The 57,231-nt window shown below is 43.2% G+C and overlaps 2 protein-coding genes across 2 annotated transcripts; one reads left to right on the top strand and one right to left on the bottom strand.

The window, feature by feature from the left end:
* Positions 1-17,550: 17,550 nt before the first annotated feature.
* Positions 17,551-46,600, top strand: BMP2K (BMP2 inducible kinase). Its single transcript, XM_009878541.1, has 15 exons — positions 17,551-17,661; positions 18,944-19,049; positions 21,478-21,620; positions 21,907-22,028; positions 23,043-23,124; positions 23,750-23,882; positions 26,190-26,293; positions 27,364-27,443; positions 27,757-27,917; positions 29,747-29,919; positions 30,621-30,716; positions 31,462-31,649; positions 32,245-32,402; positions 37,091-37,204; positions 45,165-46,600. The coding sequence occupies exons 1-15, from the start codon at positions 17,605-17,607 to the stop codon at positions 46,598-46,600; spliced, it is 3,153 nt and encodes a 1,050-aa protein (XP_009876843.1). The 5' UTR covers positions 17,551-17,604.
* Positions 46,601-53,610: 7,010 nt separating this feature from the next.
* Positions 53,611-56,473, bottom strand: PAQR3 (progestin and adipoQ receptor family member III; the record flags this gene model as incomplete). The annotated part of the gene is made up of 4 exons (XM_009878542.1): positions 53,611-53,753; positions 54,073-54,163; positions 55,422-55,619; positions 56,318-56,473. Coding segments are annotated over 4 exons (588 nt in total), but the record flags the coding sequence as incomplete, so codon positions are not given.
* Between the last annotated feature and the right edge of the window lie 758 nt (positions 56,474-57,231).

Here is a 57,231-nt window from a genome sequence, read left to right as displayed (position 1 = left end):
CTTGCTTTATTTATTTTTTTTTTTTTCTTGCTTCTTGTTTCGGTGCCTGGGGCTCGTTAGGGGGGGCTTAAGAGAGTTTCCTGGCACGGCGTCCTGAGCAAAGCGGTGTGGGATGTCCGAGAGAGCGCCAGGCTGCTGGGGATGCACTGGGTCAGGTCGGTTGGGGTTAGAGAGGTTATGGTCAGTAACCCAGCAGGGCGGTTTAATCCTGTAGTCGGTATTTGCTCGCTACGCTAAAAAAACCAAACCAAACCAACAACCAAAGAAAAAACCAAGCAAAAATCCCAAACCGTGATCTTCCCTGCTGGAACACAGTGGACTTCTGGCAGGGTCACAAGCAAAGTTGCAGTGCGATCAGCTTCTGCTGTGGAGAGTCACTGTCCTGCACTTCTTGCAGGGCGCTGGATCTCTAATTTTTGTTGTTAACTTGCACTTCTGTGTTTCTGGACCTCCTTTGGGTCTTAAAGAAGAGTTGCATGATTTCTGGTAGTCACAGATTTGGCTGGACTTTGTGAGTTATATAACTTCTAATAGGCAGTGGCTGGGGCCATCATTGTAACAGCTGTGTTGGAGTTTTGCTCTGTGTGTGTGTGTGTAGGCAAGCAGTGCAGTGTTGATCTCTCATAGTTGGTGGCAGCTAATGTTTTAATGTGTTAAGTATAATTGACTTTCTGGGTTCTAGTGCACAGGGCTAGTCCTGTACACATTGTAGTTACTGACTTTCTCTACAATGCACTGCTTTGGATGTTGTGGGTAAAATAATTTATCTTTGTCCTTTTTATGTGTGTTTATTGCTTGGATAAATTTATACATATATATACCACTGAACTTCTATAGCTTACATGCATGTCTTGGTGGAGATTTAAAATGCGTTTTTAACGAGCACATGCAGATTCTATTACTATTTGGAATAGAAATTTTTAGGTGGTACTTAGTGTTTTGTTCCTCTCTGGAAAAAATATTAGTAGAATAGTGGAATTGGTCCTTAATATTTAGAATGCAGTATTTTGGCTTATGAAAATGAGGTCAGGGCTTAGCCAACTGCATACCTGATTGCCTGAAATATCAGTGATCCTTTTTTGAGAGTTCCCTCAAAAGTTGTTGTGGTCTGACAGAAGGTCATTTCTTTGAAGGGCTGGTTGCAGGATAGAGAATTATTTTAAAAACATACTGAAAATAGGCTTCTGAACGAATTGACCAGTTAACACGAAAACATATATATAGCAGAAAGGAAGACAACTGAATGATGCTTTTTTTGAGTTTAACATATTAACAGTTTTCTTATAATGTGCTGTTTTAAGAGTTGCTACAGACAACTTTTTTTCTTCGTTCTCTAACTTGCAGGATCAAACTCATATCCTTTAACGACTCATGGGCAGGGGAGCACGAGTTTTAACAGTTGAGTGTTGTGCAAATTGCTTTAGTTGCTTTTGAGACTGAAAGAAAAATTTTCTACAGCTTTTATGTGGTCTCTTAAATACAGATGCCTACGACTAGAACCGGTAAGAGTCAGGGCAGTGTACACCTGCAGCATCCCGTGAAAAACTCTTCAAAGCTGGCCCCAGAGCTGTGCAGCAGGGAGGACCTAAACCAGCGCAGAGGAGAAGAGAATGACAGGTGGCATAATGGCGTGGTCGAGGTGGTGCGGAAATAAGGGAGCCAGAAGAAGGGTCCTCATAGAACTGTCATGAAGCGGCTGGATTATCAGTGTGTGTATGGGAGCAGATGTGTGCCCCATGCTGACTGGTGACAAGGTCGCTGTGACTCAGTGTTCCAGTGGCACTCTGCTGCTCCTGACTGACCACAGTAGTTTATGAATGGAAAAGTTGCTTTTTATCTAGCAGTTACTTCTAACAGCTGTTTTTTTCCTTGGCTTAGTAACAGTTAATAGGAATAACACATTATTGGTGTTATATTAGTGATATTGCCATCTATTAATACTTAACATATTTATAAAGTCTGAGCTTAATAATGTTCCTCCTTGGGGAGCAGACAGGAGCAAGCATTATTTTTTTTCCTTGTGTAGGGCTTTGTTCTTTCATTTTCTGAAAGCCAGTTCTTTTGAGGCTTTTAGGCTCTTAAGGTAGTTGCTGTTAATAGTGCTGATGAAATACCATTTACAAGTTACCTTAAGAGGCTCATGTCAAAGTTTTAGATTGTGTCATGAAGTACTGTTAATAAATTAATGAGTCTAGTGAACATAAGCCTATTTTGGATTGGATGTATAATGTTCTGTTAGCAGTGATGTGGCATGGGTAGGCTTTTTACTAACTGTTAGAACTCACAGCGTTACCTGTCTGTCAGAGTCAAACTGCTTAACCCCCCCCAACCACATATGGCTTCGAAGTTTTGCATCTGACTTCTCTTAGGAGGCGAGCCCTTGGCTTTGCAGAGGTCCTTGGCTTCCCGTAGTGAGATCGAGTTTTATCTGCCTTGCAATGGTGAATCTTCGGTGGGTTTTCTGGGTTGCTACAGATGTTGTCCTCGAAATGCTTTTCTGTGTTCTGCGATAATACTGTTTTATTGCAACGTTTTTAAGGCAGAAGTATGAAGTGTTATAACCCGATTCTTCAGCATAAAACGCTCTGTAAATCAGCTGCGTCCTTCTGTAGTAAAGTTAGGTGTAAGGGCTGAAGTACAGTCTTTAGTAGACAGGTGGCTTCTTTTGTTTTAAACACACCCTCTCTTTTGGTGGCCTCTTAGCCTTTATAACCCTGCCATCAGCGTGGTGTTACATGAGAGTATTAGTTTTTCAGGAGATAGTAGAAATATGCAGAATAAATGACTGATACAGACAGAGTGAAGGCCTTCCCTTTCTATCTTTTTGAGGAACAAGAGCGTGTGCAATGCCTCCTAAGTTTGGAAAACTACTTGTGACAAAAATATGGAGAATTCTCTGTTCAAAATTACAGATGATATGTGAAGAACTGTAGTTATGGTGAGTCCGATACTGAAAAAGCCTTTCTGCTTCAGAAATTGCAGCAAACTGGGCTTGACAAAGTACGAAACATCCTTTTGAATAAATTTCAGATGTCAGTGCAAAACAGTTTATGTTATGAAGAGCGAAAAGGAAAGTAAAAACTTTTTTGGTTTATGTAAGGAGGAGGTAGAAGGCTGTGGCTTGACATGAGAATAATACTACTTTATTGTTTGCTCTCAGAAGTATTCAAACTGGTTGCCAAGTAGTGGTAGGTAGTATTGCTGTGTTTAGAAAAGGCAGTAGCCTGCTCTTGAGCTTTTCTGTGTCTTGGAACTTTGTACAGAAGGAATTGAATGTGACACATGACTTCTCTTGTCGCGTCACTTTCTCTATTTCCTTTGCGCTAGTGCATGTGGAAAGAAGTTGTGCAATAGTGTTTATACTGGTTGTTGCGTTTTTTTGGTTGTTCTTGGCTTTTTTTCTAGTTGTTTTAGCTGATAAAATGGTGAGTTTGGAGCTGTGGGGTGTTGAGCCTTTTGGTGCTGAATTTTAGGAAGCTGCTGTTTTTTTTAAGTAACCTCATATCTGAGGGTAGAGAGGCAGGGAAAAAGCAAGTCACGTGTTGATTGCATTTAAGTTAATGTTTGTTTAACACAGAACGTTTGTTTCATTTAACAGGCTGTTACACTTCAGTTTTCTATGAAGAGGGACTTCACAAGAGGGAGGACGGGTGAAAACCTGTCCTCTTCCCTTTACAAAATCAGAGATTCCTTCTCCTTTCTTTTATGAGTTTGCTCACACTGCAACCTCTTGGAGTCATGGCTGGCAAACCAGTGAAGGAATGAGCTGCTTGCAAACTCTACCGTCCTACTTAAACTGAGCGTGCTGCCTTTGCAAGTACTTGATGACATGTGTTACTCAGTTGGGCCTTTATAGTAGTACTGTTCTGGTTGAGGCCTAAGAAAACCAGCACCTTAGTGGAGAGGAGTCCAAGTCCTGTTTTGTGAGATTTTGTGCCGTGCATTTGTAGGTTTAATTACAGAGCGTTTTTCTTTCCTTGGAGGTTTTTCTTGGACAAGTGTCCAAGAGAAGAACAGGAGTTTTACAATTTGACCAACAACACAGCTGTACTAAAGGTTGAATTTCTTGTTGTGCATACAGGAGGTGTAGTAAGGTTTCTCAAAATCAATCTTAAAATTAGGACAGTCTCGAAAGTTTTGTTTTTTCTGTCTTACGTATCTTAGCGATAGCAGTTCAATTAGTAATCTAATTAGACAAGCTTTCTGATGTAGATAAGATTCTTCCTGCCCTTCTAGGATTCTTTGTTAAGCCTCACTTCAATTAAGTTTTCATACCCTGATTTTTAGATCTTTAATTAATCTTGTGGATTTGTAATTCTAGCAGCTACTGTAAATACTTAAGCATGCTGCTGTACAGCGTACACCATTGTCATGAGAAGATGGGGCTCGTTTGTTGTGCTTTGTTCTGAAGAGGTAAACAGAAGTGCCATTGTAATGGATCTTATAACTTTAGTACACGTGGTGTGGATCCACTTCTGAGGTTCTGGTGGGAAGAGTGTACAGTGGGAGAGCTTACTGATGTGGCAGGTGCTATGAATATAGCCGGTGCACAGTCACTTGTGTCGTGACTGAGGCATGGCAGTCTGCTCATATGTGGCAGCTGGTACGTTCAGTACTGGGTTTCTTCGCTAATTTAGTGGTTATGTAGCATGCGAGTTGCTGCTCTTTGCAGTACCTGCTGTTTCATTTCCATTTTGAATGTAGTTAGGTTGTTCTGGTGAATTATGAGCTGGAAGGTTGTCTGGAAATATAACTTCTGGAATTCGAGTTGGGATTGGCCATGTAAATTTTTTTCCCAAGGCTAACATGACTAAATCCGTGTCCACAAGTGCCACTAAATGTCAGGCACGTTTCTTGGTCTTGAACTGTTTTGTTTTGCTAATATTTGACTAGCAGAAATGGCTTGTTCAAGTTAAAAAGACAAAGGGAGAAAAATAAGCAACATGAGTACTTGAAACATTCTGATTTTCACTTTCACTAAGAGGACAGTATAATACACTTGAAGGTCTTGCACATATTCCTGCCTTCAAGTGTAGATTCAGAACGGCAGGTGGTGAGGTGCTGAACCAAGTTTGATCCCTGGGTAATGGAAGATAGGAAGCCTATGTTGTAGCGCTCGGGATTTACCCTTGGGTATTTTGAGCCTAGTGAAGGCAGCTAACAAGTTGGAAAAAGAGCATTGTTTTGCCTGTTATAGGAAGTAGCCATATTTTGTGTAAACAAAAAAACGACAGCCAGGAAGCAGTTTGGGCATTTGCATTTGATCCCGCTTTTACATTAATGTGCAGGTAAAAATGTGTTTTTGTGTCACATAACGCACAAAGGCAATGCTCTAACTTCAGCTTTGTTAGTCCGATAACTAGTGTACTCTCTGAATTTTGGTGTTGCTGTGGGAGAACAGTCATTCTCTCTGTACTCTTGTGCTTCTTCTATGCAGGAGAAGAATTTAACGGGTTAGGAAACAGTGGTAGGCTGACAAAGGCATCTATTGTAAGCTAAGCCCAAGTTCAGCTCTTAGGGACACGTGGTCTAATGCTCTTCGATTGTCAAGACCTTGCATCCCTTGAAGACACTCCTTTCTGCATGGCAGTGTACATGGACAGGTAATATTACATCTCTGTTAACTGCACGTAGTTGTTCTGTCCTTCTTCAAGAATGTTATCAATTTCACATTTGTGCGCCCAGAAGTAGTTAAATACTGAGCAAGTATTTTGGAGTCTCGTAATTCTGAGCTGTGTTATTGGGATAGCGGCCAAGAGTCAGATGGTTATACAGGAGAAGCAACTTCGTTTGTCATGGTATCGCATTAAATATGATACGCAAACTCAAGCCACCTTTCCTTTGCCAAATCTTGACGAAAGACAGGCAGATGTGTGTGCCATGTACTTGTTTCTTTTCTTCCTTAAGGATGTGTTTTGATAAGTATGCTAATGTTGCAGTAGCCGTAAAAGGGGGTGCACGTGTTTTCACTGTGAGACTCATAGACACCCTGCAAGGGTGAGGCAGTGCCTAATAATGCAGGATATGTTAGCTTTGTCTGTGACAGACTTGGCATGGCTTGAAAAGAAGCTGTGCAGGATCTTCTTTGTTACATTGCCATGTGAAAGTATTTGTACAGTTCTTCCGTGTGCTGAGAACTGAAGTTAATGCTAGAGTTGGGACTCAGTGTCTATGGAATAGCGTAGTTACAGGCTTCCTCTCCTTTTGCATGTGCGAAGAATGAACAAGCTTTGATAGATATGCATGTTAACTGTGTGAACTTAGACATCTTTTTAGCTGCTGATGTTGTTTCTAGCTCTAAGTGTGTGCACATGTGCTGTCTGACAAATGTCTAGCTTTGTGCTACATAGATTTCACCTCTAACTCAGGGGAAAATTAGTTGAGGTAATGAGGTTATTCTTCTTGTCTCTGGCATTGTTTTGGTTTACAGTGTTCTTTTTAAGTATTCATGATTGAAACTGTTTAATTTTTTATCCTTGGGCTATTTTTGACTTGTGGCTATTTTTTCCTCCATGATAGTCTAGAGAAGTAGGTTACCACAGTCAGAGGACTTGCTGTTTGTAAGCAGAGCTGTGTTAACTGACACGATGAATGCTCTGTGCCTGGCAGTGTATGGAGTGTTAGATGTCAGATGGCAGGTGGTTCTAGCAAACACGTTTTATTCTGTGTTTGGGACTAACCAGCACCACAGACATGGTCAATCGTTGAAGTGTACTTTGTGTTGCTTGAGATGCTGTCCTTTTCCAAAGAAATTTAAAATTGCAGGCTTCTGTTTTGGTGTGGAAGTTTTACCTTGTAGTTGTGGGGTTTTTTAATAGGTTTAGCTCAAAAGCTGTTAATACGCTATGCAGACAGCTGCTTCATGAAACATTGGGAATGTTTGCCTGTTTGTGATACCTTGAGCTGAAAGTTCTAGGCTAGTTTGCAGTTTCTGGTGATGCTAAGCAGCAGTATGCGGACGCAGGTCCTGTCATGTCTAGTCTGTTGTTCTGCTGTGGTAGAAACACCTTATTCTGTATTTTCCTCTCCAGTTTAAGAAGTTAGACAGTGAATATGAAACCCATGTTCTCTCAAGGGGCTGGGTTCTGTTTTTTTCTCTTCATCGTTGTCTAGCTACTGATGAGGAAGGAAGATTAATTCCTCTTCTGCTTTTCCAGTTGTCTTGGGAATGGATTTCAGTCTCTTGAGTGTTAGCCTACTGGTGAAGAAGGTAGGAACCTTTCCCTTTCTCTCCTCCGATTCATGCATTCCTTGGTCATGCTTGTCTAGGTCAGTTAGTTTTCACCGGTACCAGTGGGATGTCTTGGCTGTGGGTGGGGTTAGTTGTGAAACGGGCTCTCTGAAGAATAGCAGAGCCGAGAAGAATGCACAGAAAAGCGTAGGTTAAAAACTGGAAATAATAGAATTACTTGGGTCTAGGGGTCTGTTTTTAATTGGGTGACAAATACATATTTTGATTTGAGTAGCAGAAAACATGCTGCGTTGTTATTGAGTGATTTGAACACAGCTGTCAAAATTATTTTATGTTGTGGATCTTAAAACTGCATGACTCAGTGTTCTCTCTGTAAAGGTATGATAGCCTTAATCTTGATTCTTGTTATGTCTGCCTTGCTACTTCTGCTGCAAATGGTAAAATACTGAAGAAATGATTCTCTGTGCTCATGTGAGAGTGAACATCTCTTAACTTTTTTTGGTCTTGCTCTTCAAGAGATGTCCAAGCTGGTATTGATTTGAAGAGCATTGCATCTCCTTGGGGAGAGTCATTGTTCCACAGATGAAGAAACAAAGAAAGATGAAGGGCTTTCTCCGAGTCATACAACGAGTCTCTACAAGAGATACAGGCAGAGTTGACAATGTCCTGGCTCTGTGACTTCTTCCTCATTGCTTCTGTAATCTACTGTGCCTGGATTGCTGTGTACAAAAGCATGAAAGGAATTCTGATATTTCAGGACTTCAGGAGGCTTTATTCTGAATAATGTATATGTCGGGCTTCCTTCCAAACTTGCACATTATTTTAATGGATGATTTTGTTCCTGTGGTGTTTTGCAACTTTAATGCACAAGCCTCTCTAAGATTTACATAATGTTATGCAGGAATGGTCCAATTCTTGATGTAATTCCTGTTCTGCTGTACTGACTCATTTTACTTCAGTTTTTCAGTTTTGTTGTTTGGGCTGTGATTTCTAGCTGTGCATCTTGTCTTCCAGTGGCAATTCTAATGGGTTATTATTGCAGCATTTTACCACTGTTCCTATAAAACAAAAATAGTTTGGAAAGTCTGTGGTTAATATGGCATGCTTTTTGCAGTTCCTCTAGGTTGAAAAACTGAATGTGGTTTTCTTTCAGAGAAATTGATGCTAAACGCTCTTTTCTTTGTTTTGGCTAGTTACTGAATTACTTTGATGAAAAACAAGCTACAGAGGAACAAAGCTGGGAGCTAGTCTTTGTCTAACTGGTAGGTGTGTCTGGCCGTGGTCTGTTACATTTAAGAAGTCTGACAGAGCCAAGTGTTTGCAGCACTGTGAGCACAGGTGAAGGGGATTCCTCTCAGTCATTTGGGTTTGGATTTGGTGTCTCAGATACAGAGCAAATAGATGATTGAAGAATATGAGGCACGCAACTGCTCTGCTGACACACCTGTATATGGACCTGACGTGACTCTAGCCTGTGTCCTATGAGGTGGGAATAGGAAGCATGAATGACGTTTGTTGTGTCGATGTTGGACATGGGATCGGTTCTGCTCAATGCATGATGTGAGGGAAAACAAACTTTCTTGAAATGTTTGGTTGTCTCAGTCAAGCCAACTATTGAACTTTTGCCTTTTGACATGCTATTTTGTTAAGTTGACGTGGGATTATATACCTGTGTTTATAAGAGGAAGCTTTTGTTGAAGGACGTCTTTGGCTTTAGGTGGTAGATGAGTCCTAATGTTGTTGTTTTTTGAAACTAACACTAAAACACATGGCCTTCCAGAGTGGTTTGGTTAATGAGCGCATTTTTTGTTCAGAGTTATCACTGTTGACCGACTCTGCCATGAAACTCAGTGGATATAGGAGAGGTATTAAATGATTTTGATAATCTTGACTCTGATACTCAGAATCCTGTTGCTATTGCAGCATAGCTTGTTTATTTAAATTTCTCAAGATGCTTATCCTGTTCAGAAGTTTCAGTGGGTCTTTTTAAATCGACAGGTGTTGCAGTGTGCAGTTTGAAAGTAGTATTACTAAATGAATCCCAGGCACAGAAGAGATGTAAAATAATTCATATAGCAGTCAATAAAGAGCTGTTTTGTATGTGTATTATAAACTGAAGTGCATTCAACATGTACCAGAGAGAGCTTAAAGAACTGCCTGCCCCCATGCAAGTGCCAAGGAAATAATACCTAAGGTATTTTTTTGTTTCTGTTGTTTGGGATAAGCAGGTTGAATCTCAGATATTTTGCTCTTAAAGTTTATTGGTTCCCTGTTACTCACGTGCCAGGTAGGTCTATATCTGCTCTTTCAGTATGGTCAGAGTTGAAACCTACAGAAGTATTTGCAGAGAGCTGGAGGACATGAGGTGAGATAATGAAAATTATTATACTGATCACCTCAAGTATTCATACTGGATATTCTTAACAACTAATTCCAGTCACTTAATCTGGGTTTGATCATGCTTATGTATGAAAAATGGTCAGTGAAGTCATTAGTGGTTATGCTTGGATGTGAAGGTGTGAGGCTGTGTAACCTCTTGCTAGCAGTGAAGAGGCAAGTGCTTCATCTTTCTAATTAAGTAGTGGGTGGATGATGACTTAGACAAGTGGTTAACTGGAGAATCTTCCTTGACATGTGCTGTAGTCTGAAATGCTCCTAGCATTCTGAATTGTTTCCCTGTGCGTGGCCTGGTGACTCTCATCTCTGCTGCAGCCGAAGGTGGCACTTTTCCAAGATGCTGTAGCACTAGCAGTTTTGCTCGAGCAGGGTGGCTCATGCTTGGCCACATTTCAGTGCCGTAGTAGCTTTGTGCGATTTGGTGGGTGAGTTCCTCATGTGTGAGATTACAGAACCATTTTCTGACTTTCTCTACTTTAAGTTCTGAAGGTTGTGTGTTTAAATTATTTTTTAAAATAATGGTTTCTAGGGAAATGGACATTAGCTGTAGGGCATATGACAGTTAAAGGAATGGTGTGTCTGGGCTGTTTTGTTTGTGTTTTTTTTTTAATGGGGTAGTATGCCAACCGAGTTTAGTTTGGGAAGAGTTGTACTGGTTGCATATTAGGTATATAATGTCTCTATACCCATTGATTTAACCATTCTCTAACTGTATTTTATTTTGACAATTATTACATAAAATCAATTTTTTTTTTAAATAGGCTCATGTGTATTAAAAATTGGTAGGAAAATATTTGAAATAAACCTGTTTTAATTGAATTCATGGGTTATATTGATCATAGCTTCAGTGTTGAACATAGTACTGCTCTTCATAGTTGAGGTTTTTGAGGTTGTTGTTTGGTTGTTGTTTTTGGTTGTTGTTGTGTTTGTTTGATTTTTTTTAAATCAGATGAGTAGATGCTCATTATAGGTGTTTTATCAGTGCCTTGGGCAAGTCGACAAGCTTCCACATCAAAGGTTGGGCAGGAAGCACATCCTGCCTAAAGGCATCACCTTGATTACATCTTGAGTAACGTATATGGAGCATACTAAAATTTGAGAGACTGGAGGTTTAATGGCACAGTGAAATGGAATTGAATTAACTGTACTGGCCTAGATTACACAGAGTAATCCCTTATGTAAATGTTTAGCCAACAGTCTTGATGCTGACAAAAAAAATACCTTGTTCAACAGGTTGGTTGGTAGGGTTTTGTGAGTTTCTAACTGTTCTTGAATGTTATTGTTTGGGAAGGGAAGCATCAGGGACCTCAAGTTCTGTCTCGGAGAAAAACCCTCCTTGGTTCTGCAAACAACCGTTGCTCTTGACAAATGTTTCTTGGCTTCAGAAATGCAGATTGTGTTTGTTGAACTTCTGTCTTTTAATTTTTGTAATGCTAGAACTGGTTTCCACCAGCTTGGGAGGTTCTAAAATTGCCATTATGAGTATTGTACGAGGGATGCAATGATGAGTATTGTAATGCACTGCGGATGGGAAAATTCAACAACAATACTTGGCAACACTTTGTAGGCTTGTACAAAAGAAACTTGCTAGAAAAATACTGACCTGCTGTATTAAGAGAAAGCATGTTTGGGTATTCTGGGATGTGCAAGAAGTGCATTTACAAAGGAAGAAGGAAGGAAGGAATTTGAAGCAAATAAATGGGTTGATTGCATTACTGCACATCTCAGAAGCAAAAACCACTTGAAGATCCTTGTGTTTTTAGAAGATGGTGTTATTCCTCGGCTGGAAGGTGGTTCTGTGTGCATTGAAACAGAATGCTGATTTGCTTCTCTAATTGACCGATGTGCATTTAAATGAGTAGTTGTACTGTCTTTGTAGAGTAACCTGCACTGGGCAACTCAGACAAGTCTGCGTTGTACTGACGTGTTTCCTGGTCCTCCCCAGTGCTGGGAGCAGAGGGAATTGGTCTCTCGGAATACAAATGCTTGCGGTGTTTCTGTGAGAAGAAAGCTCTTGTTTTGGTTCCTTAGAAAAACCTTCGTTCTGTGTTAAGTTAAACTTATGTTTTTACTAATTCAAGTAGCAATTGTTTGCATGGCGGCATAGCCCTAGAACTGAGACTTGGTGATTAAAGCCTAGTGGATTGTGGCTTTTTGCCAGACCTTACCATAATTTGCGATTTTCAGATTCTGTTAGTGTAGATAATGGACTTATGTAATAATCTGAAGTAATTTCTGTCACAATGTGTTTTCAGAATCTGGAGGCGAGATGTTCATGTTTTCATATTCACAATCAATTGAACTGTCGATGATCTGTAATAATGTTATGTGCTGTCTTACTGATTTAAGGTAAGTATTAGTTGACTTCAAGACAAGAATCTGTTAAATGCAGTTGTACAGTTAAACATGTTAGTGCTTTTTTTCACTGAACAGGAAGAGGTGGTGATTATATAGTACAGGGGTTGTGACTAATTCTCAGACAGCTTGATTCCAGATTGAAATGTAGAGAGGTTTTTCATATTTCCTCTTACAAGTGTGTGGAGGAAAGAAGGCATCAGTTGTCAGAGGTGGTGGCTAGTTCCTGTTAAGGCTTTGTACGCTGGCTTCACCAGTGTGGGAAAAATTGTTGATTTCAATGCCATGGGAGTACTTGTTGGGATTTAAAATAAGAACAAGATGCCAATTTGAAACCAGAGTTGTAATATTCCTTCTGTATTCCACTCCCTTGTCTGTCTTATTTATTGCCCCTATCTTGCTGTGAGGGCATTTCCTGCAGTCTCTGGGCGGTTTCCTGGAGCATGTTGTATAACACTTATATTTGCTGAGAGTTGTTTTTTGTTTGCTTTTTTGTTGTTGCTGTTGTTGTACAGCAAGCTTTTGGGATCTTCTGTATTAAGAGACATCATAGTTTAGGGGACCGGCTAGCTCAGTCAGTTGAGCGTGGTGCTGACAATGCAGAGGTTGCGGGTTCGATTCCCATTCCGTCCCCATGCGTTGCCTGATCTTGTCGAGAGGTGGTGACCCTGGCGACAGGGAGGCTGGATTAAATGATCTCTAAGGTCCCTTCCAGCCTGGGCCGTTCTGTGATTATATGATAGTTGACAAGTGGAAGTACGTGATCTTAGCTGGGGTTAAAGCTTTACTTGTGGCTTCATGATGAAAGTACGGGTACCTGTTTGTATCACTGGTGTCCGTGGGTTTTGGTTATGATTGCACACTGTGTTAGTTGATCTAATTATTTTTGAATGGCTAGTAAAGTGACTTGCACATCTGACATTTGTATGCTCTCCTTCGCAACACACCTGCTTCTCTCTTTCCCGACAACAAGGCCAGATGAATACTTTTTTTTCCTCATTTGGGCCCCTGGGCACGTCTGGTGCATAGGTGTTATTAAATAAGCAAACTTTTCACAAGAATCTGTAGCAGACCTTAATTGTCTTTCCATAGCATGTTAGTAACTTGAAGCATCTTGAATGTGCCAGCTAGTCTCTGGTGCTTTTGTCAAAGCTTGATGGAAAGCTGGACTGCGTTGGTGCTACAGGAAATCAAGTGTGAGAGTGCCTGCTCGCCAGCAGGGCTCCCAGTTGGCAGAGAGGAATGCGCTGCAGCCCTGCTTTTCATGGGCTGTACTGTGAAGTCCCGTTGGTATGCGGTTCACAGCTGCTGTTTTCCCAGCGCTGCCTGAAGAGCAGATGCTGGTTTGCAGAAAGCAGTGCCTCTTGTCTAAACTAGCCCTGATACTCGCATTGTTACACGGTGGGAATTTGTGTGGGCAGTGGGAGAAGGAACAGCGTGGTATGTCCCTTGGAATGTGTCGGCTGCACGCTTTACAATAAAGCGGAAAAATATGGAACTCCAAAACGAATGTGTGTAGAAATGGATTATTTGACAAATCGGGAGCTATTTCTGCTCTTGGTTGTGGGAATGCTGAGCCCCTGAGCTCACAGGCAGCATCTGTCAACTGCTTTTCTGGCTGGAGCTGTGTCTCAGGGCCTTGTGTTCATGACTGAGACATGGGGAGTATGCTTTACTGAAAATATACCCACACAAGGGCTTATATGTAAGCATATAAAAATGTAAACGTGCACATACATGGTTGGTGTCATTTAATGCTGCCTTTATTCATCAGGACGGGCATTTCACGGTGCTTTCCAGCTGGTGCGAGCTCGGGGCTGGCAGTGACTGGTGCGACGAGGCAGCAGTGGAGGAGTGAATAAAATGGTGGCAGAGTACTGGGATGGTGAAAAGTGGATGACCTTGACCCCACGCTCTGGAAGCCTAGCATACGACGTGAGGTATACAGCAGCTGCTGCAGGAATTCTTGTCGCATTGCTGGCAGACAGATGCCTTTGTTAATGGCATGCCCTGCCACCTTGTCGTACGGAGGTGCTTGAGGAATGGAGAGGCGGGGTTGTGGTCAGTGGCTTCTGTACACTGTGGAGTTTTTGACGTAAATTGTTGATCGGTCCCATAAACATGCCTGTATTACAGCACTTGTACTGCTGGACAGAACGTAGTGCCTCTGGGGTAGAAGGGCTACCACTGTTGTGGGAAGAAGGGAGTTTCTGATAATTTGAAAAAGCGCCCTGTAACTATCCTGATAGGTTGCCCTTGAGAATAGGGGGTTAGGGGGTTTGTAGCAGGCCGCCATGAGAGGAGGGGTTGAGCAGCGGGATAGAAGAGGGGGCACAATAGCAGTGTGTCAGGATCACGGAAGTCTTAGGTGAGCTCTGAGAAAGCTCTGTGTTATGTACTGTGCGAAGGTGTGATCAAAACTGAGCTCCAGGAAATAGCTCTTCACGTGGGTTCGTTCAGCTCCAACTGTGGCAGGCTGGAGTTTATGCAGAATTCCTGGAAAAATAGCACATAGATGGGTGCTTAGCACTCACTGAAAAAGGACCTCTCCCAGCGGTCTGGATGGACCTGTATGGGGATAGTAAGAGCTGCTTCTTATGTGCTGTTATTATGCTTTTCTTGTGGAGGAGGACTGCTTCTTTCCTGATTTTTCTTTTGGACACTGGCTTCTTTGGTGTCTCAGTAGCTCTTAAAGCTCTAAAGGTTGGAGTTGTTTCTTACTTCCTGCAGAGAGCATATTGAAACATTTAAGGAGAGGGAGTTTCTGGCTGCAGGTCAGCTTGATTTTTGGAAGGTAGTGGAGACACACGGGTGGCTTTTGGCTCTAGGATGAACAGAGGGCAGACATGTGCTAAGTGGTCCAGGCGTCATGTGTTGTGGAGCAAGATAGCAGTCAGAGTGTTGCTACAGACAGAAGTTCATTTAGAACATGCATGAGTACACCTAAATTAGTGTTGTGTGGTAGATGATCTGAGGTGAAGAAAAGCCAGATCTGGTATTTTAAACGATATCATCATGTGGAGGGGTAGCCAGGTTATTGCCCAGGGAAAAGATCAAGTTACCAAGATACGTGTGGGTAAATGGGTTACAGCTTTGTGGAGAGAGGGTCACAAGGCTGACTTACTGGCCAGGGTCCTATTTGAGAGCTAAACTTGCAAACTGGCTGCAAATTAGAAATAAACTATCCTTCAGGTTATTGAGTTTTATTAAGAACAACTTTACATGATGGCTGTAAAGCAGTTATGGAATTGTGCTGTAACGGAGGCAGTCATGTGGGCCTTATGGCCCCTCTTAAAGCTCACAGCTCTAAGGGTTAAAGGTTTTTGAAACCTGTCTTTTTATTATTATTTTTACTCAAGATTGTATCTAATTGTTGAGCAAGTTAATAGGTATTTAGCTGTCCAGGTTGTGTAGGTACATCAGAACAACTAAGCTCTGCTGATTTTGACATTTGTTTCTTCTTTCATTACTTATTTCTGAAATTACATCCAGTTTTCCTGTACAGTACAGCATCTGAACACCTTGCTAGTTGTGTGAGCGTGAGTCTAGCAGCTGTGGTGCCTGGTTCAGTTTTATAGGTATGGTTACTATATGGATAAAATCCTTCTGCTTACGAAGATCTCTTGGTCTGAGCTTTGAGTATGTAGTCATAGCTCCCCAGTGGCAGGAGCATTTGGTGTTTATGTTTTAATTGTATATTAAAATCTTATTGCCTGTGTGCTTAAAATGCACATAACATTGCTCAGGAGAGCTTGGTTGATAGTCTTGTAGTCTTAACAAAACGGTTGTCAGCAGTCTGAAAGATGGCAAAGGTACTGGAAGATTCTGCAGCCTTCCTGTGTTCTACCCGAATCAGCCAATAAGCTAGTTGACATTCAGACAGTTACACTGTTTCCTGGTTGAAGTTTCAGGAATGTAATGTGGTAAAACCTAAATAAAACCTTGAGGCCTGTGAAATTTTTCCAGGTTAGTACAGTCATATTGCCAAACCTGTTGACGACCGGAGCATGTAGGCGTTTTGCTAGGTTATGGCAGCAAGGGCTCAGTGACCAAATGTAAATTTTTGAAGTGCTGTGAATTTTGTCATCTTTTTATGTGGTGCTGTAGCTTACGATAGTTTTGGGTTAAGCTTTCTCTGATGCTTTGTACTATGGAAAACTGAGTCTATTTTCTCTCTTCACTGATACGAGATAATAGAAAATTTTTTCAGCTTCTGAAAATGTTGGTGATGTTGCAGCTCCTGTGCTGATGGATATGGGAAGTGTGGTTTTGTTCAACTTGCAGTTGGAGTCTCTGGGCAAGGTATTTTATGTATAAGCCATGTATGTACTTACCTCTCTTCCCCAATAGCAGTGTTTCATACGAGTTTTTGTGAATGTTTATAGCACTAATGATTGCTTACTTGGGTGCTTTCAGTGAGAAGCTGAACATCAGAAAAGAGCTAAGAGGTTTAAAGTTCGGTGCTTCAGGGTTTTGCTGGGTGAAGTTTCCCAGAATATTGGTGACTATGAATTTTCATGTAGTGATTTGTATACTTATTCAAGTCCAGTTCAGAGTTATGCCACTTTATTCTTTGTTGGAAGGATTTCTATAGTGGTGATACTTATTAATGGAAAACCATTCAAGGATGATAAATGAAGAAAGGGTTTGCCGTTCTGGCTTGGTCAGGGTTCAAGTATTGGTTAATATTGCCACCTAATGGCAAGAAGAGGTCCGAGTATTTAGGTCTTTTTATTCTTCCCCGCCTCCCTGCACATACTGTTTTCTATTGATAGTTTTTACCCGCTCCTGTCCGCTCTGGTAGCGTAAGAACAATTGTCAGGGAAGCTTGAAATTTGACATTTTGTTCTGGTCATGCTGCCGTCATATAGGGTTTTAAGACTATGAAAGTGGTTAAAAAGGACAAAAGTGATTTTTGTCTTCCAATTGTTAGATTTTTGTGCTTTATGTGAGTACAGCTCTGTGGTTTTGGTTAAGTGTTGGTGCTTAAAGAGAAAAAATTTTATGTTAGTGAGAGAGATAGTCCAAAAACCTTTCTACTAACCAAGCTCTTCACATCCCTCTTAACATAATTCCCTGGGCTGATGTCAGGGGAGCGCTATTGGGCCCGTTCAGGCTCAGCTGGAGTTCGACATTAGAAGCTGAGTAACTTGAGAGCAGCGAGTGTCCTGTTCATGTTTTGGGAAGGCCTTATGTCAACTAGGTTAAGCAAAATAATTTTGGAGCATTTAGGCTGTTTATTAAGATTAGCAGTAGTTGTGATTTGAGAGCATAGCATCTCCCTTTCCTAAACGAACAATTAAGTTAAAAGTGACCGCTATTTCATCTTCAAGAAAATTTCCAAATAAAGCGTAGCTTCTTCAGCTGTACGCTATTCTGTGCGTGTCTGATCAAGTGCATGAGACTTGTATCAAATGAAATGGGTTATATCTAAAAAATCCTCCTTGCAGGTGATACCAGGAAGCATATAACTTGTGTGTTTCGCTTGGCTGCCTGATTATCGGAGTAGTTTTATTTGTTTCTTAGTGAGTACTGATGTTGACTAGAGGAACAGCAAAAACTCAGGTAGCTTAATTTGTTTGTAATCGTTTTTTACAGGTGGCTTCTCAACTGTTTTTCTGGTTCGTACCCATGGTGGCATACGTTGTGCACTGAAACGAATGTGTGTTAATAGTGTGCTGGACCTGAATATATGCAAGAGAGAAATTACAATTATGGTAAGAAGCCCATTACTTGTAAATGGAGAATGCATTTATTCTTAATATGCATATGCCAAATGCCTCTTCAGTGACAATCACTTGTAGACCGTCCTTTCTTTGGATGTTATGGTCCTGATTTTGCACTATGAGTTTCAGAAGTTAGCGCTGAGTTTACAGTTGGTGCGTGGTTAACTTGTAAAGCAGTTATGAAAAACATATTTGACGCCTTGGTCAATTTGATCAGTACGTCTAGTTCCAAAGCAAGGATAATAGCTTCAGGTTCTGGAAGTACTAACTTTAATTATCAAGGTCTCTGCGTGCCGCAGCTCTGTCAGCTGAATTCTGCTGGTGCTTTCTACAAATACTGTCATCGTGAGTAGCACATTCTTGAAGTTGCAGTGTCTAGCTAATTGCTGCACGTGTAGCTCAACTCCCCTACATCATCAGTTTTGGTTGTTTTTCTGCAGATAAGTAGCAAATAAGGAGAGACTAGAAGGTTTAGTCAGGCCTACTTTGGTTTATGAATACTTCACAGGTAGAACAAAAATGAAGAAAAAAAAAAAAAGAGTCTCTGACTGGGCAAGAGAATATCTCTTGCATTGTCTTCCATCAGATACGATGAAGATTAATTATCTCGGTCTCCATACGCTTACAGCTTACATGTGTACTAATCATAGCCGCACCTATTTAATTATCCAAGAGGTACTTCTATGTTAACCTTACTATATAGGCAGAAACTCTGTAGTACAGATGACAGCGTCGCTGTGTAGTCAAGGGTGAACTAAGCATTACTTAATTCTGCAGGTGAAGTGGCTCTTGAAAGTGGTTGTGGTTTTTTTTTTCTTGAGGACACCTTCCATAGTTTTGTGCGTAATCATTGTGTAAGACTTTGTAGTAGTTCAAACTACAACAGTTGTGGCTTTTTTCCACCAACCTTTTTAATAACTGTGAGCTTAGGATGGGCATGCATAGCTTAATTTTCCTCCTGCATCTTAAGGCTGTAGCTGTGGCTACTTAACAGTGTTGTTTTAGGTAGTAACACTTGGGACATGTTTGTACTGTCCAGCAAGAAGCGTGTAATTGTTTTGTGAACAGAAGCTGCTTTGTGTGTGCTGAGTAGCAGTTCTGCTGCTGCTGGCAGCCATGGACTGCTGCTCTGTGTTTGTGGTGCTGTCTCGAGTACTGCGTGTGGGGCGGATGCTAACTTGAAATCCTAAACGGTTGTCTGGTAACTTGCACTATGTTTTTATTTGTCAACTTTTTGTCTGTGCTGAAGTTCCGTTTGTGTTTTCTTTCTCAGAAAGAGTTATCTGGGCACAAGAATATTGTGAGCTATCTGGATTGTGCTGTGAACTCTCTAAGTGATAACGTTTGGGAGGTGCTCATTCTCATGGAGTACTGTCGAGGTAAGAGCCAACTCTTAGTTTTCAGAGTAAATGCAGGGGAAATGTTTGTATTGAGCACCTGGGATTATTACTTAGAATGGTTCCTTTAATGTAACGGGTGAATATATATATCTCCCTACTAGAATCTTATAGATTCTTTTGGCTTTTCTGTTTGCATTGTTAGCTAGGCACTGAGCTTTTGAATCCTATCGTACCATAGAATAATTTGGGTTGTAAGGGATCTTGAGGATCATCTTGTCCCAACCCCCCTGCCATGGCAGGGGCATCTCTCACTCGATCAGGTTGCTCAAGGCTCCATCCAACCTGGCCTTGAACACTTTGAGGGATGGAGCATCCACAGCCTTCCTGGGAAACCTGTGCCAGTGGTTCACTACCCTCAGGGTCAAGAACTTGTTCCTTAAACCTAGTCTAAGCCTACTCTCTTCCAGCTTCCACCCATTACCTGTCGTCCTGCCGCTACAGGCCCTTGTAACAAGTCCCTCCCCAGCCTTCTTGTAGGCCCCTTCAGGCACTGGCAGGCCACTAGAAGATCTCTCCAGAGCCTTCTCTTTTCCAGGCTCAACAAGCCCAACTCTCAACCTGTCCTCGGAGGAAGGGTGTTCCAGCCCTCTTATGATCTTTCTGGCCCTCCTCTGGACTCGTTCCAACAGCTCCATGTCTTTCTTGTGTTGGGGGCTCCAGAATGGGATGTGGTGTTCCTGGAGGAGGAGTCTCACAAGGGCAGAGCAGAGAGGCAGAATCTCCTCCCTCACCCTGCTGGTCACACAGCTCTTGATGCAGCCCAGGACCCGGTTGGCTTTCTGGGCTGCAAGCACACGCTCGTGGCTCATGTTGATTTTATCATCCACCAACATGCCCAAATCCTTGTCCTCAGGACTGCTCTCCATCTACTCGTTGCCCAGCCTGTACCTCTGCTTGGGATTGCCTCGACCCAAGTGCAGGACCTGGCCAAGAAAATGTACAAGTTGGCTTCACATGACTTTGTCATTAAGTATTATTAGAAACAGGGAAATTACTTGCTAAGTATGATGTCAAATTCTTCTGTTTGTGCTAATCAACATCTAGCTAGATATGCAAGATTGACAAGCTTTTTACTGCTGTTTTCTCTCTTCTGTTTTTATTTTGTATAAAAGCGTTGAAGATGTTCTACTCTCATCTGACAGGTGGCATGTAATAAGTGGGCATAGCATAATTACTGTTGGTAATGTTGACCAGAAAAAAAAGGGTCCTGTGGTCCCGCTTATAATCTCAATATGTAAAATGAGGTGGTTGCTAGGTATTTTTTGCCCAACTCCCATGTGCATTGGAATAAAGTTACCGTTGAGTTTAACGTGTGAAGTTTATCTAAGATTTAAGATAGCTGCTCACTGACCTCAAAATAAGAGAGGGTGGTTAACCCAAGTAGGTGATGATATTAGAACAAGTACCACAAGTACAAAGCAAATATTTTGAGACAAGGAAGAAAACCCACCCTGTTACTCCATAACATTTGCAGAATACTTTTAGTTGAGCTTTACATTGGCTTTATTTGCAGTAGAAGCAGTGGACGTTTCAGCTTGTGCCGACTGTATTGTAAGGATCCCAAGACGGTCTTGATGTATGTTTTGGAAAGGGAATAAGGAGATAACTTGACAAGTAATGGCCACGTTTTTGGCCCTCTGCCCTGCTTGGATGGCTGAACTTGGGTACCCTTGTAGCAGCTCACTTCTAACTCTCTGAGGGTACTACTCTTTCCTGAATTGCAGTGGTGAGTAGCCACGTGGATGTCAACTGTCAGGTGCCTTGACAGCGTTAGACTTTTCTTTTTCCAAGCATCCTTGTTTCCATGGAATCCTCACCAAGGCCCTGCGCGTGCTGAGGCTTGCTTCATCTTTTTAAGTGAGTCTTGTCGTAGTGAGAGCCTGGTGTTATTAAGGTAAATGAATTCAAGAAACAGGGAAATAATGATTCCCAATCCTGGAAATCTATCAAGAGATGAAGTCTTTATCGAAGGGTAGATTCATGGCTCTTTTTTTTTTTTTTCCTCCCTCTTTTTTTCTTTTTTATTCCACTTTGTCTGTCAGAAAGACAAAGAGAGTGAGTGTCTAGAATATGAATTCAGTTACACTTGGTTGGTTGACAGGTTTTGCCTATGGATTCACATGCAAGAGACAGCTTGGAGGTAACGTCTTTTTGTGGTGGATGCTGCTTTGTGTTTGTGACAGTTAATCCCAAATGATTTCCAGTCACAGGGACCTTTTTTTTTTTCATTTGAGACAGTAATTTTTTCTATCTAGGACAATAGAGTGTGCATTTGGAAAACCAGATTTTTTTTCATTTTAAATACAGTGACTATGGAAATATCTCCTGTCTTATCTGTGGACTTTTTGCATATAAATAAGTCTTTTTTTCTGTATGTGATACCAAAATTACCTTGTTCTTCCTTTAGCTGGGCAAGTTGTGAATCAGATGAATCAGCGTCTGCAGACAGGCTTTACTGAGTCAGAAGTTATGAGAATATTTTGTGATACGTGTGAAGCCGTTGCCCGGTTGCATCAGTGCAAAACACCTATAGTTCACCGGGATCTGAAGGTATGAACTTAAGAAAAGGGAAGATCTAGTTTAAAATCAATGATCTGCCTTAAAAGGATTGAGACATATTTCACTAAGACTGACGTTGAGTTAAGGATGCACTTGCTGTTTATGCCGCTGTCAAGAGAGAAACTGAACTGGAAGATTTCACTTACTGCTAATGCCAAGTCTGTCAGTCGATGTTTCTGCAAACTATCCGGTTTGTGAGAAAGGGTAGTAACAGTTAACTTGGAAATTAATGCTATGATTTTCATCTAATGCTTCTCTGTGTTGATTTCCTTTCAAGGTGGAGAATATATTGTTAAACGATAGCGGCGACTATGTTCTCTGTGATTTTGGCAGTGCCACTAACAAGTTTCTTAATCCTCAGCAAGATGGAGTCAATGTGGTTGAAGAAGAAATTAAGAAGTAAGTTCACTTGGAGTTGCCTGTGATAAGCAATGGTTGTGCTGCGAGGAAATTCGGTGTATTGTTGTGTGGTGTGCGTCTGTCTTATGAATTGAACTTCGTGGTTGAATTTGAACTAATATTGATATAAATTTAGTAAAACAGCAGAACTATTTGGTAACAGGGATCTCTTGTATTTATTCAGGGATAGTTTTTGCAAAACTATACTCTTACGAATAAAATTGTTGGGAAAAAGCATGCTGTTTTGCAATTGTACAAAAATATTATCTCTGACTACTGGCCATTTGAAGAGTTTGATCTTTTAAATTTGATATTTTTAATACAGCAGATGGAGTGACAGAAAAAGATGTAAATAGGCATTGGGATGGATTTATGTAGAGTCTTATGTAGAGTGTAAGGTTAATGTTTATTCACCTAAGAATGATCAGAAGAATATTATAATTTTTATTACAGATGCACTCTTGAAAACCTGAGCATTAGTTGAGTTTTGCTGTTTCGGGCTAACTGCTGCAGAGCAATAAATGCAGGCTACTTGTTCTCAGCTTATGAAGCGACACAGCCTTTTTGGGTTGGTTTTTTTCCAGCTCTGAAAAATACTTTGACTACCTATTTAATAATTATTTTGAGCTGTCAGTCTTCTCAAGTCTGCGTTCTGTATGTCTTAGTGTGCGATGAGGAATACGCTTGTAGGGCTCTTAGATTACATCTTTCAAGTGACTGATTATTACATTATTTAAGTGAAATGACTGTTCCAAAAGTACATTTGCAGGGTAAATAACATGAAAACCAAGTTTTAGCTGACTTAGCCTTGCACATTATAATTTTATGTTGCTGCTCCAAATATTGCCTGTGATGCTGTAGGTGCAATCAATGAGTTAAGTTCTGTAAGACAATTCCAGATGTGTATTTGAAATTTGGTTGTGAATGATGTGTGTGTGGCAGAGACACACGAACATGCTTTCAGCTGGGAGGCACACTTCTCATCTATGTCCTCTTCTAAAAATATGCTGCTAGGTATACAACGCTGTCGTACAGAGCTCCCGAAATGATCAATCTTTATGGAGGAAAGCCCATTACTACCAAGGCGGATGTCTGGGTAAGCAATAAATCAGGTGCTGTGAAGTAGGAAACTAAGCAAGATGTGGGGCAAGTTAAAAACAGCATTGGCTCACGGGAAAACTAACTCTTTGGAATACATCCTGCAGTTATACAATGCAGAGTGGTAGAGCTCTCTTTGGTAGTTACATCTTCTGTAAATGAATGCCGTGTGCAACGATCATTTTGAGTTCAGGAGGATGCGATTTAGATTTTTTTTTCATTTGTGTCAGCTCAGGTTGCTGCTTGGTAGTGACCAGTGATTTCTCATGGAAACCTGTTGGCAGCGTGATAAGGAAAGGTGTTTTTATTAGGTAATCTGCAGTGAAGTGAGCGAGGAGGCTGCTGGGATCTCCGAGTGTTAGGGCAGTATGAGTGCAGCTTTTGGGATATGCTGTGATTTTGGTAGTCTGTTGTCTAATGTAGAAGTTGGTGGGAAAGGAATCCCTTTGAGAGCTGCTTTACATAACAGCTTGTCCCATCAACGCAGCGCTTCATCGTGCAGCTTCAGCATAGCAGTGTAAGCATCAACTGTAGCTAGGAGAGAGTTGGTTTCTTGTTGGTGCTTTGTTGTGTACAAGGCTTTCTCCCATCCCTTTACAATGCCTTTATTTGTTTTTTTACAGGCTCTTGGCTGCTTGCTGTATAAACTTTGTTTCTTTTCGCTTCCCTTTGGAGAAAGTCAAGTTGCCATTTGCGATGGAAGCTTTACCATTCCGGACAACTCCCGATACTCTCCTAGTATACACTGCTTGATAAGTAAGTATGTGGGCAGCGTGGCAATTCTTTTGCCCTGTAAATCAACTAAATCACAGGAGATGCTGCTAAGATAGACGAGTGACTTGACTGGGTGGTGTGGGCTGGCTGGGTTCTTGAGGGAGCACTGCGAGTTGCTCCTGGCTACCGTCTGTCTTGCAACTTCCCCCGTCGCCCTTGAAAGGAGACTTGCTTATCCGTTTGCTCAAGGGAAGGCTGTGCCACAGGGTACAGAAGAGTTCAGAAACCTAGAGGAAACTTCGGTGAAAGGCCACTAAAAGTGAGCCACATGAATGAAGTACCTACAAGTCTTTCTCCTGGATGGCTAAAATATTAAAATCAACTGCTGTATTCTGGGCATTTAGTGGAGGAGTTGATAGTAATGTTGATAACTGTGGAACTGGAACACATAAAACCATGCAAAGACCTGCCAGATATAGTTGTTTCTTACAAGTCCTAAGAGCTTCGGTGAAGTTAGAAAAAGTTCTTGGTTTCTTCGGGAGGCAAGAATGATAGTTGGTTTTCTCTTTTTTACTTTTGTTTTGTGGTTTGTTTTTTTTCCTTTTTGGTAGCCATAAACCACAAAGGGATAAGGGGAATCCAGACAGTAGCTCTTAATTTATTCGTAGTTCCTTTTCTATGCAATCTCAGATGCTTAGTAGTATTTTCTATCCAAGTTGGCCAGTTGTGCTTAGATGAATATGAAGTGTAAGTTTAGTGTAGAAGCGTAAATGTACCGAGATGAATTGCACTGGGCAGAATTTTAGAGGAAAAACTCAGTAAGTTTAGGTAGGAGCCCTTGTAATGTGTTTTTAAGCTGTGAGTGTGTTGACTGTATAATTTATGCTTGTATATAACAGGAGATACCAAATCCAAACTGCTTTAAGCACATGTGCAGAACTGAGAAATAGCAATTACCATAGTAAGTGCTTGGCGTCGGCAAATACTTAATAACTGACAAAATGAGACTAATTTTCAAGTGATTAAGTACTTTCTCTGTGTCACAGTGCTACTTTTCAAAGAGTACTGGTTTTAATCCTGTCTCCCTGTAAGAACGAAGGCTGATTTATTAGGATTCAATGAAGTGCTGTGCCAAGATGAGCATTACTGGCATGGAATATGTGTGGATGGGCAAGAAGCTTGTAGTGTCAACTTCTCTAGTTTCCATCTGGAAGCCGAAAAAAGCTGCAGTTGGTCATAAAAGGTGTTTTGGGGACTTCTGGCTTCATCTTAGGGCTTTTTTATAAGGTGAGAGTGGGCAGAAACCAACTGAACATTCTCCACCTCGTAAATGTAGTATTTCAGAAACAAGTGGCAGGAGTCGCTTCATGCGAAGTGTTCTGTTTCCACTTCATTGGTGCTGTCACTGCAAGTTTCATTCTGCTTTATTTTGAAAAATAAACCTAAAAATAAAACTTGCTGTCAACTGTGTTGGCCATGAAATACTGCCTTTGAGTAGAATTTTAATACCTGTCAAAAATGATAGTATTTTTGTATTTAAAAAATCATGATAAGATTTTTTTTACGAAATTTTGGTTTAGGGTTGCTGTGCTGCTGAACAGTTTTGGAAATGTACCTCCTATTTTTCTTATCAAAACAGAGAACTTTTCATAGGCTGTACGTGTTCTTTGTGGCTGAATGTTTTTAGAGGGTTAGCTTGTTTGAAAATATCTTTAACTGTTTGTTTAGATTCTTGAGTCATTTAGATGAGATTTCCTGATTGTGTTCTCTGTATAATATTGCAAACAATACTAAGTAACGTACCCAGACCTTCTAATTTGAGAAGCTAATGTTTGAGAGGGACATTAAAAATTTTGCCTTGTCAAGAACAAGTACTTCTATCCATGGAACTATTTAATTTTTTCTTTTAAATTTTAATTTTAATATGCAGAAGTGTGCACAGCCAACTGGAGCAGCAAGGCAAAATATGTAGAACCTTAGCCTGATGCAGTTAAATAATCTGTGAATCTTCTTTTAACTACTTTGAATTTTTCATTAATGCTAGAAAATTCTAGTACTATGAGTTGCTTTTCTCTTGTTTTGCTCTGGAGTTTATTAATTATTGCCTTGCTGGAACTACCCTTTGCACAACTGAGTGTCCAAGTATCAACTAGCATATACCTTTTGCAATTGTATTTGGCCCTAGAAACTATTGGACTTGACAAAAATCTTAAAAAGTCCCCAAGACCACCACAACAGTGAAAATGGCTCTTTCTGTGGTATGCTCATTTGGCAGAGCTGCTGAATTTTGACTTGCTGGTAGCACACTGTGTCAGCAGCAGGGGTGATTTGGTTTCACCTGTTTTGCAGGATACATGCTTGAACCAGATCAAGAACAGAGACCTGATATCTTTCAAGTATCTTACTTTGCCTTTAAACTTGCTAAAAAGGATTGTCCAGTGTCTAACATGAATGTAAGTAGTCTTTTATTTTTCCTGTATTTTAGGGTATTTTCTAGGTAGCATTGAGAAAAGTGCATCGAATCAGCTGAGGTGGTTTAAATGTATTCATAAGCCTTATTCCTAAATTTAAAATATAGAGTGGAATACCCTTAAAGCTGCTATTGCATACATGTGATTTTAGCTTTCTGAGAAGTAAATTTTAAATTTGAGGGTATAGCTTCATGAATTATGTGGATTCTAAACCGATACCTGACTTAGGGTTTTTAACCTTTACTAATCTCCCGTGCCTAATACAATTAATACGAAGTATACTACTGAACGTGAAGTTGTTGATGATGGAAGGTTTAATGTTCTGACTGTAGTGTCCAGGAGATTGATGTTAGTTGTGGATAATCCTCTTCGTGTAGTAGTTCTCAGCGTTTATGTTAATCCAGCGGACGGACTAGAGCGACCTGGAAGGCATGGGATAGTTCCTTGGCTACCCTGCATTCCTTCCCTCGCTTGCCGTGTGAGTTTGAGCTTTGTTGGAAAGTCTGAACGTGCTCTCAAAGTCCATCTTGTTCGCTGATCTCACTCCTGTGGAATGGAATTTGAGGGCACATCACAAATGTTCAGTGTTCTAAAGTGATTCTCCAGATGCGCATCAGGAAAAATCAGTTCTTGGAATTCATTCTGGAACGAATGTCAGTTTCAGTAAACTCTGCCTTTCAAGGCAGATGAGGGAACTTGATGGGATCCCTTTGAATTCCTTTGTTGTTGACCCTTTTACAAGATGCTCAGTAAACGCACAGCTGTAAGAAAATATTTGGAGAAAATGCTTTAATTGATTGTTGGTGGTTGGTACTGCGCAAATCACGTAGTTGACGAAACAGGCTGGTAATAGTTTTCTTCTACTTGTGCCATCAAGAAGAGAACGTAGAGTTATTGGTAAATTAAAACATTTTTAATCTACAGCCCTGTGAGTTCATTCTGTATGAAGCCTTATAACATAAAAAATGTGAATGCAAATATTCCTCTTCAATATATAATGATTTTTTTCTTTCAGGATTTTTTTTAATTTATTCAAATTTATTTTTCCCAAGAATTCTCCTCTTCCTTCAACTCTTCCTGAACCCATGACAGCTAGTGAGGCTGCTGCTAGAAAAAGCCAGATAAAAGCAAGGTGAGCAGTAGATGTGGCGTGCTTTACTTTTTTTTTTTTAATATGATTTCTTATAAACAAAGAACTCTTGTTAGTAGCAGAGGGCCTTAGAATAGATAAATTGCATTTCTAAGAACTCGAGTTTCTCTCTGGATTCCACTGCAATGCTTTTTTCATTTTACTGAGAATCCACAGAGGGAAACTGAGAACCTGTTCTGTGGTGGAATAATTACGTACTTTAAGTATAATTGATGTGTTAAGAGAGACACTATGTCTCATCTGAAGAAAGTCTTTTTTAATTAAGTCTCTTGTATGGGAAAACTTGCCATTTCAGAATAACAGACACTGTTGGACCAACAGAAACCTCAATTGCACCCCGACAAAGACCAAAGGCCAACGCAAGCACTGCTACTTCTAATGTGCTGACGATTCAGAGTTCAGCAACTCCAGCCAAAGTACAAGTCCCTGGTGAATTTGGTCATCGTGGACAAAGAGGTAACATAATAAAGTGGAAAGATACGCCAAAATAAGTGAAGACGTAATTTTGTATGTATGTTCTGTCTTGATCTGGTAGGGGTAACATTTAAAAATCCAATTCATGTGCTACTCTTGTGTGCCTTTGCAAAAGGCTCTAAATGTGCAAGTAACAAGTTGGAACAGATGTCATAAAAGCTAAGTGCCAGATGTTGAGAAGCGAAGGGGTTTTTTTCCTTTGTGGTTAACAGTCATTTCAAACTAACTTTACCACTGCAGACTGTGAGAGAAGTTCATTCTCAGTTTTGGCTTTAGAATAATTCACGAGATACACTGAGCTCCTCTGTAACAGGCTGTTTTCGTTGTAGTAGGAACAGTATTTCCACTGTGCCTCAATAAGTCGTGCGATACCAACAATATGTTGGCATTATTTGTGGGCTGGAACTGTGTTCAGTTCTGGGCACCCCAATACAAGAGGGATTTGGAGGTACTGGAGCGAGTATGCAGGAAGGCAACAAGGCCGGTGAAGGGGCTAGAAAAGAAATCTTTTGAAGAGCGACTGAAGGAGCTGGGGTGGTTTAGTTTGAAGGAGGCTGAGGAGAGACCTCATCTCTTTCTACAGCTACCTGAAAGGACATTGTAGAGAGGTTGGTGCTGGTCTCTTCTCACAGGTAATTGATGGTAGAACTAGAGGGAATGGCCTCAAGCTGCCACAGGCTAGATTTAGGTGGGATATTAGGAAAAAAATTTTTCACAGAAAGAGCAGTCAGGCACTGGAATAGGCTTCCCAGGGAGGTGGTTGAGTCACCTTCCCTGGAAATGTTTAAAGGTCGTTTAGAGGTAGTGTTGGGGGGTATGGTTTAGGAGTGGACTCTGCAGAGTAGCGTTATAGGTTGGACTTGATGATCCCAAGGGTCTTTTCCAACCTGATTATTTCTACGATTCTATGAAAACACTTCACTTCTCTGAGGATTGACCGACATATTTCACATTGCACTGTGGGTGCAATAGAGGGGCAACAGAGCAGGAGTTGAGAGAGACTCGATCAAGTAAAAGGGGTTTTCAGTACATCCTTGGAGTTTTTCTGTATCTCATGCAAAACCGGTTACGGTTCTGATACAAGCAAACACTATTTATGGGAGTATTTATCTCAAATAGTTTCCCGGTGGTACTTGGTGGTGTTAGGTGTCTGTTACAGTACACGAAGAGTAGCTTCAGGGACAGTTTGGGGCAAGCCTCCAATCAAAAGGCCACTGACAGTGCTTGTGTCCTAGGCATGAACAGCTTCTGCTAGCCGGGATCCAAATGACATCCAACTTGGATGGCTTTTCCTGTAATGACAAAGAACAGATCACTCTGGGCACTTCAGAATATAAATACAGTACACAAGAGAGATTGATGTATGCTTGTAATGTCTTAGTTAAAAGGCTGCAAAGCCAATTGAGTGGCCCAATTAACGTGGTGTTATGCGTAAGGGAGTTGGACAACTAAGCCAGTGGTTCCTTTAGGAAAAAACGTTCTGTGCATTGTAGGTGTACTTAACAGTGTGCTTTGAGGGTTAGGGCTTGAGATACTACAAGGTACAGCTGAAGACTTAGTAAAACCCCAAGTGCTGAGTCCAGCTTCCTGTGATGTGAGACCCAAGGAAGCTTCTATCTTGCCAGTCGAAATGGTCATTGGCAGGATGGGCAGGATTTGTCGAGAAATGAACTTAGTATCTGCCAGCTGTGGCAGCTGTTAGACTGGGAAGGGAAGTTTATCAACTCTTTCCTCTTGAAGGGTTAACTGAAGAGGGTCTCCAGCTAAACTTTAGAGGTCAGTGTGTCACTAGCGTTGTGTCAATGTCACAGGAGCCACACGCCCAGGAACCGGACAGGAGATGTTGCAGTCCCAAGGGACGAACCAGCACCCCCCGCCGCAGAACAGGGTTCTCCAGCAGCTGCAGCAAGGCGACTGGAGGCTGCAGCAGCTGCACCAGTTACACCAGCAGCAGCCCAGCATTCAGGATGCTTACCTTCAGCAGGTACGAGTCAAATCTGTTAAGTTTCTACAAGACACGTTAAGCTCGCTGGTAACATTTGCAGTCGTGTGCTAGTTCAGTATCTCTGTTGTTATGGCCTGTTTTTGTCCTGTTAGGAGAGAGAAAGGGGCCGTGGCTCCTGCCCTTTCTTTTTACCTTTGGTTTTTCTCTTTGTCGGCACTGTAATGCTTATCCTGGAAAGGTGCTTTCTTTGTGCTCTCTTGGGTTTGCAGTTTGACCCTGAATCCCAGCTTGTCTTGAATAACCGCTGTGTGGCCCAAATACAGTTTTTGTGTGTGTGCAGACTTGAGATATGTTAGGAGTTATCTAGGTGGTGGCGCTGTGCTCTTTTCTGCTGTTGAGACATGTTAATTCTTCCAAGTGCAGCTGAATTGCTTTCCAAAGGGACTCAACACTGGTGGAAATTGTGGAAGTTGGGATGTTAATTGGCTTGCCTAAGAAAAGGCAAGGAATGAGTGGTCCAGACTAGTATTAATGGGAGAAAAAAACCCCCACTTCTACACCAAGAGTCGTGAAGTGACTAAATTGCAAGCTGATTCTGGGTTGTGTGACGTCTTAAATAAAAAATGCTGTTGAACCACAGAAGTAATAAATTAATTAATGCTTATTGTAAATTTCTGGATATTCCTAAGCGGGGGGAGATAGTGATTGTCTCAAAGCTTTTTTCCTCTTCTCAATTGCAGTATCAACAAGCAATGCACCAGCAGATGGTCCAGCAGCAGCTGTTGATGCAGTCTGTGTACCAGCAGCAACCCTCCCAATCGCAGTATCCTGCTATGGTATGTCGGGAATGGAACGTACGTGGCACAATCTTACACTAGTGCCGCGTTTGTAGCTCTGTTGTGAAGATGCAGTAAGAGAAGTTTGTGAGTAGTTGCATTAAGCTATGGACGTGGTAAGCAATGTCAAGTTCAGTGTGTAAAATGATGTTGAGTTGGGGAGGGGGGAAGTTAACCCAAACTTCATTGCAGCACTTACGTATTAAGTGGATGGGATGTACCTTAAACTTGATGAAGTAGTTATTTACTAATTTGAAACTTACTTGGTGCTTGAGGGTAGTACTTACTTGGTGCTAGTAGTGAAGGCAGCCAAGAATGTGTGTTATGCTACAAAGTGACAGAAGACATGATGGCATCCAATTTCTACTTACAAAGCAAGAAAATAAGTGGCATAATTTGTTTTTCAAAATCTCAGGATTTTAAAAATCCTGAAATTATGATTATTAATGTTTAAGAGTAGGAAATGATGAGAACTCACTTGTTACAGCAGATACTGAGGTTGCACTAATTGCCAAAAGCCAAGTGGTGATATGTTGGAAGAGATAAAAGGGTTTTACTGACCTGCTAGGGCAATTATTTCTGCCTGTGTAACTGGCAGGTCTGGCTTCTTGAATCTGCTGAAGCTACCGAGCTGGAGCTCGGTGGTTGTTAGTGCGTTTGGCTGTGAGGCCGGTGTTGGTACTTTGCAGAAGAGATTCACGCCAGGCCTCGTGAGTTTTCGTAATGTGTTCATTGCCATCCTTAGGTGCAGCAATATCACCAGGTTCTCCTGCAGCAGCAGATGCTTGCTCAACAGCAGCAGCGGTCGCGACAGGCACAGTCTCCGGAATATATCGCTTCTCCACAAGACTTCTCGCCAGCCTTAATCTCCTACCCCGGGTCCCTTCCAGTGCATGCTGGAACAGTGGCGGACTCTCCCTACCCTGCAAGCAGGCAAGTTTTCTGACAGAGGTGTGCTTCCCTTCCTAGTTGTGGTGAGCACTGCTTAATCCTTTCCTCGGAAATTATTTGCTCCCATACTATGGTATGACTTAAAGCAGTTGGATAGTTGCTCTTGACTGGTAAAGCATGTTTTGGGAGGAGGGTGGAAAGTTTAACTTGTTAACAGATGAGCCTGCTGCAACTTATTAAAGAACCTGTCTTCCACTTTTTCGTGTTTATGGACTCAGTAGGCTTTTCTTGAGGAAGGTAAGGCAGTCTTCCAGGACAACGTAGAAATGACCACAGGTGAAATGCAGTTTTTTTGCCCACGCGTGTCACCTTCATGCAGGATATTATATACTTGGGCTACAATTAATAAATTGAAAAATAAAAGCCCAAGGAATGCACACAGAAACGGTCATCAAAGCACGTATTTCAAGTTACTCATCTTCTCTTATGCTAGCTTTCATGTGCTTTGGGGATAAGCTGTTGATGCACGTGTGTTACTTGTGTATAGTATTTTGGCATCGTGAAGTGTGCTGTAAACTTTGACCCCATTAAACAATCCAGTAATGTTTCTCTCTGCTTCCATGAACCGACTTCACAGGTCAGGTATTCCTGATGCCGAAGCAATTGAGGGCTACCCGAAGCAGAGCATCAATAACCCGCCTGATATGTCAGGCTGGAACCCGTTTGGAGAGGATAATTTTTCCAAGTTGACAGAGGAGGAGCTACTGGACAGAGAGTTTGACCTGCTGAGATCAAGTAAGGGACGCTTGAAGGCTTATTTTGCTTCACAGTAAATAAGGGCTCTGTAGTTGCTCAGCAGTTCCATCACCTGTCTTGTGGAAGGGCCGTGCGGTCTGTGTACAGAAAATTCTTTCTGAGCATTCAAGGGACAGAGTTGGGCCTGTCTTCCTTCTTTTCGTTCCCTTTTTGAAAAATCTGTGCGCTGTTTAGCACTGGTAGTTGCTGGTTCAAATGCTGCAGAAATGGTCATATCTTAACTCTTCAGTACTGCTTGTGTCACCTTGATGGCCAAGAAGCTCTGAGCATCAGAGGTATGTTGTCACATAGGAAGAGGAGCTCGGCTGCTTGCTTGCTTTCTTTCCAGCTTTTTTTCCTGCACACCAGAGCAGAAGATTTTGTGGGTCTGATAAGTCCTTTGAAAATGCCTGAAAGAAAATTGATCTATTACATTATGTTAATGTAATGCTATTTTTGATGAGTGGCTACATGTAAGGGCTGCTTTATTGTTCTGATATGGTAATAGTTGAATAAACTTTTTCATCCTCAAGTCAGTTATCTCACTGGTTTTTACTTGGAATTACTTCCTTTTCTTAATTGCTTCACACGTGCTTATTAGGTGCTCTTCCCCAAACTAGTTTTGTCAAGATCAGATTTATTAGTGAGACTTGTAAGATGTGACAGTGTCAAAAACCAGATTGTGTGTACTTGGCTGACTGTCAGCAAGTTCCTTGCAGTTAAAAATGGAGTTGAGTAAGTTTTCAAGTAATTGGGGGGGAAAAACCCACAACTATGGCTTCAATTGAGTCATCTTGATTTTGTGTCCTTAAAGCTGAAGGAAAGTGCATGTGGGGTTTTTTAGTTTCGGTTTGGGTTGTGGTTATGTTTTTTTTTTGATGACACTAGTTGTCTGGTTTCACTCGTACCTTGTATTGATCAGAAGATTTGTATTTTTGAGATGCGAATGTAGCCTGTGCACATGTTCAAGTAAAATGGCTTACTCAGATCTGGCAAAAATGGATCACATACCAGCTGCAAAATAAGCATTTTTTCTGCATACAAGATAAGAATTTGAAATAACTTGGTAGTAGAATTGAGGATTATTGGGCACGCTGCTTGCAGTTGAAGCCTTAGGAGTTTGAACAGACCAGGCTCTTGAGTCGGGAGAAGGTTAGCTTGAACCTAAAGCTCAGCACAACATAACCTATTTGCACACTTTTTAACTGTTTGTTGGGCTTCTGACTGTAGTTATGGTAATTTTTTGACAATCATTTGGCTAAGCCACATGTTTTGAACACAGCTAAGTACAGAAAGTGTTTCAAGTGGCTTGACTTGAGGTGGAAAACACCGTACAATGTATGTGCCTACAGTACCTCCATAGGCTGGTTATAGGAAGTTGGAGTAATAGAAAATCCTACAGTTGTTAAGGTTGGAGAAGAGCCTTAAGATCGAGTCCAACCAGCACTACGTAGTCCCCCACCAAACTGTGTCCCGGAGTGCCATGTCTTTGTGTCATTTTGGCTCTCCTCTTGAACATCATTGAGTGCACAGAAGAGCCGGCTGTGACAGGGAAAAGGAAATGTCTTTGGCTTTGCTTTTTGGCTTTGCTCAGTAATAACCAGCATTGGGTTTTTTTGGTCACTTAAGTACAGAGAAGGTAAAAAAATTAAATTCCATTTGCCCAGCAGCACACTAGATGGCAGCCTGGTTTATACCGAAGGTGAGAGGGGTTATGGCTTTGCTCTCCGGCCTTTGGGCTTCAGTTCTGTGAGCGGCCCTGCTAGTTTTTATCTCAGTGTGTGTGTGCTTGTCTGTAGACGTTGGTACATATACCAATGGCCTCAAAGACCTTTTGACGTTGTTTTCTGATATGAAAGGTGACTGTGCCAAAGATGGTGTGAGCGTGTCTTGTAGTGATAATGCCTTTACTGCAGTCCAAGCATAATTTTTTATTCTAAATTTTGTCTGCTGGTATTTTCTCAGACTTAGGTGGAATAAAGAGAACTTATGTTAGTTATTATACAGTTAAGGCTTATGCCTATAAAATAGCCATTAACTTCACGATGCTTCCTGGAATTTCCTCAGATATCTCTTAAGGATGAAGGCGTAATTCACTTCTGATGGAGGTTACCTCTTCAGAGAGAAAGCTGTTGTCTACTTAAAAGTAATTTAATTTCCTTCAACTTTGGAGTTTATTGTGAATTGTTTTGTCCTAGAGAGGAAGGAGAATTGAAGATGCCGATTTGATGAATTGTATTTTTTCTTAGTGAACCCAGTTGCTCTCCTGTGCTTTATAACGCTGTACAGTGTTACTGAAACTTGTCTCTTTGCAATGTTATGTGGTGCTGAGCAGGACTCAAAGCATTGCAACTTGCTTTCCACTTCCAAAAGCCTGGCTTGTATTGTTGAGCTGATGCTTTACGTAGAAATTACAAATGTATTTGACAAATTGAAAAATATTTTAAGCTGTTAAGTTTGTGACAGTGATACATGGGTTATTAAATATACACAGTCTTTGTTATAGGATCAAGATGTCATCATAATTTGTCAGGCTAGCATTACTGTTGTATTTCATGCATTTAGCAGCCTAATATCACGGTGCTTGTAGTGATGGGTGTTGCTGTGATGATGAATCGTTTTCTCTTGAGAAAAGAAGCTAACTCATAAGACGGAATACGTTGCTTACCCTGCGTGGAAGATTTTAGGAGCAAGATGACAGTTGTGGCAGAACGTAACGTGCGATGGTACGGAAGGCTCTGAACTGAGCACCTTTGTGGAGCACTTGGGAATGGAGTTACGGAGTGGAGTTCTTGATTTTGGTGGACACTGCTGGTTCTTGGTTGTCATTGTATCGGTGTTAGTGATGGTCCAGAAGCACACGTGATGCTGAGATTCTGGCAATGTCGTGAAGAAACAGATTTCTTGGAAAGAGTTCCTGTAATGACTTCATAATTGGTGCTGAATTGGGAGCCAAGAAAACGAGTCAGGTTTCTCACTGGGGGAAAAAAACCAGCTCCACCTTCACACCGAATTGCACAAACATTCTAGTTAGGCCAGAACCACCTCGGTGCTTCAGCAGAGATGCTGGTGGGTGCCAATCCTACCAAGCTCTCTGCCCTTCTCCTCTGCAGTATGTACAGTATGAAGGAACTCCCTAGACCGTCCGTACTTCTGAGCGTGCTTTTCTTGTGCACGAGTGCTTCTGGAATTTCGCGCACTCCCAAGAGCACTGTCTTCCGTGCAGTCGTGGGCCTGCCACTTGCACGGGAAGAGCTGGATTCCTTGTTTGTGGTTTTAAATATCTGCATTTCTCTGTGGAAGGGTTTACTGTGGTATGTGATGGTGTCTCTGGCAACAGCCTGGGCTGGTGATTCACTGCGGGGGGGAAAAAACTTGGATCTTTATTATAAGGAAGTGGCGTCTGAAGCACTAATGTCTAATACTGACAGTCCCACCGAATCTACTTCTGCTTGTGTGAAGCTGGAGAAACTGCTGCTGTCTCCTTTCTCTCAAACTGATCATGTTAAGAGGTAGCCACATGACACTTGTACCTTGGAAACCTACAAGAATGGCTTGTTATTTTCCAGTTCCCTTAGCTTTGATGAACTGACAAATTTTAAACTTTATTTTCCAGAGAAACGTATACCGGTATATGTATGCATAGGTGCAGTGGAGGGGTTGCGACCTTGTATTTAGTCACTTGATCTAATTTTTCTTGTGTGCTTAGCCTTTCAGTCCATTTTTTTTTTCTGCTATCCCTAGCCCTACAGCTCAAGCTGGGAGATCAGTCATCATCTGGGGGCTTGAACTTGATCAGTCTTGCATGTCAGCGTCTGCAGGGGCTCTCCAGAGGGTAGTTCAAGTTGTTGCGCCCTTCCAAGTTACTCTAGAGTTTGATTGCCTGCAAACTGTGTGGCAGTCAGTGGTTTTGCTCTGGAGGTGAGACACAGAATAAGAGCATCCCTCAGTCTGTGTTTGCGAAGATGCAAGTCCAAGGTCGTATGTGTTTAAGTTAAAACTAAAAAAAACCCCAAACCAAACGCAAACTGCAAACAAATTAAAGAATAAAGCAATATTCCTCCCTGCCAAAAAATCCCAGCCAACCAACTAACCTGAATCCAACCCCCTTGGCCTGAAAACCCAAACCCCAGACCATTCCCACCGGAGGCAGATGTGCCTGTCAGAATCAGTAGTAGTACTGCTGCTGGGTGCGATGCTGAGCAGTTGTTTGTCTTCCAAGCTCAAAGCTGAACCACCAGTCTTCTGTGCACCTCGGCAGGTGTTCTCTGCTGTGGGGCTGTGTCAGTGCAGAGTCCTTCTGGTCAGGGTGATTGGTCTCCGCCTATTTCAGTGTAGATATGTTGACGTGAGAGCAACCACTTTGTCTCCTGCACTGGGAGCCCCTAGGTGGGTCTGTATTTTAAGTCAGGGTTGTCTCTACTGGAACAACTCCCTCCCGCTTGCAGTTTTCTTTTACTGTTGTTAGTGCTATGAGTTTTTTGAGTCTGTTACAAAACCTGTTATATGTCTTTCTAAGAATAAAAAACCCAATGGATCAGTCTCCTGTCCTATTCAAGATAGAGGCTATCTCTAATGGAGAGGATATTCTTCTCTCGCCCCGTACATTAGATATCTTTGCATAGGCACAAGACCTGCCATTTTTATTTTATTTTATTTTTTTTTCTGTTTCATTTTGTTTTTTACAGACAGGCTGATGGAAAGGAGAGCATCTTCAGATAAGAATGTGGAGCCACATTGTGCCCCACAGAAAAATCCTCCTGAAGATCCCTTTGGTTCTGTTCCTTTCATTTCTCACCCAGGCAAGTTACATCACTAGCATCACTACCTCATGTGTGTGTATATATATATGTATACCTGTGTACATATATATATTTATGTATCTGTTCAAGTATGCATCTGGTTAAATGACCAAAGAATGATAAAGGTGTTTGCTGCCTCATGACAGTAGATGGGTTGAAGAGATGGGGTGTTTTATTATATTCATTACCTCCAATTACAAAATACTTATGCATCTAATTCATGGTACAGCATATGGACTTACACAATCCTTGCAGTGCCAATACATGTGTGTACAACCAGAACTGCTTTTGCTAAAACCAAATTATTTCATGACACCAAATTTTGCTACTGCTGTGTGCTCTGCTTCAGCTCACGCTCTTGCCTCAGTTGGGTTCTTCTGCAGAGTTAAGACTGTCAACTTGTGCACTGGATGCATAGTTTTGGTGCAAATGGAGTAAAACCAGACAAATGTCCTGTGTTATCTGTACCTCTGGAGGGGCGAGGTAGTATTCATTGTTGTGATTCAGTTCAGTTTTTACTGTTCTTAGCTTGGTCAGAAGTAAAAATACCGTTTTATGTGAACATTGAATGTGAAACTGCATCATCCTGCAGCTTAACGGCCAGTTTCGGTGTTTACTTGATCAGCACTTAAATATATGTGTTTTGGTACCTGTGGCAATGGAAAGGCTACATGACAGTAAGAAGAGCTTTGCTAACTTATGATTCTTCTTAGGCAGCTACCTAAGCTTTGTTGAGAGTGTTTGTGTGATAAAAGTGCCTTAATATGACTTTTGAAAGCTACTTTTATAGAAGTTGAAAAGCTCAGATAAACTGCCTGAAAATAAAGCACTTCGGGTCACCCTCAGGTAGCGTTTATGCTTCCTTTGACTTTGCTCTTGCATTCCTGAACATCGCCCGCTGGGGCTGCTTACTGGTCCCCAGTGCCCTTGAGCTGTATGGGGTGAGGAGAGACTGGGGTAACGCTGCTGTGTCCTGCATGCCGTTGGTAAACGTGCCTCAGCATCCGTATCTGCTCCTGGTAGTTGTTAGGAAGACTTCGGTTAATTCTGCTAGGTATGTTACTGTGTTCTTAGCTTCTCTTTTTACTTCGTGCTCCCTCAGAAAGGCCAGGTTGACCTCCTTTTAAGAGTCGGTAGTCAAGGCACTTGCAAGGCAATTCTTCAGTGTAGAACTGTTTGCTCTATAGGTACAGTCTCTAGGCTTGGGAGGATTTACCCTAAACTCTTCATTCAAGAGCTTGCTTTGATTTGTAGGTGAGCCTTAAATTCACGTGCCGAGAGAACAGTAGTTGTTAGACTTCACCTGAGAGGGTAACTGCCGGGTCGGTGCTATCCTATCTTGAGTATTCATACCAATGTGTCTAGGGATCGTTTTATTTTCCTCACCGTAGATCCTAAAAAAGTACTTGCCCCTCGCTGTTTCTCAGATGGTTATCGTATGGCTTAGCTTGTAATAAGTGGCCTTGCTGTATTGTGTCCTATGTTTAACGTTGGTGCTTTGAATTCCAGCTTTACTTCCTGACATAGTGAAAAACAAGGGGAGGTGCCTTAATGAAATCAAATCCAGTCATGGCTAAAGAACCAGACTGCTTGAGCAATGTTGAGTTGATTGTGAACTGTTACCTCTTTCCTTATGAAAATCGGTATTTTATTGAACAGCCTTATTTTATCCTATTGACTCATAACTAGAATCTAAACAAGTTTTTTACTGGCACGATTTCCAGAGAGGTACTGTGCCTTCTGCGTTAACAGTGCATTACATGTAGCAAACAAATCTTTCAATCTGAATGTATGTTTTCTTAAAAGATCGTTTGTTTTCTCTATGGAATTGCTCACAGAAGTATCTTGAAATGGGATGTTTTAAGACAGCAGAGAAAAGGAGAAGGGTGTTTACTTAGATGCTTTCTATCCGGTTGAGAGCTTTCTAGGACCACCTTGACAAATGTCTGTAATGCTTTGATTTCCTCTTGTACTGATTTCTGTTTAGGACATTCATTCTGATTTGTTCCTTGTGTTTGTAACGAATGTAAGAAGTAAACCACATGTGTACCTTACACAGGGCATCAAAGGGCGGTGCTGTCACTCTGCACCTCAGTTTCTGACTACTGAATTCAGATTTCTTGAATTATGATGAGATGAAATATTGGTGTTATCAATACAGACTATTTTAAATAAATAAACAAAAGGAAATTTTACATTCTTATGGAGCGGTTTCCTGTCGAAGGTGTGTTCTAATCTATTAACTGTCTTTGTACTGGAACTGTGCTCTTGCTGTGTTTCATTTTAAATTTCCAGGTGATGTAGGTCTCAGGTTCATGAATGTTGCTGTACATGACCTGTAGCTGAGCAGAGTCACCCAGAGTTATTTCTTCGTTTTGGAGGCTTCAGGGTTTGCTCTGGAGAGCAACACTTGACTCAACACTTAGCTAACTTGTGTCATGTGAGTTGAGATAGCAGCAAGAACCTGAAGATCATGTGTCATCTCTTGAGTCAACAACCTCACGTAAAGTGCTGGGAAGTCTGGCAAAATACATGCTCTCAGGTATGTTCACATGTGTCTGGGAAGATGACACCGAGGCAAGGGAAATGCTGAGGTTGGCCTTGGAAACCTTTTATCGTCGCTGGGAAGGACCAAGCGTTGCTGAGAGTGGAGAGCCCTTGGGGTCGTCCCTGGGGAGCTGAGAGTGCTGCTGCAAGGGTCGGCGGGAAGGAGAACCTGAAACCAGAGGATGAAGGCTGCTCATCTGTCAGAGCTTCTGTGCTTGTTCTTCTCAGACAGGAACGGAAAACCAGCGACAGCACGTATGGCGCTTGACGTGCTGTGTGCAGGGCAGCCATCGGTGTGGAATGAACTAACGTATTACTGGACTGCTCTTTTGAGAGTTGATAGGAAAAAAGCTTAGAAGCACTTCGTGTTACTCACACTTGGTGTATATCATATTAATAAAGTGTTTTCAGATGCACTGCGTGTAAACTTCTGTGCCTAAATGTTTGTGGAAAAGATTTCTTAGAACCAGCTGGAGAAGAAAATGAGCTTGAGAAAGAATTCCAATGCTCAGTCTAATAGAAACAAAGCTAACATTGCAAACTCTGTACAGAAAAGAGAAGTGAAGGCACAGTTGAATAGCCAGTCATGGGGCATTTAGGACAGGCACCTAACAGGTTGAAAACTGGTTCTGGTTCTTGAATGCCTGAAACACTGGTTGGTGGCAGTGGAAAAATCGGCTCCTGCAGTCAGCACTTGGGAACAGAAGCTGTTGATTCGAGTGTGCGTTAACAAGCTTGTGTTGTAATGTCCTTGGTTAACATTAAGTTGAGTGTTTCAGAGACGTTGAGGAGACATGCGTGTTCTGCTGTCATCAAATTATACAAAGGACATGTCACAAATACAGCACAGTTTGCTATTCAGTTATAGTGGGCGGCCTTTTGCGATCCTCTGTTTGTTTACACTAATTCTTACTGGGATTAAACTGGGCTAGATTGCCTTTTGCTTCCCTCAGCTTAATACTGGAGTTCAGAGAAATAATAAGAGATTGCAAGTAAGTCTCAAAATGCCGCGGATGGACGCTGCGAGAAGCGAAGATGCTGGGAAACCCTGACTGGAATTTCTCTGCGAGAGCTGACCTGAAGCTGTCTGTTAGGTGATGTGCTCCTGTGGTCAGTCTCGGTGAGCTGTCTCCTGAGTTGTCTTCCAGGGATGAGGCTCTAGTCCGGATTGTCTATTTATTACTCCACTGAAGGTTTGTAAACCCGTCTTCTGTACAAAGCACTTATTGGAAACGGGCTGGGGGCTCCGACATGGCATCATCCTGGAAGGAGTCTACTGCACTGGCTGCGTGTTAGCATTCCCCGTGCTGCAGCAGCCAAGGGCGTGCTTCTGGCACGAGGACGTGTGGGTGACGACCGCGCTTGGGTTACTTTTTTGTGTACTGCTTTGGCCAAGGTTTCGAACCACTGCAAGTTTCTGTACCACGACTTTGGAGCCCTTGGGCGGCCGGGCAGTCGAGAGCTTTAAGTGAAGCACAACTCGCTGCAATTTAGCAAGACGTTACAAAAGTGGGAACAGGAGAAAAAAAACCACTTCACCCAGCTACCTCTACAATGCTAAAACACCTCATGCCGTCAGCTGATGTTACATCGGCAATTGATTTGCTGGAATTAATTGTTAGTTAAAAGATGCCCAGACCTGCAGTTTGATATGGCTGTTAACACAGCATTTCAGATTGAGCTAACTTGAGAATTAAATGAGTTGATAAGCAGTACTTTGAGCAAGCAGAAATACTGGTATGTTTCTCCATGACCTTTCCTTGGCTATAGTTTCTGGTATTGCTGAATGCAGGTTCAGCATCTTTTCCTGTATCAAGATAACCTTTGGACTTGAACTTTCCTAGGTAATACTTCGAACCTATTCAATAATCGCAAGAATACAAGATACGCGTGGGCTGTACCAGTGGTGTGCGTTTCTCTTCAGCATACTTTAGTGATTTTATTTAATATATTTTTGTTAATTATTTCCCACCCCCACAAAATCTTAGAGCCATCTCAATCGTTTTTCACTTGGGGGTGTTTTTTGGGTTTTGTGGGTTTTTTTGGTTTTTTTTTTTGTGTAATAACAGGCTTCAGCCTGTGTAGTAGTTCTGTGAAAAAATATCAGAGCAATAGATGCCAGGCACAAGTGTTTTGTTCTTCAGCTTCTGTTCTTCTTGAAAATAAAGGTAGTAAGCAGTGTAAATCCCCACTACAATGTTCAGCAGCTGCTGCTCTGAGTGTTGTCAAAGATGTAGCGCGGATTTAGTTGCAGCATGCCGGTAATCCTTGGGCCTGACATGTGGCAAATTGTTCTGAAATGATGGTGGCAGTATGTTCCCAATTCCAAGGAAGCTTAAAGCCCTTCTGCCCCACTCTCTCGCCACCCCTGCAATACCCTAAAATGACGAACCAGCAGAAGGCATGTAATTACTGCAGTTGTTAGAGGGAATTCATCCTCTGGTAATCGGATGTCTCGAAAAAGAACATCAGAACAGAAAATTTCCTTGAAGATTGGGATCTTCTTATATGATTAAAGATGTTCCACCTGGCTTGCGTTCGAGGGAAGGACAATTGTCTCCTACAAGATGCAAACCTGATTAGAAGTGTAGTAATCTGCACAGTACATTACAAACAGATGTTACTCGACCTTTTGCAGCATTTGTTGATAAATACATGTCTGAACAGTCCCTGCAGCAGTCCAGGCTGAGAAGATTGCATGAAATCAACGTGACAGAACACTTCATTTTTTGAAATCTCTTTGGCCAGAGCATTAAATGGTCATTAACCAGGATATTTTCCCTTTTGTGGCGTTCGGTTTCTGTTTGTTGTGCTCTTTGTCTCGTTCAGTTTGCTAACTTAAGCGCTGAAGGAGAGGCAGTTGTAGTTTAGAAAAGCCAAATATTCCTGTCGTGGGTTTAAAACCGATAGCTCTAGGGAGAGCACTTTTTTATTCTTTGGGCTTTGATTTGGCCACCAGTCTGGTGCAGCCTTCTTGTGTTACTGGGACTAAAGCGAGGACACTGCAGATGAGTAGGCGTGAGGAGAGACAGTTTCCTCCGTGTACTTGGGCTAGGTTAGACTGAAAAGTGCATTTGAGACCAGGATCCAGTGTCTGCTGCAAGAAGATGGCTCAGGTTGTTTGTAACACCTTAAAGCAAACTGAAGGAAAAAGCAAGATAGGTGCTCTTGCCTCAAGACCACAAATATGGGAGCAGTAAGGCCACTAATTTGTAATAGTTAGGAAGTAAAAGCGCTTTCTTCACAGCTACGTAGCAGGAGCAGTTGTTGGCCACGGCATCATCTGACGTGTGCCCCGTGCTTTCCTGGTGAAGTTGTGCACGTAGGGTTATCCGTGCTGGCCCTGAGATTGGAGTAATATTGAGCTGTTCCTGCAGCTTGGGAGTTGCTAATCACTGTGAAATTAATTATTGTGGAGTAATATTGAGCTGTTCCTGCAGCTTGGCAGTTGCTAATCACCGTGAAATTAATTGTTTTTTTCAGTAGTGTTGAATCTGTACACAATAGAGGGCCAAAAATTTCCTGCTGTAACGCAGAAGAAACATCACTGCTAACTCTTGTCGAGGGGGTGTTGGGTGAGGAGGAACGGCAGGGCTCAGGAGCTAGAAATTCAGAAAACCTGTTCAGAAATCGATCGTAGCGAAATGAGGGGTTTGAAGCTGATGAGCTAACAGGCAGTTAATTGCTTGTGCCGTGATGATGTTACAGCTGGTGAAATAAATACGTTTATTTAATTTTTGAGTGGCCTCAGAATGGAGCTGTTTCAGAAAGTGTTTTTCCTGCATGTGAGCAGCATTTCCAAATGCACAGGCTTAGACTTCCTTTTCTTGTGCATGAGTGGCCTCAGAATGGAGCTGTTTCAGAAAACATTTTTTCCTGCATGTAAGCGGCATTTCCAAATGCACAGGCTTAGGCTTCCTTTTCTTGTGCGGCCCTGGATCCGCAAAACTGAGTCGTGCCAACACAGGTGACCGAAATATTTTATAAATTGTTTTCTGTGTCTGGAGATCAGGAACAAAGGTATAATCCTTCCCTGGGAGCCTATGCTCATGTGGATTCAACATGCATAAAAGGTTTGGGTTTTCATTTGTGCAAGTGGTGTTCAAGTATAACCTAGAAATACTTCCTTTTCCTCCTTTTAAATCTAATTGTGCTTATGTTTACATCAGTGTTTCACTAAATATTGGAAACAGCAGGATTTGAAGATGGGGGTTATATAGTGCAGTGGGTAGGCTGTACCTTTGGGAAATCTAAAGTAAGCAGCCACATAATCCAGATTCTAATTTAGTGGGTAAAGCAAATATGTAGAATTTAAAATTACGGTAGATAAGAAGCAATCTGACACCAGGAACGAAGAAGAAACAGCTCAAAGCCTTAATCACCTGATGTTTTTAGTCATTCTGGTCATCTTGTTTTTAAATCCATACAGAAAATACATTGCTGCACTTCTTTTTTTTTTTTTTTACTATTCTAAGTGAAATTGTGGAAGAGCAAAATGGCCACCGGTGAAGCAACCTGCTGTTAGTTCCCTTTAAAAAAGGACGAAATTGTATTTGTTGAATTTCATCTTCTGATCTAAACTGGAAAGAAAAAAAACTCCGAGTTGGCCTGTGAGTTGGATGCTTGTTTCCTGATGACAGAGGAAACTACCTGAGGCATTACTTTGTGTAGAGCATGAACAGGAGCGGCTGGAGCTGGGTTCTGGCTGGAGACTCTTTTCAGAGCAGTAACTGGTACGCGTCCATCCCCAGCTTTTTCAACCCTCTGCACACATTGGAATCTAGGAGATTTCCACAAAGGGGTTGGAGTAAAGTGGTTCGTTTGCTCTGTGGCACACAGCAACTGCACGGCCGCCCGGTTGGTGGGCCAGGAGAGCCTGCTCAGGGGTGTGGTTGCTGTGCCGTTGGACCAGAGGTCTGAAGGGAGCTCTCTGAAATTGCTAAATACTGTTATTTTGCCTATGTTGACTGTTTTCATGACTAGAGCAATAAATCTGTCAGAGCAGACTGTCAGAACAGAAGCACTTTTAGAAATAGTTTCCTTTAAAAAAGCCCCTCATTTTCTTTCAAGTGCACTGGCTCCTGTTTCCCTGGAGAGGAGCAGCTGTGTGAATGTGTTGGAGAAGCTGGCTCTGGAGGTCACCTGTCTTTATTGATTCCTCTCCCCTCATCCAAAAAATACTGATATTGTATTTTTAGACCTCTTGTGCTTGGGCAGTAAAGCTAGATCTGACTGAATCCATTTAGAGTTGTGTTTGAAATACTAAATCTGATTTTAGCTCATTTCCCTTAGTAAGTAGAGAAAATGCGTTCACGTTAGCTTTTGACATGTGTGGCTAGAGAGTGTGTGGGCTAAGTGCTGACTTCAAGAGCTCGTTTCAAGTTTTGTTTTGCATTTTTCTTCAAACCTGCAGGTTCCCCTGGAAAACAAGCGGATAACTCATCCAGCAATCAAAGAAGTAACTTAGGGACCCCGACCAAGGCTGGAAAACTGAGCCATGCTTTTAGAGATCCGCGGCCTGGGAGGAAAGCTGCAGAGAGACAAGAGACAAAAGGTGAGGATGAGTCAGAGAGTGATTTTGAGTCTGATCCTCCTTCTCCCAAGAGCAGCGAGGAAGAAGAAGAACAGGAGGATGAGGAAGTCTTGCAGGGAGAGAACGGAGACTTCAATGATGACAATGATACGGAACTGGAGAACTTAGGCCACCGACCTCTCCTCATGGATTCTGAGGAAGAGGTGGAAGAAGAGGAGGAAGAGAAGCAGAGTTCTGACTCCGATTCTGATCGTAACAAGCAAAAAACTGCGGAAGGGCTCCTGAGTGGTAGCTGCAGAGACGGTGTGGGCAGCGGTGAAATCAAGGAACGCAGCTCCACACATATGTGCGTGTCAGAGGTGCTAGGCACCGTCCTCGAGGCAAACCCTGGCCAAGAATTTGATGTGTTTGGGGCGGTGCCCTTTTTCACTCTGCAGCCTCAGGCAAAGGAGAAGTTGGAGAAGGGGACTTCTCCTCAGGTGGCTTTTCCCAGCCTGAACCAAGAGCAGGATGACTTTGACGTTTTCACAAAAGCCCCCTTCAGCAAAAAGGTATCTCGGCAAGATGGCCAGCTAGTGGGAACCGAGCCTCTGCTCTCCCCCCCCTCCCCACGGAGCCTCGATATTTTTGGCTGCACCCCGTTTCAGCCGTCCCTTCTGCCCAAGAGCGGTGAGAGTAAAGAGGACCTGTTTGGGCTGGTTCCTTTCGAGGAGATTGCGGCGAGTCAGCAGCAGCAGAAGGTGAAGCAGCAGCGGAACCTGCAGAAACTGTCTTCCCGCCAAAGGCGCATGAAACAGGAGGTCTCGAAGAACAACGGCAAGCGCCATCACGGCACCCCAACCACCACGAAGAAAGCCTTGAAACCCAGCTACCGCACGCCGGAGAGAGCCCGCCGGCACAAGAAAGCAGGCCGCAGGGACTCGCAGAGCAGCAACGAGTTCCTCACCATCTCGGACTCCAAAGAGAACATCAGTGTCACGTTGGCCGACAGCAAAGACCGACCCAACCCACTGCAGGCAGACGAAGGTCTGCTGGATCCTTTTGGAGCCAAACCCTTCCACCCACCGGACTTGATGCGGCATTCCCAGCATCAAGGGTTTGGCGACGGCCGTGGGGATCACGGTGCGGTGGTGGTGGCCGGAAGACCTTGGCAGAGCTCCTTGCACGGAGCGCTTCATGGTGGGGACGGGCTGAAAACGGACGATTTTGGTGCGGTACCTTTCACAGAACTGGTTGTGCAGAGCGTGCAAAGCCAGCAGCAGCAGGCGCTAGAGTTAGATCCCTTTGGAGCAGCTCCCTTTCCTTCCAAACAGTGATGGCTTCCGATGGGTTCTCCCCGCCCCGCTCCACCTGGCTGAGCTGCGTTGTAGAGGTTTTGATAGTGGAATAATTTATCTGGTTGAATTCCCAGGGACCTGGGTTGTGCAGTTCGTTCAAGTTCAAGGTGGCGTGGCCAGCTTGGACAATGGAACTTAGAACGATGGCAAATTTTTATTGTTTGTGGGGCTGTAGGGGCGTTTTTTTGAGAGAAATAGAGAAAAAAACCAAACCAGGAGCCTCGTCTTGTGACAGATGGTTCCCAGAATGACAAGAGAAACCAGATATGAATCATTGTCTTGTCACTGACTTTGGCCCTGGTACACATGTCGTTGTGCACTTTGGCGTTGCCTTTTCAGTCCTCTGTGATGTGCTTACGGAGGGAGGGCGTGGGCAGAGATTGCAGGAGAAACCTTTTCCGCGTGTGCAGGCCGGTAGGCGGAACCGCGGAGGTTCTCTGTGTCTCAGTCCGGTAGACTTAGGAATCAAAATGTACTAACAGCCAGATGGATCTGCTGCACATAGTCGGGTCTTCGCTTCCGGGGTGAAACTACCTTTATTCATCGTAAACATATGCCAAGTCCTCAGGGGGCTGTGGCCCAGGATTTCAGAACGTGGCTGTGGCTTGGGACCTAGTAGACATCTATGCAGCTGCAGGGATTAAAGGCAGATGATTTTTTTTGTGTGCCTACAAGGTAAATTTTTTATTTTTTGGATAATTTTTATTTTTTACAGTAAGTGCCATTATAATGTAAAATAGCCAGCTGGAAGCTTAGAGTTCAAGCTAAAGAGAATAGAATGGATTGCGAGACTAAAAGCCTGAATGTAGGGGAGTAAACCAGCAGGGATGCAGCCAGTCTTTGCAGCACTTTGAAGACTCCTCCGCACGCTGGGATGAGAGGCTGGTTTATGTGAATAAATCACGTGGCACGTGTGGAGTATTTCAGGTGGCTTGTACAGTTGACTGTGAGGTGCAGCCATCAGATACATTTGATGACGAATTGGGGTTTGTGTCCAAAAATAGCTTTGCTTTTCATCTTGGATTTTTATTGCAAACAAGGTGCATATTCTTTCAAAGCTGTTGCTTTTTAAAGCTAAAAATTTTATGGGATGACTGGAACCTAATGTTCCTTTAAGTCCTGACGAACCTGTTCTCGTGCTTCACTGTATTTCCTAAGAAAGTCTTGCTAAATGCACTGAGCTTTGCGGAAACTTCTCCGAACCCTGATGTGTTTCAGAGCGGAAGCGGCAGGCAGCCCGTGGAAGCCAACGGCTGCTGTGCTGGCAAAACCGCGTTTTGCACCGCGAAGCCTTAGGGGCAGGGCTGTCCTCCTGCTGCACGGCACCTCCGAGGTGGCGATGGCAACATGATGAGAGCAGGCGGGTTGGAGATGGCATTTCCTTGCTGTGTTGTCGTTTTCTCCCCTGCCTTGCAACCCGTGCCAAGCTGTGGGCACCGCTGGCAGAGCCGGTACGGCTCGGGCCGGTCCCGTTTCTCTGCCGTCTCTCCGTGGCGGTCCTACAGACGAAGGAGGTAGTTGGCCTGCTTCTCTCCAGCTTTATATCCTGCTCTCTGGAGTGCTGATGAGTAGGTAATTGGATGTTTATACATGGAGGATGAAAAAGCGCTTGGGGTTGTGTGTGTTGTCGTGTCCCCCCCCTTCCCCCTTCTGCAGGACTTAAATATTTACGATTGTGTTTTAATTTTCCCCCAGTGTCCCCCTGGTTGTGTGGTTCTCCTGGAGTCTGGGAGGTGGATCCCTTACAATGTTGGTTGATAACAACATTAAAAGCAAGTCACCTGCCTCCTTTGGGAGTGATGCTGGAGAGCTTCCCCCAGTCCTGGAGTTGGAAAGTAGCTCGTACAGAGCTTTATACCTTCATTACCTTCACCTTCCTCGATTTAGTTTTTCTCACAGGGTGCAAGTGAAATGTCACAGTCGTGCTTGGTTAAGTACCCCTTCTTCGGGCTTAGAGATGAAGCTTTTAGAAGGTTATGAGTAGGAATGTTTCAACTCTCTTGGCCCAGGAGTTTCCTAGGCTTTATGACTGCTCTTCTCGCCTGGGTTTTTTTTGTGCCAAAGGCTCTAAGAAGCACACGCTGAGTTTTGTAGCATTTTCGATACTCAGGTTAACTGTTTGTCTTTTGTTTAGCGTTTTGCTTCTTTGCTTTTTTTTCCTCCCCCTGTGCGTGTGCTTATGAGCTGCCTTCCTGTGCTTTGCTTCTGTCCTGTAACTTACCTGCCTGAGGAGCTGCTGGGATGGAGTAGTAAGACAGATGGGGCAGGTGGGTGGAAATGAAACGAGAGAAAAACCAACGGGCGACTAGACTGGTGGTTGTGGATGTAGCTGGTCCTTGCTGAAGCCGCGCAGCTGCTGCTCGGAAGGAGGCTGTGCATTCTCTGCCTTGGCATGGGCCTAAATGTTCAGGTAAATTAAGGACCGAAGGAAGTGTGTTTTGTTTCGTCTGCTTAACGCGAGACCTGAGGCTGAGGAGTGCTACAGGTTCTTCTGGCATGACGGGTTGGTTTGGTGTTTGGCAGAGGGTCCGCAACTGGTTGTGTTACGGCACAGGAAGGCTGAAACGAGGTTGTACGCAGAGCTTGAGGGTTGAGATAAAAGCCGAGCGTAAGCTCAAGTAGCTCTAAAACTGGCATAATGCCTCTGGCTGGGTACACCTTAGGGCTGGCGGGTGATACTCGGTTTCTGACAGCCTTAACAAACCTAGTTCTTGGCGTTCTTGTTAGGAAACAGCTTTTTGCGAAAGTTAACCTTTTCATTTCGCGAGTTGAAATTATTTTATCCTGTCTTGTGACTGCAAAGAGATGAGCATGCCTCACTAAGTGGACTTTGCGTGGTATGTGTCATTTACACCCAGCTAAAGCCAGGTTTGGGTTTAATGCCAGCTGAGAGCCGGTATTCAACAGAGGCCAAATGCGGCACTGTCGGGGACTGCCAAGCCCTTTTGCCTATATCTGGGGCGTGTGCGTGCTCGCGCCCACGGAACCTGTTGTGATCTTTTCCCGAAACACGGGAAGGCCTGTGCTGTGCGAGGCATGGACTGTGCTGTCTGTGAAGCCAGCGGTGGCAGAGTAAGGAGCTGACACGTCCAGCCAGAAACATTGATTGGCTTGTACAGCCTGGTCTTGAACACGCAGAACGGCTGAACCACAGGCCTCTTAGAATCAGCCGCTCAAGAGGGAGGTTCTGCCAGAAGGTGCGAAGAAGCCTTTAGTAGTCGCAGAAAGAGAAATAAGGTGGTCGTGTCTCTGTGCAGAGTCGCAAGGGGCCTCGAGACGTGCGCGTTGTGTGTTTTGGCTGCCCTGCGAAAAGCGGGAGGAAGTAACTTGTAATCGTTCTGGGTGTCCCAGTTAGTAAAACCAAGTACTGTGAAAATAACTTGATATATTTGCTACTGTGAGAATGAGAGTTTATCTGCAGTTTTTTTATACAATATTGTGTATTTTTATATACGAGAGCTATATATAAAATATACACATGCCGACACCCATCACGTATCTCTTGGAGTTGCGGTGTCTTTGGTAACGCAGCAGCTGCCACCACTTGTGTGTGATTTGAGGGAGCGAATACGAGGGAATGATGCAAAAGAAAAGAAAGTGCAAAGGGTGGCTGCTCTGTTGCTTTTCTGAAGTGTGTATTCTGTGAGGAAAATCAAGGAAGCTGGGTGTATAGCTCAGTCTGCGACTAAGGCGCCACCTAATACTGAAGAGCATAAATACTATTTTAGAATTGCTGGCATTCAGCTTTTAAGTGCACTTTCCTGAACTACACTTCCACTTCTTGGTAGACTTCAAGTTTCTCAAGCTATTTTTTTTTGGTGTACCACTAAAGAAAGAACTTAAACTTTTTTGTGAAACTGATGTAAGTCATAAAATATTTGCAGTTGTTAAATAAACAGAGATGGTAACAGTGACTTGGCAGACATCCTTAAGCCATCACATTGTTAAGTATTCTTTTTTTGGCCTTAATGTAATTCACTGTGAGCAACGCTGATTCTGCTCATCGTCTTTTGGAGCTGTAGGCTCCTGCCGCTCTTTCAGACGTGTTTCACAATACTTGTATTTGCTGCCCAGTCATCTTGCTTTGTCCAGCTTGTTAAAAACCTGTCAAGGATGTACTGCTTTTCTTTCCTTAGGTTCAGTGTCAGGCTTTACAGCCAAACTGCAGGGCAGTTTCCAAAGGATGTGTTCTCATTCCTGGTGGTAACTAAAGCTTGGTCCCTCTTCTGTAGCCAAATTGTTGGGTACTGCTCCCAGTGCTGCCTCCGGGGCCTTAGGTCTGCGCCGAATGCTCTAAACATCGTTTCTGTGTGAGGTGAACCCCCCGTACGAATTATTTCCCAGAGGAGTTGTTAGGAATGCTGCTTTTACTGATAGTACTCTGGGGTCAGCTGAACTAACAAGGAGAACAGTCAGTTTTTTCCCCGTTTGTTGGGGGAAAAGCACGAGCAGAATATCCTGTGCACAGCAGGGGAATATTGTGGCCCTGCCCCTCTGTGCCCTGCCCTGACAATGCAGGAGAGTCTCCCTGCCTGTTCACATCGTAGGGAGGGGACAGAAGTTGTGAAGTTGAGCAACTCCCATGTGTCATTTCCCTATCTGAGGCGCAAGAAGGATTTAACTCCCAAGTAAACACCCATTGAACTGAAATTTATTTACTGGTTCAGTTTGTACATAAAAGGCCGTCATGCAGCTTGAGAAATTATGTCAGGGTAACAAAAATGTACAGTTTTGCAGTCACTTGCCTTTTCCAGTGAAAACTGCTACAGCAGTTACGAGTTGACATAAAAAAAAGACATTGGCAAACTAAGAAGTCAGCATGCTTTGGGCAGACAAACATGTTATTCAAATACTGTTCATGTAACACTGGGAACAGGCTTTTACTTGCAGGTCCCTGGTCAGGCCTCAGCAGTAGTCATCAGTGCACTTGAAACCTGCTTGGCTGTCAAGTTCAAAAATAAAAAAAAAAATTAAAAAACCCCTCAGTGTTTAAACTGAAAGGCTCCAGGGTCTGGGAGTTGAATTGCAAACACCAAGTCAGTTCTTGCCACTGTTGGTTTCTGCTGCTGAAAAAAAACAGACAAAAAAGCCAAGCAACGCAGTGAATCTAGGAGCCAGCCCTGCTCTCCAGCAGACCAGCAGAGAAGTCCGCATCTGCCTTCTCCACCCTGGGCGAGGGCCGAGCTGCCCGACAGTCCATTTCCATCAGTATCGGGCAGTCCTTGGCACGTCCCCGGCGGAAAAGGCTGGGGGAGCTGGGCTCGCTCAGCCCAGGGAGGAGGCAGCTTTGGGGGGCACCACGAGAAGCCAGCCTGTCCTCCTCTGGGTGCGCTGAATCCTGGCCAGGGAAAACTCTCCCAGAGAGGAGGGAGGCAACAACCTGGCATCGGCAAGGTCTGGCGATTCGTTAAGGGCTTGCAGGTAACGAGGGATGTCGTAGCAAGGGCAGTTCCGTTGTGTCCCAAACTGAAGTCCTTTGGCATCAGATTGTAACAGCATCTTTAGGTGGGCAGCAGAATCTCCAGACATCTCATGCTGACTAACTTCACGGAAGGCAGCGGCATTTGCTACCACTGCTCAGCTGAACTACAACCACAAGCAAGTTCTGCCCTATGGCATCCACTCAAATGCTCATGCTAACCCCAAAATCTGAAGAATTCCTACCACGTTAAAACCAAAAAAGTAGCACCCATCGAAATTCATCGCGCCGAGCTACAGCTGTGTAATAACCTGCGCGTTCCATGTCTCCTCAGCTTCGAGTTCCCAAAAGAGGGTTTCATCACAGGTTTTAAAACCCAAGGCAGCCTCTTTCCTGGGGAAAGCTTATGACAGTAAGTCATTTTCAGTATCAAAGTCTGCAAGCGCAGTGTGATACATCACACCTTCCAAGGCCAGAGTTCCGTGATGCGAGTCCCCAGGAGGTTTGTAACTGGGGCTGTCATTTCCTCCTGTTAAAGAAATGCAGCTTAAAAAAAATTCTTGGCAACTTGCAACACGGTAACAAGGACGGACACCCAGGCTTAGTAATACTCCTGAAATATTTTAGATAGCTCTTTCCAAACTTGAGGGATCTAGAGAAATTTCTTCAAGTAGTGGCACCACCCCTACTGGGGGAAGCAGTTTTAAAGGTGTAAAATGCAGACACAGCGATGCCGGATGATAAGTCACCTTATCTTACCAAGAAAAGGAAAACTGTTTGCCGAAAACAGTATAAGATTGCACTCAGTTCAGTTTTATACGTTACTGTGCTGATGCTGAAGATGTTTCTCAAAGACCCGAAGGATGCCATGCGCTGTACGGCTGAGACCAGGCCCCACAGTCGCCGGGGTCTGACAAGCACGCCAGCAGGAGCAGTTTCTTAATTATGCACTTAAACAAAACCCGAGAGCCTGGCATGTGAGCCCGATAGCTCTGCAAGGGCCCCACCTTCTGCTGTTTGTTTTTACTGAGAAAAAAAATTAAAAAATACACTGCTGTGATCCAAAAGGTGAATTTTGCAGCCAGCTTTCTGTCGTCCGCTGGAGGAGGACCTGTTTTGTTCTTGACTGCACAACAGGAACTGAGAAGAAAATGCATCTCAGATTCCAGGCAATACTGCAGGTTGTTTTTTTTTTCAAAATTCCCAATCCTTGTATGGTCCCAGGAAGCAGCTAACAGTCCAGGAGTCAAAAAGGAACTCCCTCAGTGCTTAACTTCATAGCTCAGCTCATTAGGTAAGGTCCAGGCCCTCCAAGACAGAAATCTCATCTCAGTGCCTCTGAAATACAGGGGGGAAACAAGTTTAGTCACTTCCTGTGCGCGCGAAATCATCAACTCTTACCCCATTTCCAAAAAGTCCATATCACTCCCTTGAACCCCAAACATTCTGTGAAGGCTGCTGCGGGACAAATCCTAACGCTCTCCGAAGCTTGTGCTGAGTTAAAAGCAGGACGATTTAACGTTCTACTCGTTAGAATCCCCAGCAGTACGGAAGCTGCCTGTACCTCCTCTCACAGGTCTGCGCCATGCTCGGGACAGGGCTTGCTGTGCCGGTACTGCATGATGTACACCGTGGACTGGTGCCACCAGTACAGCATCACCACTGCCAGGACGTGCCACACCTGGTGACTTGAGCCGAGGTAGTTTAACTGTCCTGCAGAGAAGGAAGAGGAGGCAAGTGGTTAAATCATTTCATTTGGCCATAACTCGTGCGATGCAGTTAGCAATCAGTTGCCTCCCAAGTGACAGTCTGCCCTCCGCTTGCTGGGAGGCAGGGAAAGCTCTTTAGGGAACTTCGTCTGAGGTTGTCTGCCCTTTTTTTTTTTTTTTTTTTTGGTTCAAAGCAAATGCACGCAACATTTTACTCCGTAGGAGAAAACTTCATGAGCAACATGGTCAGCGTGTTTTCTCACAGGAAGCTCAGGACCATGGTGCTGCAGGAAGCTTAAAACACCCGGAAGAGAATTTCCTACCTGGGAAGTATCTTTCTGGAACTTTGGAAATATAGAAGAGAAAAGCTACAGCAGCGATGAAGTACATGACAACTACACGCGGAGCAAACTCCTGCAAAAGAAAAGGAAGCTCTCCTGTTAGAAGATAAAAGCAGAAAAAAAGAAGGCGGCGTGACAAAACTGAATCTGACTTCACTGCCTGCGTTACCTTCGGGCACAACCCAAGGGGGAAGCGAATGCTAAAGTCTGGGGAAATCTCAGTGGGAACAATCTTGGTTTATCACAATCTCTGTTCTTTAGTACATGAGCTACGGAATGTTTCTGTGCAGCCTGCAGCCGACGTGACGTGTCAGTGGAAAGATCTCTTCTAATATACGGATCTCAAGCAGAACCGCCAGGGTAAGGGAGCTTGCTGCGCAAAATCTCATTTACCAGTTAGGGCAGCAGTTGCTAGAGCTCAAAGCCCCGGGAGTACTACGTACCCAAAGGTACATAATTGACCCACTCAGAAGCTGCTTTTTGTTTTCCTTAACAGAAAGTTTGGCTGCCAGAAGCGGAGCCTTTTTCTGGAGTATGGAAACCTCGTTCTGCTACGCCAGAAGAAACTAACCAAGGAACGACGGAGGCGGACAAGTACTGTTCATCTGATTTTCAGACAGCAGGTGTTAAGTGCCCCATCTAAAGACCACAAATATTTCTAAATATTCCCCTTCCACACTCAGCAGCAGCTCTGCACTGAACCCTTACGCCAGGTGACAGTCCTTCAGCGGGACCAGCCTACGGATGTGCGTGGTTATGGCCTGCTAGGAAAAAAAAAGCATTGTCCTGAGCACCATCAGGTCCCTGGGTGCTTGTGGTGATTTCTGGGGGTTTAATATTGGGGCACGCTTTCCTGGCTTCAGCTGTACCGCACTGCCTGGTTTTCAGTGCGTAATTCCAAGTGGTAAAATAAGAACAGGAAAGTAGTTCAGCAGCTTCACGCTGATGTTGAGGGTTGTGCAAGAGAGAGAGGGCTGAGCAGGCAAATGATTTTAGCTGCTGACCCAGGGACCAGAAGAGGAGGACGCCAATGAGACAATTAGTGGCCATCTCTGTGGGCTGCTCTGTCACCTGGGCAGGTGTGCTCGGTCACACTCGCTTCTCATGGTGCAGATTTCAGTTGGTAAAGCCGATTTAACCTCATCAGCCTGTGCGCTGCTTCCCCAGAAATGAAGCATTTGCAATTGGATTGTATCGTCACAGGAAGAATTTTGTGCTCAAAGCACTGTTAAGTCTCGCTGCTTCCCCCTCATTTCCCGAAGAGAAAGAGGCCTGAAGGAAGATGGCAACATGAAAGGCAATCTTACTTGTTTTTTTTTTTTATCTTTTACCTGTACAATCGAGGCACCAATACCGCCGTTGAGCCAAACCCAGTGGATAGTGGGAACAATTCCATATCCGGACACCGAGCAAAAGATGACGGAGCGCAGTCTCTGCCACTGTTGTGTGAGGTAACTGGGATGAATCTGAGCAAAAAATACTGCCAAGATCATTGCCAGCACAGTGATTAAATAGACCTGACGCCAGTACTGAGAAAAAAAGAAACAGAAGCAAGTTTGTGGGTTTTTCTCATCACATGTAAAAGTAAACTCAGGGTAGAAAGTTTACGTTGTTGAGTGTATGTTATGTCAAACCTCCTGTCCCTGCTGCGAGTGCAAACGATAGGGTTTGAATGAGTGGACTTGTATTTGTGCCTGGACAGCGAGGGGAAGGGGCTCTCGCTCAGGGATCCCTGGTTGAACGTCACTTATTCCAAGCAGTGCTTTCACCAGAACACATTAAAACATCTCTCTGCCCCCCCTGACTTGTTGGGACTACCTGATCACTGCCTCCACTGCAGGCTGGATGTAATCTAGGCCTGTGAAAGGAGCTAATTTTACTTGTCCTCTATTAGATGATGAGAAAATAAGCTTGCTTCTGTCCTATGTAAACAACCTCATGGGAAATGATGTTCACATCACATCCCACCATCAGCCTCATGCGTTTGACAAAGGTAGGAGCAGTAAAGTTTGCCCTTGATATAAATTTAAATATTTTCTGGAGGCCTGTGTGACTGACAGCTTGAAAGGAAAGCCTTGGTTTGCCTGTCCCTTCAGCAAGCCAAGTTCTGCTGGTGTCAGAGAGACCTCGTTTCACTTTCAACCTTTGTCCTCTGACTAACATTCTCTTTGGACACCCTGTGATGAACAGGAACTAAACATTACGTGAACAACTGCTTCGAACTTACGTTATTGCAATAAAATGCATAAAACACGCCCGACACATAGCAGCCCAGGATACCGATGGAAATTCCTGCATAATCTAAGGCCATCCATCGTCGGCTGGTCTTCTCTGAGCGGTGACAACAGAAAAGATGATATCCTACTGAGCAAAGCATGCAGACCTATACAAACGTTCAAATAAGGACGCATTAATTTCTAAGAAATGAACATGGAGCACAGCAAGCTTAAACTCTGGGGCTGAGCACATGTGATCAACCTCTTAGGTGTTTTGCAGGGCAACTCGGTGTAAGCAGTTATGATTCTTGCCAGTAAACAGCCGAAACTCACGAGCTTCTGTGGCAGAGGGAAAAAAGTAGAGGAAACTGGGCCAGGTGCGATAATCCCAAGTTGCACAGCTTCACCGAGCAGAGCCACTGAGTCCTAGACTGTGAGGCCAGGTGAGGAGCAGGACCAAGTCTTCAGGAGTACAGGGGGGATGATGATTTCTGCCGGCCCAACCACCCCAAGGGGAAATCAAAGCCAAAATCTGCCCTGCAATCAAGTTACTTTTCTGAGGGAGCGTGCAAGAAATCTAACTTCTACACGCAGCCTGCTGATTTGCGTGTAGGCTGGCATCAAATGTCTCCCCTGACATGTGCCCGTGTTTCTCTGCCACCCTCATGAGGAGCCTGGAGGGGCAGGACAGCAGTGCTTGCCAAGCCAGACAGGGCGTCTGCCCCCTTCTAGCTGTGCAAGGGCATCCTGCACTCCGGGGCGAATATCAGCAGCGCTCCTCAGCTCTTCAGTTTTTAGGGAGAGGGTGTTGTGCCGGAGGTTCAGTGCTCATGTGGTGACACACATGAAGTCGGCTGTGGAGGACAGATTTAATCTCCCACGGAAGCTCTTGCGCGGAGCTGGTGAAGGGTTGGCGCGTCAGCCG

The sequence above is a fragment of the Apaloderma vittatum genome, unplaced genomic scaffold (assembly GCF_000703405.1).
Source record: "Apaloderma vittatum isolate BGI_N311 unplaced genomic scaffold, ASM70340v1 scaffold16591, whole genome shotgun sequence".
In the NCBI taxonomy this organism is placed as follows: domain Eukaryota; kingdom Metazoa; phylum Chordata; class Aves; order Trogoniformes; family Trogonidae; genus Apaloderma; species Apaloderma vittatum.
The sequence above is the reverse complement of the archived record's forward strand: the minus strand, read 5'-3'. Positions and strand labels throughout refer to the sequence as shown.

What these genes read in the sequence shown, in the direction of transcription:
- BMP2K (XM_009878541.1), top strand. Translation starts at nt 17,605, where the DNA reads ATGTGTGTTAATAGTGTGCTGGACCTGAATATATGCAAGAGAGAAATT. An exon ending in TCTCATGGAGTACTGTCGAG is followed by an intron (nt 19,050 to 21,477) that starts GTAAGAGCCAAC and finishes TTCTTCCTTTAG; the next exon opens with CTGGGCAAGTTGTGAATCAG. An exon ending in AAAAGCCAGATAAAAGCAAG is followed by an intron (nt 27,444 to 27,756) that starts GTGAGCAGTAGA and finishes TTGCCATTTCAG; the next exon opens with AATAACAGACACTGTTGGAC.